Genomic DNA, 72,089 nt, shown 5'->3' with positions numbered 1-72,089 from the left:
GGTAACGATCTCCTTTGCTGGAGCAGACCATCTTAGATCACAATATTTCCTCTAGTGTGACCGGCAGTGAGCAGTGAGCAGAAATAATCAGCTTGCTAACTTGGGGGGGGGGGGGGGAGGTCACAGCCAATTTTCACAAGAAGTGAAAATATGAAAGTGGGTCCCATGTTACAGGTTGGGAATCAGAGGTGAGTCTTGGATCTAGACAGGTTGAAGGCTAGTGGTTTAAAGGATGCATATCCTGTGTTCCAAACAAATGTGTTCCAAAGCACCTTACAGTACAGTGACATTGATTAATGTTACCATGTTAAAGAAAGAAATTAAAAATAGAAGATAGCAGTGTGCTGGGAAACTCATCCTGAACCCACTTCATGCTGTTCAGGAATAGCGGTAGCATGGGGAGAGTGGTACCAAAATTGTTCTTCACTAGGATGCCAAGATACCTTGAGACAGCCCAGGGCACCAGGTTGAGAAGGCTGCTTCATTTCATACACTGATGACACAGATGACAAACCTAACTACATTGGAAAAGGTAACATATCTTATATATAAAAGATATAAGAATTGGATATAAGATTTCCAATTCAAAATTGGAAGTTAGTTGGTCATCCCTTTTTGACTGCCTTCCCATTGACCGATTCTCATGAAATACATTTCATTGGAAAGCTCTTGACATGCAGATTCCACACCTAACAACGGTTTTCACTACAATTCAAAAATGGGAGTTTATTTATATCCATAAAGCTTTTTTTAAGCATTAGGCTATCTTCTATAACAATGTACTATAACGTTTTATTTTTAATATAAAAAGTCAAGTATAATTAAACAAACATATTTAATTGCAAATTGGAGCAAAATAAACATGAACACACAAAAATCTCTGTACACCTGTACACCAGGTGGTTTGCCACCAGGCAAGCTGACTCTGAAGAAAGGTACTGTGATCATCCTGCTAAGGAAACTGTCTGTGACCCAGGGTCTTATCAATGGCACAAGGTTCATTGTGCTTGCCATGTACAACAACTGTCTGCATCAGGAAGCCTTATCTGGACAGGCTATGGGCAAGCAGATCTTCCTGCCAAGTATCAGACTTGCACCTTCTGACTCATCTCTCCCCTTCCAGTTCAAGCATTACCACTTCCCTATTCATCCGGCCTTTGCCATTAGCATCAACAGGGACAGACTGTGGATGACATTGGCATCTATCTGCCTACAGCTGTCTTCTGCCATGGACAACTCTACATTGCCATGAGTCGTGTGCACTCATTGGCAAACCTCAAAATTCAAGTCACCGATGGATCGGAATAGGGAAGTTACAGTAACTGCCTTGGAATTTACACCAAGGACATTGTATTTAAGGAAGTTTTGTAAAGATAAAAGATATAACGCTTTGAATGTTTCAATAAACACAGTGAGTAAAGTTAAACCTTTTGTTACATTTGATTTTTCATTATGAGCTGTGTTCGTGGGTGACCAACTGGTCAGACATGGGATAAAGGAGATCCTTGATGTGAATTATGATAACACTATCCAGATTGCTTTTTCAAAGGTGACTTAGGACCAGTATCTACCTTTATTTACTTGAAGTCTTTAGCCAACTGTTCTATATTGTATTGTCATATCCAGATACTGATTGAAAAGTTACATTGTTTTTTGCTATGAATGTGGTTCTTACAATACAGAAAATCCCCCATCCTCTGCCTAGAAGCACATACTGGACTACAGAGGCCTTCCCGAACCTGGTTCTTTCCAGACGTTTTGGACTGCAATTCCCATCAGCCCCTGCCACCATGACCAGTGATCAGGAATTCTGGGAGTTGTAGTCTAAAACATCTGGACAGCAACAGGTTGGAGAAGGTTGGACTACAGAATTGCTGATGGCAAATTTTCATCATCACTCATTACCCATCAGAGACTTTTATATAGAAGGTATATAAAGGTGAACTGTTCTCTGTCCCATTATCAATCTACTAAAGGCTTACATTCCTCAGTGTGTGTGTATAACAATGTCTTTAATCTCTAGCTGCATTACTCCTTCTTTGAACTAAGAATTGGGTGCCAAAGAGTAATTCCTCATTAATTTTGTTGCTTTGTGTGAATTTAATGACCATAATCACAGGATGCATTGAACAGAGCTTCTTCCTTTTAAAAGATGGTGACAACAAAAATATCCCCTACCCTTTTTTGTGTATATAATTTTGGTTATCAAAATCAGGGACCTCTGCAAGTCAGCAATTACTGAGTTGCAAAGTCTCCTAAACAAAGCAACACTTGCCCATAAATACCAGCACTGGAGCAACTTAGATTGGACCTTGGGGCTACAGTCCAGGGCCTCACAGCCCAGGGGTACCCCAAATGACTACTAAGAGAGCAGCAGGTGATGGGGGCAGCAGCAGCAAAGAGATCCAACCACACCAAGGGTAGGTGTACCGTGGCCTGATTCTACTCACCAAGTATCCTTTGTTTCTTATTTTTTATATCACTGCCTTGTTGTGGCGAAGGGGCTTGCGTAACTCAGTGAAGCCATAAGCTATGCCGTGCAGGGCCACCCAAGATGGACAGGTCATGGCAGAGAGTTCTGACAAAATGTGGTCCACTGGAGAAGGAAATGGCAACCCACTCCAGGATTCTTGCCAAGAAAACCCCATGGAAAGTATCACAAGGCTAAAAGAGATGACGCCGGAAGATGAGCCCCTCAGGTCGGAAGGTGTCCAATATGCTACTGTGGAAGAGCAGAGGGTATTTCCAAGTAGCGCCAGAAAGAGTGAAGCGGCTGGGCCAAACCCGAAAGGACACTCAGCTGTGGATGTGTCTGGTGGTGAAAAGAAAATCCGATGCTGTAAAGAACAATATTGTTTAGGAACCTGGAATGTCAGATCAATGAATCAAGGTAAGCTGGAGGTGGTCAAACATGAGATGGCAAGATTGAACATCGACATCTTGGGAATCAGCGAACTAAAATGGACAGGCATGGGCGAATTTAATTCAGGTGACCATCATATCTACTACCGTGGGCAAGAATCCCTTAGAAGAAATGGAGTAGCACTCATAGTCAACAAAAGGGTGGGAAAAGCAGTACTGGGGTACAATCTCAAAAATGATAGAATGATCTCAGTACGAATCCAAGGCAAACCATTCAACATCACAGTAATTCAAGTCTATGCCCCAACCACTGAGGCCGAAGAAGCTGAGGTTGATCGGTTCTATGAAGACCTACAACACCTTCTAGAACTAACACCAAAAAAAGATGTCCTCTTCATCACAGGGGATTGGAATGCTAAAGTAGGAAGTCAAGAAATCACCGGGATAACAGGCAGGCATGGCCTTGGTGTACAAAATGAAGCGGGACAAAAGCTAATAGAGTTTTGCCAAGAGAACACGCTGATCATAGCAAACACTCTTTTCCAACAGCACAAGAGGCGACTCTACACATGGACGTCACCAGATGGTCAATATCGAAATCAGATTGATTATGTCCTTTGCAGCCAAAGATGGAGAAGCTCCATACAGTCAGTAAAAACAAGACCTGGAGCTGACTGTGGCTCAGATCATGAGCTGCTTCTTGCAAAATTTCGGCTTAAATTGAAGAACGTTGGGAAAACCACTAAACCGTTCAGGTATGACCTAAATCATATCCCTGATGAATATACAGTGGAGGTGAGGAATAGATTTCAGGGATTAGACCTGATAGACAGAGTGCCTGAGGAACTATGGACGGAGGTCCGTAACATTGTTCAGGAGCAGCAACTCAAGCCATCCCAAAGAAAAAGAAATGCAAGAAAGCCAAGTGGCTGTCTGATGAGGCTTTACAAGTAGCTCACGAAAGAAGGGAAGCGAAAAGCAAGGGAGAAAGGGGAAGATATAGCCAACTGAATGCAGAGTTCCAGAGAATAGCAAGGAGAGACAAGAAGGCCTTCTTAAATGAACAATGCAAAGAAATCGAGGAAAACAACAGAATGGGAAAGACTAGAGATCTCTTCAAGAAAATTGGAGATCTCAAGGGAACGTTTTGTGCAAAGACGGGCATGATCAAGGACAAAGAAGGCAGGGACCTAACAGAAGCAGATGAGATTCAGAAGAGGTGGCAAGAATACACAGAAGAACTATACAGGAAAGATCTGAATGTCCCTGATAGCCATGATAGTGCGGTCACTGAACTTGAGCCGGACATCCTCGAGAGTGAAGTCAAGTGGGCCTTAGGAAGCATTAGTAACAACAAAGCTAGCGGAGATGACAGTATACCAGCCGAGCTATTTAAAATCCTAAAAGATGATGCTGTTAAAGTGCTGCATTCAATATGCCAACAAATCTGGAACACTCAACAGTGGCCACAAGACTGGAAAAGGTCAGTTTACATTCCAATTCCAAAGAAGGGCAACGCCAAAGAGTGTTCAAACTACCGCACAATTGCGCTCATTTCACATGCCAGCAAGGTGATGCTCAAAATGCTACAAGCTAGGCTTCAGCAGTATGTGAACCGAGAACTACCGGAAGTGCAAGCTGGGTTTAGAAGAGGCAGAGGAACTAGAGATCAAATCGCCAACATTCGCTGCATCATGGAGAAAGCAAGAGAATTCCAGAAAAACGTCTATTTCTGCTTCATTGACTACGCTAAAGCCTTTGATTGTGTGGATCACAACAAACTGTGGCAAATTCTGAAAGTGATGGGAGTACCAGACCACCTTACCTGTCTCCTGAGAAACCTGTATGAGGGCCAAGAAGCAACAGTCAGAACCGGACATGGAACAACCGATTGGTTCAAAATTGGGAAAGGAGTACGACAAGGCTGCATATTGTCACCCTGCTTATTTAACTTATATGCAGAGTACATCATGAGAAATGCCGGGTTGGATGAATCAGAGGTTGGAATTAAGATTGCTGGGAGAATTATCAACAACCTCCGATATGCAGACGATACCACCCTAATGGCAGAAAGCGAAGAGGATCTAAAGAGCCTCTTGTTGAGGGTGAAACAGGAGAGTGCAAAAGCTGGTTTGAAACTCAACATTAAAAAAACGAAGATCATGGCATCTGGCCCCATCACTTCCTGGCATATAGAAGGGGAAGAAATGGAAGCAGTGACAGATTTTACTTTCTTGGGCTCCAAGATCACCGCAGACGGTGACTGTAGCCATGAAATTAAAAGACGCTTGCTCCTTGGGAGGAAAGCTATGGCCAACCTAGACAGCATAGTAAGAAGCAGAGACATCACCTTGCCGACAAAGGTCCGTCTAATCAAAGCTATGGTTTTCCCAGTAGTAATGTATGGCTGTGAGAGCTGGACTATAAGGAAGGCTGAGCGCCGAAGAATTGATGCTTTCGAACTGTGGTGCTGGAGAAGACTCTTACGAGTCCCCTGGACTGCAAGGAGGTCAAATCAGTCCATCCTAAAGGAAATCAACCCTGAGTGCTCATTGGAAGGACAGATAATGAAGCTGAAGCTCCAATATTTTGGCCACCTAATGCGAAGAGAAAACTCCCTGGAAAAGACCCTGATGCTGGGAAAGACTGAAGGCAAAAGGAGAAGGGGACGGCAGAGGATGAGATGGCTAGATAGCATCACGGATGCAATGAATATGAACTTGAGCACGCTCCGGGAGAGAGCGCAGGACAGGAAGGCCTGGCGTGCTATGGTCCATGGGGTCACGAAAAGTCGGACACGACTGAACGACTGAACAACAACAACAAATTAATATTATTGTATGTATTATTACATTTCTATACCTCCCCATCACCAAAGCTCTCTGGGAGGTTCACAAAGCTTAAAAACCATTAAAAATACATTATATAAAGTGTAAACCCATTTACATAAAAACATATAAACAATCAGCACACACACAGATGACATATATCTAAAAATAATTTTAAACAATCAACCAAAGGCAATCCAGGATCTGATTAAAACCCATTACACGCTGCCGAATGCCTGAGAAGGCAGTTTTAACCTGGTGCTAAAAAGATAACAATGTTGGCACCAGACAGGCCTCGTCAGGGAGATCATTTCATAACTGGGGGCCACCACAGAGAAGGCTAATAGTGAGCATCCAGCTGGGCATGTACATACCTCCAGATGCCCATTGTATTACTTTTTCATTTTAAATATATATTATCTTTTTCTCCAACAAAATGGTGGTATTCTCAAGTAAATGTGTTTACCACCAGGGCAGCCAGAGCAAACTCTCATTTTATTCCCACAGGTAAGATGGTGCTATGATTTAAGTGAGTTTAAAAATAAAAAATATTGCTTTTATTAGGGTTGACAAAAAGTTGTCTTGTTTTGTTTTTCTCTAACATATCAAGTATGTACAAGCCTTTGTGAAATATGGCATGGCATGGCATGGCATGGCATTGGGGTAAGAGCTATGGTAGTTTTGTGCTTCACAACTGAAGTAACATACATGGCCATCTAAGGCCTATTCGCCCCAACCCATGAAGAATACCTTTACCTAGCTGCACCACTGAATACCAGAGCCCCTGTGGTATATGTCATAAGCCATAGACAAATAAAGGCTCAAAAAGAAACAGATGTCTATCTCAATATCCTATCTAAGATCCTCTGAAGATTTAACTGAAATGGAAATAGATTTCTTACACAGTGTAATATTTAGGCTAGGCATGGGGACGCTTGACCCTATGGGCCAGATACCACCATCCGGCTCGCAAGGCCTCTTTTCCTTGGCCGACCCCCTTAGCTTTTGTGCTTGCTGCAGGGGAAAATGCTTCTCTTCCTCCCCAGCCAGCACAGAAAAGCAGAAAACTGTAAGTACTGGAGCTGGATCCAGATCAGGACCCTGGGGTGCTGGAAGCTCTAACCCTTTGCCCTCTGCCGTAGTCCCAAACTGGATTGGGTTTCCTGTGCTAGCAATGTGCATTAACATGGGGGGACCATTTATTCCAATGGGATTCCCCCCACAATAGAAATTGTAGGTGCAAAACTGGAGTAATCCAGATGGCAGTGAGGCACAAAGGGTTAAAGCCCCCTCCCCATTTCAGGGTCCCAGTGTGGATCAGGCCCACAGCATCTGCAATTTGTACTGGGGGGAAAACATCCCACTGGACCAAATGGGAGACTTTTTCCCAATGCAAATTGCAGTATGTGTGTGTGCGGGGGGGGGTGTCTTTATTTATTAAAGCATTTTTATCCTGTTCTTCAGCTGGAAAGGTTCTAAAAGACACACCACAAAAGGAAAAAAGCTATTGGGAGGTAAGAGGAAAAAACAATTTCAGGAATTTAAGAATTAACTAATTCTTAAAGTTAAATAGCAGTTCTTTTAATGACCAGCTGCAAAGCGGAAAGAGAAAGAATGAATGGGATGTTCGTGTGCATGCGTGTGTGTGTGACTGAGAGAAAATGAATGAATGGGGGTGGTTTGTGTGCAAGCGAAATACATGTGGGTGACCACCAGAATCCAAGCATGGGGGGAGAGGAGGGAGAGGCTATACACTTGATAGGATGTGGTTAACCAGCCTCCCCAACACCAGCCCTGGCTGCAACCCCATTGCCATGAAGAATAAAGATGTACATGTTGTTCCAATCTTGTGAGATTTGCTGGAGCCAGCCAGCAATGTTAGAGCAAAACAAGCAACATTCTGCTATCCCAGGCCCTTCTCTAGAACAGGGACTTACCTCATAGGATCAGCCTGTTAGTGGTTAAAATTAATGCAAATGACACATAGCATCAAGAACTCATCCAAAGGATACAAACACAGAAGATACACATTAGGCAAAAATATGGTAATAAAGATGGTGGCAAAATTTATGCAATTTATACAATGCCAATGGATAAAACAGTAAAAACTACAAAACTGGGTGCAGTACTCTCATAAGGAAACAGCAGTATTTGGGGAAATTCACAGTACAAAGCAAACAGATCCAGAAAAAACACAGCGGAATATTTTTTAAAGTGCAGATGTAGAGAGAAGAATTTGTGACACATATCAGATAGTTAATTCCTTTTGTAATTAATTATTTTATATGGTAAATGCTTTGAGAACTCATTTACATAACTTGAAGGTTTGCAAAACTATATATATAAGTCTATAATTAAGTCAGTGCTCATTGTCTGTTTTTATCCATAGTATTATGAGAGTTTTTCCCAGTAGTAATGTATGGCTGTGAGAGCTGGACTATAAGGAAGGCTGAGCGCCGAAGAATTGATGCTTTCGAACTGTGGTGCTGGAGAAGACTCTTACGAGTCCCCTGGACTGCAAGGAGGTCAAATCAGTCCATCCTAAAGGAAATCAACCCTGAGTGCTCATTGGAAGGACAGATAATGAAGCTGAAGCTCCAATATTTTGGCCACCTAATGCGAAGAGAAAACTCCCTGGAAAAGACCCTGATGCTGGGAAAGACGGAAGGCAAAAGGAGAAGGGGACGGCAGAGGATGAGATGGCTAGATAGCATCACGGATGCAATGAATATGAACTTGAGCACGCTCCGGGAGAGAGCGCAGGACAGGAAGGCCTGGCGTGCTATGGTCCATGGGGTCACGAATTTATTTATTTATTTTATTTATTAAATTTATTAATCGCCCATCTGACTGGTCACCCAGCCACTCTGGGCGATGTACAACCCACCATAAACAATTTAAAACAATAAAATTTTACCATAATTTTTTTTTTTAAAAAATACCCTAACCCACCCCAAATGCCTGCCTGAACAACCACGTTTTTAATGCACAACGGAAGCTCATTAAAGAGGGGGCATGACGGAGTTCCCTAGGGAGGGAGTTCCACAGAGTGGGGGCCACCACAGAGAAGGCCCTCTCCCTCGTCCCCACCAGTCTAGCTGTCCTGGCTGATGGGACAGAGAGAAGGCCATCCGAGGCTGATCTCGTTAAGCGGCCTGTCTGGTGTTGCTGGAGGCGCTCCTTAAGATAGGTTGGGCCGGAACCATATAGGGTTTTAAAGGTCAAAACCAACACCTTGAATTTGGCCCGGAGAACAACTGGTAACCAGTGCAACTCCTTCAGCACTGGAGTGATGTGATCTCGCCGGCGGCTGCCTTTAATCAGGCGAGCCGCCGCGTTCTGTACCAGCTGCAGTTTCCGAACCGTCTTCAAGGGTAACCCCACGTAGAGCGCATTACAGTAGTCTAAACGAGAGGAGACCAGGGCAAGTACTACCGATGGGAGCAGATGGTCGGGAAGGAAGGGGCGCAGCCGCCGTATCAGATGGAGTTGATACAGCGCTGTCCGGCTCACAGCTGACACCTGAGCCTCCATGGACAGCTGGGAGTCCAAAATGACCCCCAGGCTGCGGACCTGGTCTTTCAAGGGTAGCTGTACCCCATTCAACACCAGGTCAACATCCCCCAGCCTCCTCTTGTCTCCCACCAAAAGTACCTCGGTCTTGTCAGGGTTGAGCTTCAGCTTATTCCTCCCCATCCAGCCACTCACCGTCTCCAGACATTTGGACAGGGATTCTACGGCCAACCTTGGTGAAGATTTGAATGAGAGGTAGAGCTGAGTGTCATCCGCATATTGATGACACTGCACCCCAAACCTCCTGATGATAGCCCCCAGTGGCTTCACATAGATGTTAAATAGCATCGGGGAGAGGATGGAACCCTGTGGCACCCCACAAGTAAGTGGCCACGGGTCCGAAACCTCCTCTCCCAGTGCTACCCTCTGGTACCTGCCAGAGAGGAAGGACTGGAACCACCGCAATACAGTGTTTCCAATGCCCAACCCCTCCAGGCGGTCCAGGAGGATACCGTGGTCAACGGTATCAAAAGCCGCTGAGAGGTCGAGGAGAACAAGGAAGGAGCATTCACCCCTATCCAGAGCCCTCCTCATATCATCCACCAAGGCGACCAAGGCCGTTTCTGTCCCATGCCCAGGCCTGAAGCCCGACTGAAATGGGTCTAGATAATCAGTTTCTTCCAAGTGTGCCTTCAACTGCACCGCCACCACCCGCTCAATCACCTTGCCCAAAAATGGCAGATTTGAGACCGGGCGAAAGTTGTTCAGAACTTGAGGATCCAAGGAGGGCTTCTTTAAGAGCGGTCTTATCACTGCCTCCTTGAGGACTGATGGCATCACTCCCTCCTCAAGGGAGGCATTCACCACCGCCTTGATCCCCTCACCCAGTCTCTCTCTGCAGCTCATAATGAGCCAAGATGGGCAAGGATCAAGTAAGCAGGTGGTTGGCCTTACAGATGAAAGCACCTTGTCCACTTCATCAGGAGGAAGAAGCTGGAACCGATCCCACAAAACCGGTTTGCCACAGGCCGCCTCTTGCTCACTAACTGTATCCACAGTGTGCAGAGTAACACACCTAATCTGATCAATTTTATCTGCAAAGTGCCTTGCCAAAGCCTCACAGGAGGCCTTAGAATGCTCCAGTGGTTCCGGAGGCACAGGACCGACCAGGCTCCGGACCACTTGGAACAGCCTCCTGGGGCAGCACTCTGCAGACGCGATGGAGGCAGCATAATAAGAAGAAGAGTCGGACACGACTGAACGACTGAACAACAACAACATTATGTGAGTTACACCCTACATTAAACATAGAACAAAGATGCTGAAAATCTTTTTATGAAGCAACTGTTATATTTCATCTACCAAAACATCAAAGAAGGAAAGGTATGATTCAGCAAATCAAAATTAGGCTCTTTTAAAAACCATTGATTTCAATGGGAAAAATCGAAGCATGTGTGTGTAAACTCTCAGAAGACAATGGGTCTTAAACAGTGCTTAACTTTTGTTGGATCATGAAAAAAATGGGAGTGATGAGGATTTAAACAAAAGCGGACAAAATATGGTGTTGAAATGCAGAAAAAATAATTAAATTTACAAGCAGTGTTTACTGGACTACCAGTATTTCTACAAGAGCATGCATTCACTCATACACTTAAAGATAATTATAGTGTTGGGAATGCTTTTATCGCACTAAGTGGCTGCATCCTTTAAAAGTAAGATGGTTATCCCGGGTGTATTAAAGCAAAACAAATTTAATTTAGCAGTAGCATGGCTATGAAAATAAATTCAAATCTGAACTTCATTGTCACAGGAATTATCTTCAAAAGCAACTGATGGGTTTGGGCTGATATTAGACAGAGTGTAATCAGCATTATAGATATGAAACATCACTTTGCTTCTAGTATTCAGGCAATGCAGTCCTATTCTGCTCAGGAGTAATAGTAATAGATATTTGCCCTGATCCAGAAATGGCAGTGTGTGCACAAAGGGCTGGCTCCAGGTTAAGAAGGGAAGGAGGGCTGGCAAAGTGTGGTCTGCTGAGCCCTCCTCTGAAATCAGCCCCTCCCCCCCATGGGCTTACCAGTGGTGATGGGTGGAAGCAAGAGCAGTGCAATCTGTGGTAAGTGGCTGCAGGCTGCCCACCATTCTACAATTCCCACAGTGCCTTGAAGTAGTGTTGTTCCAAGGCAGTGGGGAACCTAAAATGGCAGTTGACTCACAGATGCCTGCTGCAAGGTAAAATCAAGCCAGGAGGAATGGGTGGATGGACCCAATCCAGAACAGATATCAGCACTGGTGGGTCCTCCAAAGATCTTCTATGTGCAAATCTCCCTTCTGGATTAAATCCAGTAAAGGGCACTTCTAGCAACCCGATGTCTAAATTTTAATCCCTCTTGAAACTGGATGAATGTTTCATTTTCCACGACTTTTGCATTATTCTGGAAGCACAAGGTAGTTCCATCTGATTTCTGTCTCAGTTTGTGATTTGGGGAGGGCGTGTGTGTGAAAAGTCCACATGAAATGTCATACACATTTGTACGCATTTCTCCTAATATACACATTTTTGTACACATTTCTTCTAATATTTGCATTTTCTAATATTTGCATTTTTGTACAAAAATTTCCAGATGTATGTATTTTTGTATGCAATTTTGATCAGACAACTGCACTGCAATGTTTGGAGAAGTGCAAAAACTGAAGCATAATTGCATATTTGCATATTCTTTTGAGAAGTGCAAATTAGATTGGTTTGTATTAAAATGCAAGTCAAATTAGTATCTCCCCCTCCCTAGCTGTAACATAACTTGCCATTTGTTCCTTATAGTAATGGAATACCATTCCCATAGAATGTAAAAGCGGTTTCTTCACTCAGACTCTACAGATACCATGTGCATCTATTATTACTCTTTGATATGGCAAAGGAAGTGCATTTGTAAGTAACCCAGAGGACATGGCACATTAGTTTGGATGCTTGCCCCACTTGGAGAACGATCTACAGATCATAAAGTGAACTTGTCATTATTGTACCTGTGGTACATTCGCATTCCAGTTCAAGCTGTGAAGGCCCAAGGCATTCATTGAGAAGTTCTATGAGTTGATCCACAGTTCCTGCTCCAAGACCCACACTATGAAAAGGAGAAAACAGCATTTTTATGCCAGCTGTTGTCAAGTCCTTCCCCAAGCAGACAATACAGGATAATTATATCCACCCTTCCCATGGAAGTGATAGACTAAAAGGCACATTAAAAGATCAAAGGATGAGCAAGGCATCCAAAACTGCCTGCTACTGCCAACACATTAAAATGAAAAGTTTTTTATTGCATAATTGCTATTTGGGGATGGGAGAAGACTTTACGCTTTTCTTCTGATAGGGAAAAAGTAGAACACAGAAATTTAAATAAAAATAGCTTTGTGAAAATGTGAACATTTGGTAAAGCTACAAGTATTGTCTTTTGTTCAGTCGTTAAGTCGTGTCCGACTCTTCGTGACCCCATGGACCATAGCACGCCAGGCCTTCCTGTCCTGCGCTCTCTCCCCGAGTGTGCTCAAGTTCATATTCATTGCATCGGTGATGCTATCTAGCCATCTCATCCTCTGCCGTCCCCTTCTCCTTTTGCCTTCCATCTTTCCCAGCATCAGGGTCTTTTCCAGTGACTTTTCTCTTCGCATTAGGTGGCCAAAATATTTGAGCTTCAGCTTCAGGATCTGTCCTTCCAATGAGCAGTCAGGGTTGATTTCCTTTAGAATGGACTGATTTGACCTCCTTGCAGTCCAGGGGACTCGTAAGAGTCTTCTCCAGCACCACAGTTCGAAAGCATCAATTCTTCAGCCCTCAGCCTTCCTTCTAGTCCAGCTCTCACAGCCATACGTTACTACTCGGAAAACCATAGCTTTGATTAGACGGACCTTTGTTGGCAAGGTGATGTCTCTGCTTCTTACTATGCTGTCTAGGTTTGCCATAGCTTTCCTCCTAAGGAGCAAGCATCTTTTAATTTCATGGCTACAGTCACCATCTGCGGTGATCTTGGAGCCCAAGAAAATAAAATCTGTCACTGCTTCCATTTCTTCCCCTTCTATATGCCAGGAAGTGATGGGGTCAGATGCCATGATCTTAGTTTTGTTAATGTTGAGTTTCAAACCAGCTTTTGCACTCTCCTCTTTCACCCTCAACAAGAGTCTCTTTAGATCCTCTTCGCTTTCTGCCATTAGGGTGGTATCGTCTACGTATCTGAAGTTGTTGATAATTCTCCCGGCAATCTTAATTCCGACCTGTGATTCATCCAGCCCAACGTTTCTCATGATGTACTCTGCATATAAGTTAAATAAGCAGGGTGACAATATGCAGCCCTGTCATACTCCTTTCCCAATTTTGAACCAACCGGTTGTTCTATGTCTGGTTCTTACTGTTGCCTCTTGACCCTCGTACTGGTTTCTCAGGAGACAGGTAAGGTGGTCTGGTACTCCCATCTCTTTCAGAATTTGCCACAGTTTGTTGTGATCCACACAATCAAAGGCTTTAGCGTAGTCAGTGAAGCAGAAATAGACGTTTTTCTGGAATTCTCTTGCTTTCTCCATGATGCAGCGAATGTTGGCGATTTGATCTCTAGTTCCTCTGCCTCTTTGGAACCCAGCTTGTACTTCTTATAGTTCTCGGTTCACATACTGCTGAAGCCTAGCTTGTAGCATTTTGAGCATCACCTTGCTGGCATGTGAAATGAGCACAATTGTACGGTAGTTTGAACACTCTTTGGCATTGCCCTTCTTTGGAATTGGAATGTAAACTGACCTTTTCCAGTCTTGTGGCCACTGTTGAGTGTTCCAAATTTGTTGGCATATTGAGTGCAGCACTTTAACAGCAGCATCTTTTAGGAATTTAAATAGCTCCGCTGGAATACTGTCATCTCCACTAGCTTTGTTGTTAGTAATGCTTCCTAAGGCCCACTTGACTTCACTCTCGAGGATGTCCGGCTCAAGTTCAGTGACCGCACTATCATGGCTATCAGGGACATTACGATCTTTCCTGTATAGTTCTTCTGTGTATTCTTGCCACCTCTTCTTAATCTCATCTGCTTCTGTTAGGTCCCTGCCTTCTTTGTCCTTTATCATGCCCGTCTTTGCACAAAATGTTCCCTTGAGATCTCCGATTTTCTTGAAAAGATCTCTAGTCTTTTCCATTCTATTGTCTTCCTCGATTTCTTTGCATTGTTCATTTAAGAAGGCCTTCTTGTCTCTCCTTGCTATTCTCTGGAACTCTGCATTCAGTTGGATATATTTTCCCCTTTCTCCCTTGCTTTTCGCTTCTCTTCTTTCCTCAACTACTTGTAGAGCCTCATCAGACAGCCACTTTGCTTTCTTGCATTTTTTTTTCTTTGGGATGGATTGAGTTGCTGCCTCCTGAACAATGTTATGGACCTCCTTCCATAGTTCCTCAGGCACTCTGTCTATCAGGTCTAAACCCTGAAATCTATTCCTCACCTCCACTGTATATTCATAAGGGATATGATTGAGGTCATACCTGAATGGTTTAGTGGTTTTCCCTACGTTCTTCCATTTAAGCCGAAATTTTGCAACAAGAAGCTCATGATCTGAGCCAGTCAGCTCCAGGTCTTGTTTTTACTGACTGTATAGAGCTTCTCCATCTTTGGCTGCAAAGGACATAATCAATCTGATTTCGATATTGACCATCTGGTGACGTCCATGTGTAGAGTCACCTCTTGTGCTGTTGGAAAAGAGTGTTTGCTATGATCAGCGTGTTCTCCTGGCAAAACTCTATTTGCCTTTGTCCTGCTTCATTTTGTACACCAAGGCCATGCTTGCCTGTTATCCCGGTGATTTCTTGACTTCCTACTTTAGCATTCCAATCCCCTATGATGAAAAGGACATCTTTTTTTGGTGTTAGTTCTAGAAGGTGTTGTAGGTCTTCATAGAACCGATCAACCTCAGCTTCTTCGGCCTCAGTGGTTGAGGCATAGACTTGAATTACTGTGATATTGAATGGCTTGCCTTGGATTCATACTGAGATCATTCTATCGTTTCTGAGATTGTACCCCAGTACAGCTTTTCCCACCCTTTTATTGACTATGAGTGCTACTCCATTTTTTCTAAGGGATTCTTGCCCACAGTAGTAGATATCATGGTCACCTGAATTAAATTTGCCCATGCTTGTCCAGTTTAGTTTGCTGATTCCCAAGATGTCAATGTTCAATCTTGCCATCTCGTGTTTGACCACCTCCAGCTTACCTTGATTCATTGATCTTACATTCCAGGTTCTTAAACAATATAGTTCTTTCTTTACAGCATCGGATTTTCTTTTCACCACCAGACACATCCACAGCTGAGTGTCCTTTCGGCTTTGGCCCAGCCACTTCACTCTTTCTGGTGCTACTTGGAAATACCCTCTGCTCTTCCACAGTAGTATATTGGACACCTTCCGACCTGAGGGGCTCATCTTCCGGCATCATATCTTTTAGCCTTGTGATAAGTTCCATGGGGTTTTCTTGGCAAGAATACTGGAGTGGGTTGCCATTTCCTTCTCCAGTGGACCACATTTTGTCAGAACTCTCTGCCATGACCTGTCCGTCTTGGGTGGCCCTGCATGGCATAGCTTATGGCTTCACTGAGTTACGCAAGCCCCTTCGCCACAACAAGGCAGTGATCCATGAAGGGGACAAGTATTGTCTACTGAAGACTAATTCTATGTTCAGCTTAGATTCATGGCACATCTTCCCCCCACCCCCAAGACAGTAATAATGTCCTGTGTAGACTGAAAGCTGGCTGCAACAAAATAAAAAATATCAACCAAAAAACTGCCATTTCTGCACTAGCCATGCTGTGGACTTCTTATCTCCTGCCCCATAACCAGCATAGCTATTAAGTATGATGTTAACAAGGCTCCATTCTGTATATGCTGGAGGCAGTTTGTGCTGTACAGTGTGAACTGTACACTGTACAACTGTCTTTAGATGAAATATGCTGCACTAGCAAATAAATATTTTACAGAAAGTATAACATGTGCCTTCCCCCTCCCATTTCATATTTTAAAGTTTTAAAAATGACATGAAGAATTAAAGTGTGTCTCCTCTCTCTCTCTCTCTCTCTCTCTCTCTCTCTCTCTCTGTTCATGGAACTGTGCCAGAATTTTTAATACCAAAAACTGGATCAAAGTTAAGCTCTTTTCATCTGGGCTGTTGAGACTGTGAGCAAACCCCTACTTTCAGCATTGCAGAAATGTAACTCCAAGGCAAGGGATCAGCCTACTTGATGCACACAGGAAAAGTAGAACAAAGTCTCCAGGATAATTAGGACAGTTAGTAGGAGGAGAACTCAGCCTACTTTTTAAAAAAATGCCCCTATGGTGAAGTCTTCTGCCACTCAGATCTGGTCTAGGGTATCTGGCATACTGAATACAGGCATGCACACACACACAGACACAGAGTTCTTTTTAAATTTTGCACCCCACCTTTAATCACAAGGCCCCCAAAGCAGCTTATCAGGGCCAGATCTATACCTTGTATCATATCATTAAGATCCCATCATGGTAATGCTATATCCCTCTTGCGCATTTATATCTCGTAGGACACACAATGACATTTGTTGTGGTATATTGGATAATGTGGAATAAAAAGCAGGAAATAACACTACAAAAGTGGAATATTGAATATGTAATGTGCCCCAACAGTTATCAGTACACTTCAAAACCGCTATAAAGCAGTAGTGTAGATCTAGCCAGGCCAAACAAACAAACAATGGAAACAACAACTACTAAAAGCAACAAAATATTTAAGCAACACGTATTAAAAGCACTTCAGATTTCAAAGTCTCTAGTCTTTTATGCTAAAAAATCTACATAGCCTCTATTCAAAGCCAAGGTAGATTTATAGCTACTAACCCAAGTCACACACACAAAATAACCTTGAAGACTGTACAGGACACACCCCCAAAATATGAAAAAAAAATCCAGAGTCCTTTATAACCTCTAGGAGAGGTGCGGGAAGCTCTTGACCTCTAGATGTTTTGGCCTACAACTCCCATCAGCCCTAGCCAGCATTGGCAACGGTGAGGAATGATGCGAGTTGTAGGCCAAAATGTCTGGAAGGTCACAAATTGCCCACCCCCTTTCTAGGAGGTACCCTATACGCTGACAGGATATGGAGGCTTCCAAATGAGTTCACAGCTCAAGATTTGACTTGGGGATTCTAAGCTACTATAAAACCAGGTCTCTAATATGATTACCTGGTTTGCTCTGTCCCTGTATACAAGGAATGGTGTGTGTGTGGGGAGGGCAGTAACAGGAGCTTTGGATGCTTAAAAAGGCCAGAAGAGTTTCACATCTTATGACACTGTGTATGTGCAGCCAAGTTACACTCCAGTTCTTCCCAGAGAGTTTCCCATGCCTGCCACCCCACTTCCTGCATTTGATGAAGTTAAAGGGTATCAGTGGTATTGTGGCATAAGCTTTTATGATCTAGAGTTCAAGCACTACAGGATTCTGTACTGCCTCCTTTTGCTACAAAGGAACATGGCTTCCCTTCTAGAATCTGCCATTTTAGTCCATTCTAAAACCTGGGATACATCAGCCTGAAATTGCTTACAGTACTCTAGTATACTGGCTAGTATCAAGGACGGGATCCATCATAAAAGATACACCATCAGTTTTTGATGAAAGGCTGTTGAACATAATGATGCATAAGAGCAGGCAGGCAGAAGTAAAAGAAATCCTCCAAAGATTTGGCTCTAGTATCCTTCCCCCCCCCCCCCAATACCAGCACCACCAGCTCTTGGCCAAAGAATTAAGAGCTGCAATTTCCAAACAACCAGGCTCAGGGTTTTTGGTCTTGACCCCAATAGAGCTTGGCTACTACTTCTAAAATGACGGATGTGTGTCCTATTAGTTCTGCATTGCTCTTCATTTGGCCCCATTTACTTGATGTATGCACGTCTGTTCCTTTTCAGCTTGCTGATCACTGTTCGTTTTTGGAAGCAGCAAGTTCCTTCCACAGCATCCCACATACCGTTTGGGCTACTGTCTGGAAAACATTGCACTGAATTTTGCTATGATTAGTTAACGGGGAATGCATGGCAGGGAGGGTTCTCAATTAAATGTCAGCTTCCACATGGCCCTTTGGCATATGGAGAATGTGATATCATATTCACACAGAGGAAACCTAAATGAGCTAATTCTATAACTGCCCGATTGCCTACTCTTCCAAGTCCTTACAACTTTCAGCCAAAGATCCCAGCCTGTCCTTTGCATACTTCATCACATGCCAGAAACAAGAAAGCATCAGCAACATCCTTACACTAATTTATTATATATATATATATATATATATATATACACACACACACACACACACACACACACACACACGTACGTATATAAACTCTCAGGATAAAATACAATAAAATAATAAAACATATACATAACACGACAGAAATAAAAAACAGCAGAAGCAGCAATTAAAAGACTTAAAATCTTCTCAGCCCCATGACATTTTATTTTATTTTGAAATAAAGTTTAAAAAATAAAGGCAACAAAAAAGAACATACATAAAAATATAACAAGACTACTGAAGAAATAAAGAAACTCCCTAACTGTAATTCTTAGGGAGCTACCCTATGGCCCCCTAGACAGCGTCGGGGGGGGGGGGCGGGCTTGGATACTGCAGGTTCCGGGATCCAAGGTCGGACACAGCACTCTGACCTTGGATCTGGGAATCCGTGCTCCACCCCCCTCTCCCTCCCCCTTGCAGCCAGCACAGAAAGAACCGCACTGGCTGCCTCTCCGAAATTGGGAACTGAACCTCATAGAGGGGTAAAGGGAGCATTCCAGTGGGTGGAGAGGGGAGGAGACTGGAGAGGCCAGGATATGAACTATCCTGAGGCCTCTCTAGCCTCCTTCCCTCCCCCTTCGAGATGCCCCAGCTGGACAGGCATAAAGCCTGTCTACTGAAAATGCAGAGTGGGAGGAGCTGCAGAGGCAACGACTGCCTCTGCTCCTCCTCCCACTCTGCATTGGATGCTCATAAGCTGCCGAGTTCAGAGGCTTACGAGCATCGAGGGCATAAGTCATAGGATTGTGCCCTTATTCTGTCACTACTATGCTTGTGGAACAGCTAGAGTAAAACAGCCTAAGCAGAAGCTCACTCCCTAATGAAAAAATGAAAATACAAGTTATACAACATATATAAGATGTATGTTATTGTGTGTGTTATTGTTTTTCTCAGAAAAGAGTTAGGCAACTGTACTTGGTTGGAATTTGATCAGTTTAAATAATGGATAAACCATAATCAAGGTGACTTAAATTACAAGCCGACATGCCCGAGCAAATAAAAGTTTTTTGCCTGGTACCAAATTGATGTCGAAGTAAGAGCCAGGTGAGCTTCTCTGGGGATGGCATTTCACAAATGGGGCGCCACAGCTGAAAAGGTCCTCTGCCCCGTCAATAACCACCTAACTTCAGATGGCAGAGGCTTGGGGAATGGTCCAGATGATGACCACAGAGTTCAGGCACTACTCTCATCCAGATACTTGCAGCTGACAAGCTACGGCAGACAAACCTGCCCCTCAACACCACCATGCTTATACAAAGAGATCAGCTTCTCCACGTTACATAGAACATTCATAGGCCAAAGCCAGGATTGTACCTGCTATAGTTTCTTCCACCGATTTTCATGTGAATTTTCAATTGTGAATATCATGGACACACTTTTTTTTTTTTACAGACGCAAACTCATCTTTAAAACCCAACGTACAGCATTTAAAAAATCATGCGGCCAACTCACCTTCAGTTCTTCTGCGAAAAAATGCCCTGTATATAACGGTTATTGTTATGAAATGTTAACTTTGTGTGGCCTCTGTGAGGCAAAAATGTAATCGAATAGGCCTGAAGCCTTGGTTTGTTACTGTCAAAGGCCTGTGTAGTAGTTGCTTAGTTATGTTCTCAAGGGAGAAACACTTGCTTTGAATATTATTAGATGGGAGCCTGGATCAGGTAAATTCAATTCTGACTGGCTGGGGATTCTAGCTAGGTGGAAAAGCATGGTGGCAAATGACGGTTAAGGAATTGGCAGTTGACAGAAAGAGTCAGAGCCAGTGTGTGAGGAGTGAGGGAGAAGGTCTGCTGGTTGTTCTGTGGTGTTTTAGAAGGACTAGGAGAAAGCTGAGGAGAAAGTACATAAGGCCTGGATATTAAGCTATTCCTTCCCTGCAGGATAACCATACAAGGCTGGTGAAGATAGGTGCAGGGAGCTGTGATATGCCAGGGGGCTGCCCTAAGATCTTGCCAGAAGAAGGCTATACAAGGAGACAGCAAAAATGCAGATAAATTGTCCAAGCAGTCAGAAATACAACAGGAGGAGCTTTGGTGCCAGAGGAAAACTGTATCCAAGAGCTGGACCTGGTTGTAAGTGTATTTAGCTGAGATAGGTTTAGGGAATTCAGCCCGAGGTAAAAGAAGTCATTAAGAGGCTTGTAGCAGCAACAGCATCTCTTAAGTCACTGTCACTAAATTGTCACTAAGGAGTCTGTTGAAAACCCCATAGTAAATATTAGTAATATTAGTAACATCTTATGTACAACATATCCCTTTAATAAATTACTTGTTTAATAGTTCACCTTGACTCTAGTGCTTAAACTTATGCCTAAGTCTATTATACCAGCTACTAGGAGGTTTTATAGTATTCTAACATAATTGGTGACAGCAGAAAAGGATCTTGTGGAACTCTGGTTTGTAGTGGCACAGGCTTCCTTAGGCCTTGAAAAATAAGCATTTGCTATAAATAAGAAACCCCATAGGTGAGATTGCCCGGTGAAGGAGCGGTTTCCCCATAGGTGGTGGTAGTGCTGGGAAGAGGAAACTCCCCATACCTTCTGAAATGAGAAAAAGTCTTAACTAAATTTCTGAAACAAAGGCGGCAAAAACGTGGGGAGAGACTTCCAGAAGGGTAGCCATGCAGCAAAACCAACAAAGATTCTTGTAGCTCTATAAAGACTAAGATATATTGTGACAGAAGCTTTTGTGGACTAGAGTCCATTTCATCAAATGCATGAAGTGTTATCCTTGGTTGGTAGTAAGGTTGCCAGCTCTTTAAATCAAAATGTCTGTTACCTGGACTGGAAGGCAGAGATTTCTGGGTCCAGGTTGGAGACAGAGCAAGGAGCCCAGTAGTTTTGGCCAGGGCCTCCTGTACGAAAGATGTCTATAGGGTGTACAGCTTAATAAATATATATTCAGAGTTGAAAAAGATGCCTGGCCTTTATCCCCTTGCTTTTCTGGCAACTTGCCTGAAAGTTTAAAAAGTGGCCAGGCCATTTTTTTTCTGATTGTTGGCAGCTCTAAATGGAATGAACTGTGGTAATGTGGCAACTCAAGCCATTTCAATAAAGCTCCATCAAAGTTTTGAGAGTGCCCACAAAGACACAATAGTACTGAAACATAATGACCTGTGGTGGTATATTACTCACCTTGGTAACCAAACAAGCTTTGAACAAGAATCCTATCCTTCCTATCCACATAGCTCTATCCCAAAGTTTTCCTCTTATACATAGGATCTCTGACTAGCACTGATGTATTTTAGCAAGCTCTTGAATATGAATATCTGCCCGAGACTCCATTTCTCAATAGCTTGTGGTCATTTAAGGTTGACGCTGCTCTTAAATCACAGCTCCTTTGGGAATGATCATGCAAGCCCTGGATCTGAGGCAACAAAACAAATTGCTGGCTGGGGAGCCAAGTCTAACTAGTCTGAAATCCTGCTGTCCTTGGAGACCCAAATTAGATGGGATACAAAGTCACATTTCTCTTTCTTCAGGGGAAAGCAGCCTAGATAGGGATTTTGAGCAGAGATGGTAGGAAAATAAAAGCTTGTGAAAACTCTTCCTTCCTTGCCATTCCTTCACTTAAACTTGTAGTCTCTGGAGGCTGCTTTTGGAGGGAGGGGAGGTGGGTGGGGAGGGGGACACACAAATATTGTGGGAAATATATATGTGAATGTTTGTCATGTTTAGCTTGAATCTAAAGCAGCTTCATGTATTCATCTACAGAGTTTTGAACCCAATGTACAATAGGAAATAAATTCTACTGAACATGGTATTAGTAATACTGAAGTGCTCTGAAATAAACGTGTCAGGGGTGTTGAGCTGCAACCAATCCTCAACAGATGTATTTAGAACAGGGGTGGGCAACCTGCAGCCCTTGTACCACAGGCGACCTTGGAGGCCACCTGTGCAGTCCAACACAGATGCCGCAGCCCCCTAATTATGCCCCCAGCTGCTGCTGCTGACAACCAGTTCTACTGGGATTCCCAACAGAACCAGCAATTAAAGCCTCTCTCCTCCTCAGTGATCCTATATGCATGCGTGAGTGTGACTGCAAGTGAATGTCTCTGTGTGAGTGAATGTTAAAGTGTGTGAATAAATGTGTGGTGTGTGTCTTGGCCCCACACACACGTGCAGCCCCCAAGGTTGCCCACCCCTAATTTAGAAGTATGTTCCATGAAACTTGGTTTCTCCTTTTTTCCAAGGTTGTACCTAGTTCAGACACTGTGATGTTCAGTCACCAAACTATGATATCTGAACTGCGCCAATGTGTTCTGGATTGAATCACCAGTTCAATTAAATTTTAACTACAGCAAGGGCAAGTCAATTTAAAGCCAAGTATGCTGCCTTAACTGGATTGTGAAGGCCACTAAGAGTGCATTTTCAAGGCCACTAATAGTGCATTTTGAGGTGACTGTCAGGAGTCGCACTGTGGGCCAGTTCTTGGCTACTCTGTGGTCTGGTTGGTGCCCCCAAGGCTGTGACCCAGTGTTGGTTAGCTTCAAACCCATTTAAGCTGTGATTGCTCAGACAAGGGCAAGTGGCAAGATGGGAAAAGATGATCTCAGGAGCAGGAAGGTACTCCACAGACTCATGGCAAGAAGCCAGGAACCCCCAGCACCTTCCTCTATGCAGCCTCAGTCATAAGCCAGGAGGTAGTCCTCAACCCTCCCAGTCCTACTGGCTAGAAGGCATGCCTGTTTGACCTGATGTAGCCACCCTCAAAGGGACAGACACATCTGCATATCAACTGCAAACACTAAAGGGGCCAACACTGAGGTGAATCCTCTCCAGTCCTTTGTCACAGTGGGGAAGGAATGGGTGACCCCATGCCCTGCAGGTATAACCTCTCAAGGCTACCATATACCACCTTCCTACCCACCACAACTTACTCATGGTTAATAAGACTTAATAATTACAGGTTAAAAATGTGCAACTATTTTATGGCATGTGTATGAGAATAACCTTGAAATCCAACTTTAATCCACAGGCGCAATTCAATATTATGCAAGCAGAACAGGAGTTTCCCTTCCCCTGTAGCCCTCCAAATCCCCCAACCCTCTACAGCAGATCTGGGGGCTATGGAGGAAGCTGCAGGGGGTATCTGTTCTGCTGTGGAAGAACACCACTGGATACAAACCCATGTATTTTATTACAAATTAGCATGCTCGCAACTACTAATGAACTATAGAGTCTCCACACCATACCTCTAAATAGGCTGCAATCCTATACAAACTTACCTAGGAGTAAGTCCCATTGAACTTACATCTGAGCAGGATCGCACTGTTAGTATGAAAATAAACCACTATAACCATGTCAACATAAGGATGGCTAAAGTGTGTTGACTAAATGATATCAAGTAATCATGTAAACCAGGGTAGGCAACTTTGGGTGGCCTGGGGACCATTGTCACACCGCCTGCCCCCTGCCCCCGCAGGTGCACACACCCCTGCATGGGTGCCAAAAATGGGGGAAATACAAATAAATAAAAACAAAATGGCACCTGGAGCTGCTATGAAGGGTCAAAATTACCTTGTTTGCAAGCTAACTGTAAATGTTGGAATAAAATAAGCCTGAGCATTATTTAGTATCTATAGTGTCACCAATGTATACTCAAAACACATGGGCCTCTGTCCCAAGGGACTTACAATATGAAGTTTGACAAGTCATGGCCGCATTGGTTAGACTGGACCAGGTAGGATTTATTAAAAACAGACAGGGGGTTGATAATCTTAGATTAGTTGTTGACCTAGTTGCTTTAAACTCTGAAAGAACTGACCAAGCGGCCATCATTTCCTTGGATGCAGAAAAGGCCTCTGACAAAATTTGTTGGAAATTTATTTTTACCACACTGACTAATTTTGGTTTTCCTATAGAATTTTTGAAATGGGTTAAAAACTTATAATCAACTCCAGGTGCAAGAGTAATGACTAACAGTTTATTTCCGGCTTTTTTTTTTTACTTGGGCGGGCACCAGACGAGGTTGTCCACTTTCCCCATTGATATTCAACTTATGTTTGGAACCCCTAGCGTGTGCTACTATTAGACAAAACAGTAGTATTCATGAAGTTGTCCATTTTGGTTTAGAATTTAAAATCAGCCCTTACGCTGATGATCTCTTGTTGTTTATCTCAAAACTCCAGTCGTCGGTTCTAGCTTTGATGAAACTGATTAATACCTTTGGTAAATTGTCTGGCTATTCAATTAATTAATCAAATTCAGAAATAATGCTGATTGGAGATAGGATATACACTAGTGTATTAGCCAACAGGCAATTTCAATGGTGCCCAGAGTCTATTACTTACTTGGGAATAATTATCCCTAGAGGTATATCTCAGATGATTAGTTTAAATGTAAATAAGTTGATTAATGATATTTTGCGAGCTATAGATAAATGGACATCTTTAAATTGAGTTGATGGGGTAAGGTTAATACACTTAAGATGAATACTAGACCTTGAATTATTTATGTTATATGTGGGATCCCTATACTTATACCTGGCAAATATTTTCAAAAACTTAATGCTTTGTTTTGTAAATTCTTTTGGGGTTCCTTTCCACCAACAATATATTTGAAAAGGATGCAACTTCCAATTAACGAAGATGGGTTTGGCTTTCCAGATCTAGCCTCCTACCATCGGGCTCATATGCTGACATGTACCAAATTTTGGTCTTTTCCGTTCAGATTTGGTTTTCCACCTTGGTCAGTGCTGGAATCTTCTGGTCTGGAGCCTCTCTTTAAATGGATGGCATTAGTTTCTTGGTACATTAAGGCAGACAGAACTCCCCCCACAATTATGGCAGTCAGAGATGTGTGGTGTATAATGTCATGCCAATTACACTTTGACCCATTTTCCCATGCCAAATTGACTTTATGGGGAAATCCAGATTTAAGAATTGAAAAGAAAATGTTTTTATGGCAGACCTGGACAGCTAAAAGGATCTTTACCCTCGATCAATTAGTGGGTGTTGATGAGTTTTTTGCTATTTAAAACTTTGCGAGATAAATTTGGTTTGCCTGCTACAGTGGAATGGCAGTATTTGAAACTGAAACATTTGTGAGCATCTAGATTCAGTCTTGCTGCTTTTACTGATTCGGAGTCTCCTTCTTTACTGGAAACACTTATTGAAGCTGACCAGATAGATCAACCTACAATTCATGCTTATAAATACTTATTATCAATGAACAAATTTGATACATGTGGTTTACAACAGGAATGGAATAGGGAATTGGAATGTCCTATTTTGTTTAAACAATAGACTGCCATTTTGGTGTCTGTATCGAATATCTCTATGGACCTTCGGTTAGGCCTTATTCAGCAAAAAACTTTTGCTTTGGGTCTATTGGACTCCACAACATCTCTTTAATAAAGGCTTGTTAAATTTGGCCAATTGTTGGAGGTGTAATGCAGTCAATGCTTCTCTTATTCATATGTTTTGGAAATGCCCAAGAGTTGCCTCTTTGGGGAGGATGTTATACAGATAAATTTTGTATTGGAAAGCTCTTTTATATTTACTGATGTAAATGTTCTCTTAAATTACTTACCTGTTTTTTGGAATGTGCCACATGGTCAGCATAAATGGATCGTTCGCACCTTGTGGTTGCTAAAAGACTGATATTACGATACTGGAAAGATAAAAGATCACTGCCTATAATGCAATGGATTGAAGACTTAACAATGCTAGCAACATTTGAAAGAGTGGTATATAGGTTGCAAATGGACTTATATTTGGATATCTGATCTGCTTTTACTGAAGTTTATGTGTAACCTATTTTGTTCCTCTCTTTTTTTCTTCTTAGAATATTGTAATATTTGAAATTGAGGATTTTAGAGTATGTTGTTATATTTTTAATTTGGGTTTTTAAAAGAATGTTTTTTGTTTATTTTGTTGTTTTGTTTGGTTAAAGTTCACAATAAAAATTGATTTAAAAAACAATATGAAGTTTGACATTGGGGAGGGAAGAGAGAAAGGGGAAACGAGAATTTAGCTGATGATCCATCAGCTCATAACCCCAACTGTGGTGCATAAGGCACTGACCTAGCATAATGCTGTCTAAATTATTCATCTGGGCCTACAGCATAAATTATAAATAACAAAAGTGCTCTTTGTGCTTTTCTATAGAGCAAAGGGGTACAGACGTCACTAGGAGAGACTGAAGTGGAACATCATTTTGTCAAGATATCTTTAGCAATATTTCCCTGATTATACAGTTCCTAGTGCAGACAGAAGGCATGCTTTAGAGGAAGTGCATTGACCCAAACATGCTGCACAAGTGGTTTCCACTCTTCTACAACTGATGAGTTAAATGTAACAGCTTGTCGAAGGTCAAGTCACATTTTTATTATGATGTGGTAAACTGGAAGATTTTTTTAAAAGAATGGAAAATACCTCTGGGTGTTATTTTTCATCTTAATGCTGCTGCTGAAGAAACAGTTTTGAAAGGATGTTTGGAAGCAACCATATTGATGACCAAAGTCAACCTGCTCTTCCACACATCAACCAAACAGAACTGTACTTATTTTAATTTTTACATTCTATCCTGCTTTACTTCAAAAGAATCCAAAACAATTGAGAGTAACAAAATAATCAAGATAAGCAAAGCACCAATTATAAGGGGGGGGGGGCAAATAACACCCACAACAGTTGGCAGATAGAAGGGGACTTATTCCCATCACAGTAGCAGAAGAAATCACAGCTTAAAATAAATTCATCCCAAAGGCTTCATGGAAGAGCCATGTCTTAGAGCACAATCCTATGCATGTTTAGACAGAAGAAAGGCCTAGAACTCCAAGCATGCCCCAGCCATGATGGCTCAGGCATGCTGGGAGTCGTAGGCTTGTCTTCTGTCTAAACCTGCATAGGACTGCACCCTTAGATGGATGGCGGAACACTCAAAAGATGGGGCCAAGTCAGGTGTCAGGAACTGCTGAGGCTCAAACTGAGAACCTCTGGGTCTGTGTGCAGCTGCCGTGTGGTATGCCACTGAACTGCATGTTTCAGCAACTGCTAGTAGCTTAGTATCTTCTGGACCCAGGTTGGTCATTAGATCCTACAGGATAGGGAGGAGTACAATTATGCATGACTTGGAGAAAGTGATAATCTCTCATAATACTAGAACCCAGATTCATCCTATGAAAATGAATGGTGGAAGATTCAGGACAGAAAAAAGTACTTCTTCATACAGCACATAGTTAAACTATGGAATTCATTCCCACAAGGTGTAGTGATGACCACCAACTTGAACAACTTTAAAAAGGAATTAGACAAACCCATGGAGGGTAAAGCTATCATAGCTACTAGTCATGATTGCTACAAATTACCTCCAGTGTAGGAGAAAGTATACCTCTGTATACCAGGTGCTGGGGAACATGACTGTGAGAGTGCTCATGTCCTGTTTGTGGGCTTCCCATGGGCATCTGCTTGGCATGGTGGGCACAGAATTCTAGACTAGATGGTACTTTGATCTGATTGTATTTATTGCATTTCTATACCGCCCAATAGTCAAAGCTCTCTGTGCAGTTGATGATCCAGCATGGCTGTTCTTTTGTTTCTGTTACAGTGAAGCCATTTATGACTTAAAGGGTAAGAACTGGCATCTTGAATTGACTCCAGAAACAAATAGGGAGCCAATGCAGATCAAACAGGTTTTATGCTGTCTGGCAGTAGCATTTTGCATCAATTTGAAATGTCTAGTTGCATTTCAAGGTCAGCCTTACATGCAGTAGGTTACAGTTAGAGATGGTACGGGCACCTGATTCCATCTGGAAATCCAGCAGAACACCCCCCTGCCTGCACCACGGAGCCGCACTCACCGAGCCCCTGCCCACACTCGCCCCCATCCATGCTCGCTGAGCCACCTACACTCACCCAGGCGGCGGCGTTGAGCTCCATGATCACCATTTTTCAGAAAAAAATGGCAATCACAAAAATGCACGTTTGCATGTACACAAAATGCGGCCATGAATAGCCCATATAGGCAAGATTACTGGTGTTTGCTTGCCTGTAATCTTACGTATACGGGCAATTCACAGCCCCATTTTGCATATACAAAAACGTGTACATTTGCAAAAATGTACATATTCGCACATATGCAAATATGTGAAAATACGCAGTCACGTATACGCAAAATGGGGCCATGAATAGCTCATATACACAAGATTACAGGCAAGCAAACGTCTGTAATCTTGCATACATGAGCAATTTACAGCCCCGTTTTATGTATATGCAAATATGCACATTTTTGTGATGACCATTTTATTTTTTATAAAATGGCGATCGTGGAGCTTGACGAGGCCACCCAGGTGAGTTTGGGTGGCTCAGCAAGTAGCAGGGAGCTCGAGAACGGGTCCAGGTGCATGTGAGTGGTGGCTGGGTGGGCACCTGGAGAACCCGGAAAGGGGCTGCCTGCCCATCCCTACTTACAGTAGTCAGGGCAGAGCACAAATGGCCATGTCCATAATGATGGTAAAGGGAGAAGAATCTGTCCCCTCTGTTCTTTTGTGAGGAGGCAGCTTTTCCACACTTCCACAGGTGTACCTGAGTGATACATTGTCCCAAGGATGAATGGTTTCTGCCCCCCCCCCCCCGCCACCAACTCTGATAGTGGCCATTTGTAGGGGGGACCCCCTACTCATTTTAAGCTTTTTGTCAAAGTATCTTATTTCCCCCATCAAATATGTTTGTGTACCAATGAGTGATTAGTTAAAGAAATGTAAAAGCCATATCTGATTTCAATAGGACTTGGATCTGCTCCAAAGGTTTAATCTAAGAAATGGGATGTGCATTCTACCTTGATCCAGAAAAGGGTGCTCAACATGAATTGTTTTATTGGCTCATGCACCATACAGGATCAAATAGCGCTGGCGTGTTAAGAGCCTCTGTTTCTGTCTGTATGAAAACATTCCAGCCTGGTAAGTAGATGCCTCTGGGTGAAGGACAAGGCTTAAAGAGGAGAAACCATCACACCTTGGGGAATGCAGCCAATACTTTTTAAATTTATTGTTGAAATGCAATAGGGTTGTCAGACCTAACAGGTTCTGACATTCCTCCTCAGACACCATACCCACACCCACCCCATCTTTCTCTGCAACAGTGGAGTTGCAAATTTGCAGGTGCTTCTCACAGGAATGCTGGTGAGTCTGGCTGAAGACAGGCAGATGTTTTCCCAAGGATAAAAGCTTGTAAGAAAAAACAAGAGACTTGTCACAGATGGGCGTGGGGCCCTTGTTTCAACCTGTGTTGGAGTCTTAAAATAAGCAGGATTATTTTATCAATATGTCAATCAAAATATGGAAATTGTTACTTTTAAGTAATTAACCATAAATGACCATCTTGTCAGGAGAAGCACTGACATTTCTCACCATTCACATAGCAATTCAGCATTATGAACTTTCAGTAGTGAAGAACAAAACCAGCATAAGCAACCATAATGGTTTGCACATCCAAGGGCAAAGACACGCGTACAGGGCTATCATGCACATTGTTCCCTGCTCATTCATCTCCACCTCCCTTTCCCTGTACCTTTGCCAACAAAGCTGATGCTGCTTCCACACTTGCTCGTATGCTGGTCTGGAGTCTTTGTACATACTTGGACTAATGTGGGAGCAGTTGCTGGAGAGAGAGTGGCAGCCACTCCAGTAAAGATACACACAAAGAGCATCCAACGCTTTCCCCCACAACCTCCCTTACTGATGTCACACACAACACAGAGAAGCAAGGACATTCACTGCTGCTGGTTCCACCAACAGGAGCACATATTTTATTCTAGAAAAAACACAAATCCAAAGTAATTATTATGCTCACAGTGATGGTTTTGAAATGCCACAGTGTACCAGATCTTTAGAAAACGTTACCTCTCTGTACTGTTGCAGGTGGTGGTTCCATCTGGGTAGGGTTCTTGCCCAAGCAGGGGGGCTGGGGTGTGCTAGACATAAGTTTGCATTCCAGCAAGGGGAACAAAGCAAAGTCAAGTGAGTCCATTTTCAGGTTCCAGCAAGGCAGAGTCCAAGCAAAGCAGGTAGCACCAAGTAAAGTGCATGCTGGAGAGTCATAGGAGCAAGCTCAAGCGTTGCTTCAGTGACAAGCAAACCCAGACTGAGCCTTAAACAGAGCTGCAGCTCTGTCTGAGGGGCTAGCTCCATATCTGGCAGGTGAAGCCTCTCCAGTTAAAGATGTGTTGCTTCAGTAGTCATCGGCACTATTGGCAAAGGAGAGATTTTGATTCTGGTGCTTCTGGGCCAGCATCTGAGGATGGTAATGTGACCTTCTCAGACCGCAGAAGTGCAGGCAAAATGGACTCCACTTGCACTGGAGCTTCCAGAGCAATGGGACATCTGAGGCTGGTTCTGAGGATGAATCCCTCCCTCATTCCAACACTTCCTCTAAATCCATGGCTTCATTCCCTGAACATGGATAATTGGACCTTGGGTTTGTGACACTCTCTGAACTGGTAACCATTTTGTTCTCTCTTAATGCCCCTGGTGAATTAATAAGCACTCCTTCAGATTGAACTAAAACCTGCTCGTCAAGAGCTTTCATTCTCTGAGAACACTGCAAATCATACATTACTACAAGTTTCATATCAATATCTTTTACAGTCCTAAAATATCTAAAGATTCCATACAACTAGAGCATATCGAACTGTATTAGCGCCAGCACACAGGGCCCAGGGGCAAGTGCCAGGGCCCAGAGGCCCTGCTGCAATTGCTGCTGCTGCAGCAGCTACAACCATTTGGCTACCTGCCCGTGGTAGTGACAAAGTGGCAGCCTGGCAGTGGCACTAGCTATGTGCCTCGTTAAGGGGTGGTGCCAATGGGATTGGGAATGGGGCTTGCAGCTTTGCATAGCACCACCACAACTGCTACCATGGGTGGGCATGCAGGGAGCCTGCCCACAGACAAGAGAGGGGGCTGGACCTACCAAGTGCCGGGAAGTACCAAGGACAGCTTGCCAGGGCCCAACATAAACGTTGCACATGACAGATACTACAGAACAGTGAAGGGTCTTTTTAGTGACATGATTCCAAGAAATAGTTTATTAGCCCCTGTGATGGCCTGTCGCATGTGACAGCATAAAGTAAACATTTGTTATAGCACAGCAAAAGAGCTGAGGAGACATTTACAACCCTAATTTAACCTGTGGTTTGTAAAGATCCATTTCAGGCAACTGTTAATGAAAGGGCTGTGTGTTCAGGCATTAACAGCAATTTCTCTAAACACAGCCCTTGAAGACTATTTGTTCTTCTCCTGTATTTCTATGTGGTGATCCATCCTACATCAAGGCGACAAGGGATTTGCCATCTACCAAAACAGACATCACTATATAGTTGCAGGCATGCCTTGTCAAATAACATGAAATTACAGGACAATGTAGGCAGTCCTACTATCAGCCTATCATTTTGTGCCCTTACTAAGAAACTTCCCAGCTTTCCTTTCATTTACAAGCTTCCTATCTTATCTTGTTTGCTACTCATAAGTAGCAAAGATTTTAGCTGTTCCCAACATGGGACCCTCCAGCTGTGTTGAAATACAACTCCCATAATCCCCAGCAAGCATTGGAAGGGCTAGTTTAGGAAATTAAGAAGCTGTCCTGTATGTGTGTGAGACCACTGCTCCATCTAGTTCAGTATTGTTGACACTGACGGACAGCAGCTCTCTGGAGTTTCAGGGAGGGGTGTTTCCCAGCCGGATCTGGAGAAGCCATTAATTGAACCTCGGGCCTTTTACATACGAAGAGAAACTCTACATTTCTTTTATAGTTGCCTATATTTAATTCCTCTTTCTCTATGACCTCTACACAGTAGAGTGGTTTCTTCTGAAGATAGGGAAAGAAATGACTGTAAACCAAAGCTTGGCAGGATGCAGGGAGCACCAAAAATTCAGACAGCTTTACTGTTTGAGTTAGCATGGTCTGAATTGTATTCCTCTAGGTATTTTTGAGAACTCCTCAGAAAAATAAAATTACTGATGTAGCTATTCTACAAGAAACTTGCTGGGATCAATTGAACTTACCTCATAATATTTGTTCTGAGAAAACATTTAACGTTAACTTGAACACTAAGGTTGCAAACCCTATGTGCATGTACGTAGGAGTAACTCCCACTGGAATTCAATGGGACTTAGTTCCAAGTAAACATACATAACTTTAAACTAAATGAATCGGGAAGTTTTTAACAACTGTAAACTATTCTGCTCACAATTATACATATGCACGATTGATTTATTAAATATACTTGTATTTGTCTCTGATCTCAGTAACCTGAGCACAGCTTACTAGGAAGTCCCAGGATGAGACTGGCTTTGTTTCAACAAGGTAAGAATATCATGTGCCCATAGACCATTGTGGGTGGGGAGGAATAACCACTGTACAGCATAACATAGCAACGATGTCTATTATTTCTTTTGGTAGACAAAATCAATATGGAAAAAGCTTTATATAACTCTTGAGCAAGAAGTTTTCTTTGTCAGGGACCCAGGTGGATTTGGAGATAACATGTCCAGGTATCAAGAGTGTACTACAGTGTTCTATTTAAGCTGCTACATCTGCTATACTAGAAACAAAGTTCACAAAGCTTTATCTTTTGCACCTCAAGAACAGAGCAATTCCCCCAACAGCATCTGCCCACATACCCCTCCCAATTAAAGACATATTGTGTATCACTGCAGTACCATTCCAGTATTTTGCTTTCTCCTCACCTTCATCTCAAGTTGTTTGAAGTGGGGAATCCTGGAGCAGGTTAGGGAAAACAAGCTGAATTTGAAACTTTAGGCACTAAGCAGTCCTCCATCCCATGAGGCTGTGTGGCTTCATGTTATTCTTTGGGACAATGCTGCCATCTACAGGATACTCTTATCTAAAAAAATAAATAGGCCAACATGTGGCAAGTTCAGAATCTAAGGCCTGATTCACATATACCTTTTCCCTAAAAGGAAATAATCTTCACACAAGGAAAACTATCTGACTTCCACATGCAAAGTGTAGTACAAGTGTTTTATTTGGTTGTGACTATATGTGCAAGGAAGCCAATATGTGTAACAGAAGTCATCACCTGAATCACTGGAATAGCATCTGAGAGATTAATCTTTGGTGGTACTGTAGTAGAAACTGATTTGGTAAATTTTTGACAAAATGTCCTTCCATGCACATTTCCCCAAAACATAAGATTGGACCCAGACTGGCATTCAGCGGAGTTCAGCTTGCACTAGAAGGGAACAGGGTGATGATTTTCACTGATTGCTCCTTCCTCTTGTAGCCGCCTCTGCCCCCTAAGAAGCTGTACCTTCCTGTCCACTTTTTCCAGTGCTGGAGCCAAGTTCCCTCTGTAACAGAAGGCTCCAACCCAGTTGCTTGAAAGGACATATAAGAAGCCATGAGGAGCTATAAGAATTTGAATGACAATATTCAAATTATGGGGAGAGGAAGCATCAAAAAGATTTTTCAAACATGTCAATGGGGAGAAAATTCTATTCTAACTAGTGCACCCTTTGTTCCCTCCTTTTCAAGCAATGCTTAACTGAGAGGTTCCAGGACACAATCCTGCCTGGAAATGATAGTCTGGAGAATCCTTCCTTCAATGACTGGCTGATACTTGAATACTCAGTGATGAAGGACAAGCACACTGCATATCCTCACAACCATACTTACTGAAAAGAAGTAGGTTCTAAAGGAGTAAGAGGAGGCAGCTACCAGGTCTTAAGCAGCAGCACCACATGCAAGAGAATAAAAGCAGGTGAGCTTAGTGAGTTAAATAATCTCTCTGTACAAAAACATAGTCACTGACACCGACTTTCTGCTTGCTGTGCTTCAAATTCCAACAAAATAACATTAATCAAATCTGATGTCTGCCATGTTTGTTTATATTCCCCATTGCACTTTCTTAGCAACCTATCGAACCTGTCAAGAGATACTGGTTTGGCTGTGCTAAGCAATATATTTCTCATGACACTGAAGGGCAGCTGCTTGGACATTGTCATATTGGCCGCCATCTTGAATTTGGAGTAGAAGCCCATTGTTCATCAATTACATATAACAAAATTCAGATTCAGCATCTCAGAATATATAAAATCCAACCTCTAAAACTAATTCTACTTAAATGGCCTAGAAACAAGTAAAATATATATGTCCACAAAGAGCAGTTTCCCAGTTTGTCCTGCTGGTGTCCCTAGGCTTCTTCCCACAAAGTCAGTCCATTGGTCCATCTAGCCTAGTACTGTCAACACTGACTGTCAGTAGCTGTCCAGGATATCAGGCAGGCTTCTTTCCTAGCTCTACCCAGAGATGCTGGGGATTGAACCTGGGACCTTCTGCATGCAAAACATACACTCTACTACTGAGCTACAGCCCCTCCTTTTTGTTTCACAAAGCTCTTAAGCTGAAGAAATTCTTCAGGAAATGATTTATCAAGATCTTTTGGATAATATTCTTGTATATTTGCAGCAGCAGTGAAGATGTTTTCACTTGACATCTCAGTGAAATTGTTAAAGAATCCAAACTTGTCCAGTGCAGTTTTGTAGGCACCAAGACATGAACTTATGCAAGCAGATAACTTCCTACAACTGGAGAAAATGATTCTACTCTGAACTCAAAAGGACCTTCGAAGACAACGCCATTCTCTCACCTTTCATCATCAGGCATGAGTTTGTGAAAGTGTTTAGTTGTTTGGCTTCTGAAGTCTCTTTCTACAACATCAGTGAGGCCGAGTGCTCATTGCTTTCAAAGCTTTGAAAGCAATCACACAAAACAAAAATGTAGGCAGCAAAGGATTCCAAAAGCATAGCTCTTGCACAAATACAAGAGTTTCTTCTTGTAGCTTGACACTCACCACATTTAAGGCACAATCCTATGCATGTTTACACCGAAGAAGTCAGACAATTCCCAGCATGGGGAGTTGTCGGACTTTTTCGGTCTAAATGTGAATAGGATTGTGCCCTTAATCTGTTAAGTATGGTGTCCCACAGTACAGTCATAATATGTATGACTCCCTCTTTTTCACTAGCAGCCTTGCATCATTTTGTGTTGTCTGTTTTTCTGTTCTGGCATCCATAATGCCTGTGGTACATTAATAGATTTCTCTGTCATCATGTTGCATAACTTTGGGTGCAGTCCACTCAGGCTCTTCAGCATAACAGTCCTCACTCTCACTAGCTATTAGGCTTTTATAGACTCCCCACCCCACCCACATCTTTTAGTACATGATGCACAGAAACTGTACAATGACTGCACAAGACTGAAGAAATCAACTGCAGTCTAGCAACTTTCAGCTGCATTCACACCAAGTTGTGGTGGCCTTACAATTCCAAGCCATTTTGGATGAACCTGATTATCTAGATCCATCCAATCATGTTTCAGGCCTGGTTACGGGACGGCAACAGCCTTGGTCACCCAAATTGATGACTTACACTGGGCAATGGATGGGGGAGTACAACCCTGTTGGTTCTTCTGGACCGCTCAGCAGCTTTCAATACCATCAACCATGGTATCCTTCTGGATCTTTTATCTGGATTGGGCTTGGGAGGCACAGTTTTAAAGTGGTTCCGGTCCTTTCTGCAGGAGCGGTCTCAGAAGGTGGTGCTGGGGGACTAACCGCTGTTAGCCTGTGAGGTTCCACAAGGTTCTATCTTGCTTCCCATACTTTTTAACATCTACATGAAACCGCTGGGGGAAGTCATCAGAGGTTTGGGCTGAAATATCACTATGCAGATGATACTCAGCTTTGCCTCTCATTTCCACTTGAACATCCCAGGGAGGCTGTGGAACTCTTGAACCAGTGTTGGGAAGTTGTTTTGGGATGGATGAAGATGAACAAGCTGAAACTTAATCCAGACAAGACGGAGGTACTGTGGGTTCAGAAACCAGCTACTTTGGATGAAGGTTTACATTTTAGATGGGGTTGTGCTCCCTGCAACAGACCAAATGAGCATGTCTGGGAGCCCTCCTGGACTCTGCGCTAACTGGGGAAGCCCAGGTGGCTGCAGAAGTGCATTTTACCAGCTTAGGCTGGTACACCAGCTGCAGCCCTATCTGGAGGACAGACCTTGCCTCAGTTATATACGTACTAGGTAACTGCGCACTAGTGATGTCCAGGCTAGAATACTGTAATGCGCTGTACGTGGGGCTGCCTTTGAAGACAGTTCAGAAACTTCAGTTGGTGCAGAATCTGGCCACCTGAGTACTGGTGGGGGCAAGGCAATCACATAATGCCTATACTGCATCAGCTGCACTGGTTACCAGTGTGTTTCCGAGCCCAATTTAAAGTGCTGGTTTTGACCTTTAAAGCCTGAAACGGTTTGGGACCAAGTTACCTGAAGGACCACCTTCACCCATATCAGTCTGCCCGCAGTTTAAGATGAGAAAGAAAGGCCCTTTTCATTTGCCCACCTGTGAGAGCAGTTAGGTGGTTGACCACATCTGAGAGGGCCTTCTCGGCAGTGGCCCCACACCTTTGGAACAAATTGCCATTGGAGGTCTCTACACCTGCAAAACTCGGAAGCTACTACCGCCCGTGATTCTCTGCAGGCACAGAGTAGCGTCGCTCTGGACCTTGGCATTTCTGTAGCGAAAGCTCTCTATTCGATGTCATGGAAGAGAAGAAAGCCGACTGGAGCTTAGACCAACTGTGACGCGTGTGACTCTACATTTTCTGATCTCTGCGCGTCTCCTTTCGAGGACCACCGGGTTAGGTGTCTTTCAAAGTGCCCGTCACGTCGCCCGCAGCTTTCTCCCTTCGGCGGTGGCCGAACCGACGGCGCTGCCGAAACACACAACAGGGTAGGAAGGTCTACTCTTCACTCCGCATTCAGGTCGGAAGTACCGCCCTCCCACGCGCCTCCCACGGGTCGGCCGACAAGCGAACCGAGAGGGCGGGACAGGCCTCTCCTGACGAGACGACGCTGGCAGGCGGAACCGGAAGTGGAGGGGGAGGGGCGGGGCCGAGCTGAAGGGTTGCTGCGCATCGAGGCGCTTCCGCACCTGGGGCAGCCGCTGGACCTGAGAGAGCCGGGCCGAGCGCCCCGGGGTGTCGCCATTCGTGTCCCTGCCGCCGCCATTACCATGCCGCTGTTTGCCTCCAACCCCTTCGACCAGGATGTCGGTGAGTCGGGCGGGAGTGCGCCCGGCGGGTGGGAATGGTCTCGGGAAGGGGCGAATGGGCGGCGGAGCGGCTCGGGAGGAAAGGTGACCCGCCCTGAAGCCCAGGCTGAGGAAGGGGAGGTGGCCGGTTCAAGTGGTGTGTCCGGGGCGCCCTTCAGAGGCAACTGAGGAGGGCGGGGGAGGGGAACCAGCCCCCCCTCCTGCCCCCCGGGAAACCCTCTCCTGAGGCATTGCCCCGTTGACGTAACCAGGCGGCTGCGCCAAAAGCGCCGGGCTACGCTGTCATTGAGGCTGGGGTGAGGAGAGCTTCCTGGTGGATGAGGCCCCACGCCAGTCGGTGAAGGAAGGGCTTCTCCCCGTCAGCCACCAAAAGAATTTGGGCCGACCTAAAAGGAAGTCACTCATACTCTTGGGGGGGGGAGCGGGGGGGCGTTTTAAGTCATTTTATGGTGGGGTGTTACTTCTGAAGCAACTTGCATAGGAATCAGGCTGTACTCTTGAGTAGCTGAGGACCTCGGGGAGCAAATGGTATCCTAACGAAGAGGTGTTGTTGTTGAAATGCCACAATGGCATACAATGCTCCTTGTTACATCTGCCTGCTTAAGGGTGTTTGGTCCGTTGCTCAGATACATAGAAGAAGCAAGGTTGCGTATCTCTAGAGCTTTTGCTGCTTTTATTAAATATCCCAGTGGCTGTGAGCTACCTACATACATATCCCTTCCCCCATGCAGAACACAAGCTGAGAACTAATTTGCCTAAGAGCAAATTCAAGGATGAGTCAGGGCTTTAACCTGTATCCGAGCTGAGTTGTTTGTCTGCTGGGTTGTATCTGTCACATGTACTCAAGCAATTACAGTGCTGGAGATAGAACTGTGGGGCAGCTTATGTTGGCCTTCCACCACCATACTATATTTATGTATAAAAGCATTTTCATTCCACTTTTCAGACCTAAGAAGAGCCTACAAAGAAGTTTTTATAAAATAAAACATCAAAAAAACAAAAGTTAAAACTTAAGCCTTAAAATCAAAAGGATCAGAATTTAATTTAACCTTTAATTTAAAAACTATTAAAACCCAACTGGAATAAGAATGATTTCACTGCGTGAATGCCATCTGGGATGGAGCTAGTCTCCTCTCCTATGAAAGGGAATTCCATAACCTGGATAATGCCACAGAAAAGACTGTGTCTTTTCTTCTCACCAGCCATACCTCTTTTGGGGATGGGATATATAACAGGAAAAGAATCTTGGCCTGTAGCCAGGTTCATAGGGCAGGAGGCAGTCTTTCAGGTATATCTTGGCTCTAAGCTATTTAGGGCTTTATAGGTAAGCACCAGAAACCTTGAACTGGGCCCTGAAACTAATCACATCAATATAACTTATAAGACAGCCTTGTCTTACACCCTTATAATTCAACCCAGTTGAATTGATTAAAAAATGGACTTATAGATTTAATTTTAACCTTGTGCTTTTTTGTACCTTTACTCTGCTTTCTCTCTCTCAGTTGTATTAATGAGTATTAGTTCTTAAATTAATATAATTAGTAGCGTTGGCAATGGTTCAGATGCCATAACTAAAAGATGAACATTTTTAAAAGGGACTGCACCAGGAATTATTCTTCAGATCGTATCAGGGGACATGACAAGACACTTTTCTTCCTCATTTGCAGTGAGATTAGTTGTAGGCAGATACTTGCTATTGTCATTCTTGGTTGATGGATATTTTGAAATCTGAGAACAGGAACTTTTAACAAGCTGTTCTAAGAATTGTGAAAGTAGGCTGCAATCCTATGCACAATTACCTGGGAGTAAGTCCCATTGAACTTAGTGGGGCTTACTTCTAAGTAGATTTGCATAGGATTACAGTGTTAGTAGCACTAACCTTTGTATGTCTACAGATTTGGAGCTGAAGAGTAATGTGTCATGAGTTACTCTTTTAAAAAATCCATGTTGGTATAATACCTTTATTAGGCCAACTCAGATGTCACAAAAAATGTGCAGGATTTTTAGATTTCCAGATTTCTTCATCAGGTAAGGTGTTACAAAGAGTGGGGGTGAGAAGAGTTGAAGTCATGATGTCTGCATGGTCAGAGTCTTAAGAGGAAGTGGGGGGGTGTTTCCAGACATTCAAATTGAGCTCTTCAGGTGATGTGACAGTTTCAGGATTCACCTGGAACTGCCTCTAGGGGCACTGGGAACAAGAACGAAGCAAACAATGGTTGTTCCCCCATTTTTGACCATATAGAATCCATCTGTTACTCAGAACTGAGCCCTGAGCAAAACTCACAGGTTCCATGATAGGTAGAAAACAGAAGTAGAGAGAAACTAAGCAGTCTTTATATTAATGAAGCTGAAGATAATTTTAGGTGCTATACTAGGTTAAAAAGGGTCAATACAAGCCAAATTGGGTAGTTTTACCTAGTAGATGGAGGGGATGAACCTGCAGAGGATAAAGTCCCCAGCTTCAGGTGGCATAAAATCCTTTTCCTCCAATGCAGGGTCCCACTGTTGAAAGGCTAAATTCAGTATTTTCTAAGTCGCACAAAGAGCCGGCCGTAGGAAAAATTCCAAAATCCATATTAGTGTAGTATCTTTATTAGGCCAACTTAAAGCTCACAAAAATGTGCAAGCTTTCAAGATCTTTTGGGCAAGATGTTAAAAAAGTGAGCTTTGAGTGGGCCTGATAAATTCCAAACTTCATATTAGTGTAATTTTTCTTATGGCCAGCATGGTTACTTTTGCTTTTTGTGTGACTTTAACAAAAGCAAATTAAATATACCTCAATTTCTACACAGGGTCTAAAGCTGTGTTTAATAAAATGGTTAAAACTACAAAACATACAGCAAAAAAAATTAAAGAAAAAATAAGTCAGTCATTAGAACCCAACAAACATATTGCACAGCACTGTAGAATTACAAAATACAACAATGAAGTACTTTTGTGGAGGGAAGAACTAACTTCTGTAGACTTGACAAGAAAGTCATAATGAATGAAATGCATGCAGCAGTGCAGTTTGCCAAGCTTCCAGAGAGGAAGAGTTCCACAGTTTTGGTGCCCTGGCTGACAAACCAAAATTGTGAGTGCTTGCCAAGCGAACCTTCTGTGGGTGAATCTCCTTCAAGGTCTCCTGCAATAACTTAAGAATGTGCGGAGACTCATATGACGGGAGGTGCTCCCTAAGGTATGTAGGGTCTAGGGTGGGACTTGAAAAGTGATAACCACCTTAAGCGGAGCAATTGGAAACAAATTGCAGTTCAACTAAAAAATATACAATATGGACTTTATACCACACACCCCACAATAGGCAGCGACTGCATTTTGTGGTAGCTAAATCTTCCAAAAATGTGTGGAAAAACTCAAGTGAAATGTATACTTACAAGTATATGTAATATTGCTCACTTCTTTAACTTTGAAAATATATTTAGTGCCAAGGACAAATAGGATATTGTTTTCTTGAAAACACAAGTTCTGAAAACTGTAGCATATCCTGACTTGCAGAGAAAAGCTGCAGTCCTGTTCATGGCTGCTCACATCCCATTCACTTCAATAGTTTAGGCACAGTCTTAATTTCTGGTCTAGAAGCAGGAACTTTTTTTTTCAGATTGTACTAATTATAGAATAACCAAGGGCACTCAACTTTTGAGGGAGTCTAATTTTTTTTAATGTCACCATTATAGTTGATAGATTCAAATCTTCTGTTTTTTAAAGGAAAGTTAAATCTGATAATTCCCTGTCAAAAACTCAAAGTTTAGCACGCACGCGCGCACACACACACACACACACACACACGTTTAATATATTTATTTAAAATATTTATTTGCTGTCTTTCAGGGCAGAAGCTCTCCCAAGGCGGCTTACAGCAATAAAATACATAAAAACAGTTAAAATGTTAAACAATAAAACATAAATACAACAAAATATCAATAAAACAACAATAAAAGCTTATTTTAACATGTACCTGTAGAAGAGCCATAGAAAGGACCCCATAAATACTCTCCAGCGTTGTACGTTTTGGTTGAAATAGATGTTTTAGAAGCAGACATTTCAATATTCCATTGCAGTTGGAATTTAGATACTTCTAGAGAATGTGGGAAGCCATTCTATAGATGACACTGCACTCTTCTGCTAGGTACTAAGGCTACAATCTTATGCCCACTTACCTGGGAGCAGGGGCATTGCTAGGGTCTTAAAAGATCCGGGGCACAGGCCCATAACACAGTTTAATTAATTATTTCATTTCTGTACCGCGCAATAGCCAAAGCTCTCTTTCAAAACACAAATTTGCATACACACACACACACACACGTCTAAGCGCATGTCTAATATATATATATATGTGTGTGTGTGTGTGGTGCATGCATGGAGTGTGCTTGCGTGTGTGTATAGATTACATACGTACATACATTCATAAGAAGTGTGCACTGACCCCCCACTCCACGTCAACTCAAACCCTGATTCAGCATTTTGGAAAACATCCCACTTCTGCTCTGGCCAGTTTGTAGTCGGACCACTTCAGCTCAGCACCAAACCTGAGTCAAGGTTTGGAAAAATGAGTCTTTATGCTCTTGGATCCAGAACTGTCACTTGAGGCACAGGTGAACTCAGTGGCACGGAGCACTTTTTATCAGCTTAGGCTGGTATACCAACTACGCCCTTATCTGGAAAGAGATAGCCTAGCTACAGTTATCCATGCTCTGATAACTTCTCGTCTGGATTACTGCAATGCGTTATATGTGGGGCTGCCTTTGAAAACGGTCCGGAAACTTCAGCTGGCCCAAAATAGGGCAGCAAGATTGTTAACAGGGACTGGCCTGCGAGCTTATATTACGCCAGTACTTTTCCAGCTGCACTGACTGCCAGTCCATTTCCGGGCCCGATTCAAAGTGCTGGTGTTAACATTCAAAGCCCTTAACGGCTTGGGGCCAGGTTACCTGAAGGATCGCCTCCTCCCATATGTGCCTGCCCGGACCTTAAGATCATCAGCAGCAGCCCTTCTCCGTGAGCCCCTGCCAAAGGAAGTGAGGCGGGTGGCTACTAGGAGGAGGACTTTTTCTGCTGTGGCACCCCGGCTCTGGAATGAGCTCCCTAGTGAGGTTCGCCTGGCGCCTACATTGTACTCCTTTCGGCGCCAGGTGAAGACCTTTTTATTTTCCCAGGCATTTTAGCTTTCTAAATTTTTATCTTTGCTGTTTTAAATCTGTATTTTAAACTCTTGTACTGCTGCTAGGTTTTATTGTGGTTGTATTGTTATATTGTGGTTTTAATGTTCTATATATTTTAAATTGTTTTATTGTGTGTTGTTTGGTTTTAGTTTTTGTGAACCGCCCGGAGAGCTTCGGCTATTGGGCGGTATAGAAATGAAATAAATAAAATAAATTATGCTTCCTGTTGACTACCATGGGAAATTAGAAAAAAACCTATAACTTTTTTCTCTTGGTCAGAACTGGATAATTTCAGGCATAGTAGCCTCCTAGAAGGGGATTACACCTGCCTAATGTCAGAAAAATACGTGCAGGATTTATATTTTGATTTTCTTTTAAAGGGAACTGCCAATAAGGTTTCAATTCCTTGGAAGAATTGGATAAAAATTTCAGATTTCATTGCCCCATCAGAAGAGATCATGTCTCCAAATTTCAGACTGCTAGCCACAAGGATTATTGTGCAAGGGTGGCCTTGACATTTTGAGGTCTCCAAAAGAGGACATACCTATCTCCCTATGTTCCTTGTGGACCATTGTTTTGAAAGTTACAGACAGCTTACAGTTGTCCCTAAGTAAGAAACCAGCAAAGTTTCAGAAGGATAGGTGCAGCAGTTCATGTGGAAGGGGAGTTCTCCCGTTTTGGGGAGGGAGTGATTTGCTTTCCCTTCCATTCACCCCTTCCCCAATAGCTTTTGGCTAAATTCATATGAAAACGCACAGGTCATTAGAGGTGTCCCTCAGGCAAGAAACCTGCAAAATTTCTGAAGGATATACATGCATGCTAATTTAGAATTACTAGCATTTATTTACATTTCACCAATGTTAGCAGCAGGGGAACATGGATGGGAAGGTGCTATTGCACTCATGTCCTGCCTGTGGGTTTCCACTGGGCATCTGGTTGGCCACTGTGTGAACAGAATGCTGGACTAGATGGACCTTGGTCTGATGCAGCACGGCTCTTCTTATGTTTTTAAATAGTGAGTGCGTCTGAGCATATGCAGAATGCTTTTCTTTCACTACTGAGCGCTTACATTCTCCCCCTACCAATTCTTTTCGCCTCCATGCAACCATCCCTTCTCATCCTACCATCCTCCAGCAACTCTTCATCAAAACAGATGTCTTGTTTTGTGCAAGTCCTCTCTATGCATGAGCTCTTATTGTATCTTCCTCCCCATAACTTCATTTGTGCCAAGACTTCACCAGGATTATGCCAATGAGTCTGTTTTCAAAACTAGGGCTACGTTATAGAGAAACTCTGAGCATGCACTAAGTGCCTTTCCCTCACCACTGAAGCTAGAGTTCATGCAAAAAAACCCAAACCCACAAATGACAAAACATGCATAGGACTGAGGTGAAAGGTACCATGCTCACAACTCAGGACTTATTTCTGAGTAAACATGCAGAACATCAAAGTGCAAACCTCCCTGCAAAAGTAACTCGTGCTGGAATCCTATGCACGCTTTCCTGAGGGCAAGCCTCATTAAACAATGGGACATCTCAGTAGGCATACATAGGATTGCATAAATTAGCAGTATTTATCTCCCCTCCACTTAAAAAACAAACCCAAAACTCCTATTTTTATTAAAGTTTTCTGTTCAGAGGAACATAGGAAGTTGCCTTATACTGAGTCAGGCCCTGGGTCCATCTAGGGCAGTATTGTTGACACTGTCTGGCAGCAGTGGCTCTCAAGGGTTTCAGGCAGGATTCTTTCCTAGCCCTACCTGGAGATGCTGGGGATTGAACCTGGGACCGTCTGCATGCCAAGCATGTGCTCTACCACTGAGCTACAGCCCTTTCTATTGCTGGATAATGGCAACTGACAAATAAAACAGCCCCAGATTTGTTTCTCTGCAACCAGGTGAACCCACTCTTCTCAAAGGCATGAGTGAGAAAGAGAAAAACAAACCCTCTTGCCTGTTTGTATAAAGTCATATACAGTTCAGAACTTCTCTTGCCCACTGAAGAGAATTCTCTTTACGAATTCCCCAAGGTATGCTCTGGGTGGAATAAAGAAGACAAAGGAAGAAATAACAGGATAGGGGAGGGAAGAAGAAAAGAAGAATGGTGATTGGAAATGTGCATGGGGGTGGGGGGTAGAGAGAATTCCCTAAGCCAAATGGCTCCTTTCAGAGAGGTAGTACTTCAGAGGAATTTAGGAGGCTGTGGAGGGTTTGTACGGATTGCACATACTTAAATGAACTTTATGAGGTGAGGTGGCTGAGGGCTTTTTCTAGCCTTTTTAGAAGTGTAGAACCTATTTAAAAGCCCCAGCAGTTTCTCAATCATGATGCCACATAGTCCTAACCCTCTCTTTGGGATTATTTGAGTCCTACAGCTATTTAGGAGAAATTAAAGTGGAGGGGGAGAAAGAAGTTTGTGGAGGCTGACTGGATCCTTTGCTGTACTGAACTTCTGCAGAAGCCAAAGGTTCCAGTTTGGGGCAGTAAAATCAGGTGCTGTGTGAAATACCAGTATTTCACATGAAGCTCTTTCTTCCCTTCCTTCTCCCTCTTCAAAATTTTATTGCAGGCAAGCTCCCAACAGTGGGCATGTAAAAGCAGAAAAGAAAAGTAGGGGGAGAGAGGTTTTTTGCACCTCAAAAAAACCTGCACCAGAGATTAGGGATAGTGACCTCTGAAGCACTCTTCAAGTACTTGAAAGTTTGTCACAGAGAGGAAGGCCAGGATCTCTTCTCAATCATCCCAGACTGCAGGACACGGAATAATGGGCTCAAGTTACAGGAAGCCAGATTCCGGCTGAACATCAGGAAAAACTTCCTACCTGTCAGAGCAATACAACAGTGGAACCAATTACCTAGGGAGGTGGTGGGCTCTCCCACACTGGAGACGTTCAAGACAAGGCTGGACAGCCATCTGTCAGGGATGCTCTGACTTGGATTCCTGCATTGAGCAGGGGGTTGGACTCGATGGCCTTGTAGGCCCCTTCCAACCCTACTATTCTATGATTCTATGATTCTAATGGTCACCTTAAACACCTTCTGATTAGGATCTCTAATCCCCTGGGTGACTTGACGGTTTTTACTTTTTGTTTTAGACTTTGAGAAAAGGAAAATTTATGCATAGCTAGCACGAAAGCCATTGGACCTAACTGTCTGAAATTTGGTAGGTTCAGTCAGCTCCATAGAGCCTGCTAGGTCCTCAAATTCTATGAATTTATGTGGCAGCACAAAAAAATTATAGCTCTTTGCTTTGACAGATTTTCTTGGAAATAGCAAACTTTACCTGTGACTAGCACAAAAGTCACTGGACCTAACTGCTTGAAATTTGGCAGGTTCCATCAGCTCCATGGGGACCAAGCCTCCAAATTTCATGAATTTATTATACAAACTAAAAAAGTTAAAGCCATTTTTGTTTTCCAATGCAAGTCAATGGGAAAATGTTTAAAAAATGGCAATTAGGACAGCTCAAAAGATCCGGGGCACAGCTCAAAAAAGATCTGGGGCCCGTGCCCAGGTGGGCCCGCTCCTAACTACGCCCCTGCCTGGGAGTAAGCCCCATTCAACTCAGTGGAACTTATATTTCTGAGTAGCTATGCATAGGATTGCACTGTAAGTGATTTAGCTTTCTTGGATAAGAAGGAATATAGAAATATATTCAGTGCAGATGGACTTTGATTTCTGGCACTAGTTCTGTTGTCTTCAGTCAACATTATAAAAAGCTCATTCCAGATACTTCATTTTGTTTTCTTTAATGTAAATGAACTGGTTGCTCGTGATCTATAAAATGAAATGAAAATAGTGTTATACGAGACTGCTTTGCATTCTGACAGATTATACATCTAGGACACTATCTTGTCATGTTATTTTGGATGTTTCAGCTTGTGCAATCTGAGAATGTAGGTGAGCTGTTTGGAGGATTGAGTCCTACCACCAGTTATTTAGATCAGCCTTCCCCAACCTAGTGCCCTCCAAATGTTTTAGATTACAATTCCTATCATCTTTCACCATTGGCCCTGTTGGCTGGGGCTGATAGGTGTTGAAGTCCAAAACATCTGGAGGGAACCATGTTTGGGAAGGCTGCTCTTGAGCCTTGCCCCTCCGGTGTATTAAGAGCTGCCAGAACCAGGCTTACTGTGTGAACCTAAGAGGTGGTTAACACTTATTTGAAGGAAAGGTAGTTTCTCTGCCCTTAAGGCAGTAGTGAGACCTCTGTTGAAAAAAAAATCAAATCTGGATCCTGGATAATTATTTCCCAGTGTCCATTCTTGAGCAAGATACTGGAGGGGATTGTGGTGGCTCAACATCACACAGCCTTGGATGATACTGATTATTTTGGATCCATTCCATCCTGGTTTCCAGCTTGGCATGGGACAGGAACAGGGGTCATAGTTCTGTGGTAGAGCACATGCTTTGATGAACAAGGTCCCAGGTTTGGTACATGGCATTTCCAGATAGGGCAGGAAAAATTCCTGCCCGAAACCCTGGAGAGCACTTCCAGTCACAGTTGACAATGTTGGGCTAGATGAACCAATGGTCTAGCTCAGTATATGACAGCTTCCTATGTTTCTGTGTTCCCAACAGCCTTGGTCACCCTGGTGGATAACATATACCAGGGAATGGATGAGGGATTGTGACTCTTTTGGTTCTCATTGAACATGGTATCCTTCTGGATCATCTGGCCGGACTGGGTCCAGGAAGCATGAGGTTGCGGTGGCTCTGGTTCTTTCTGGCAGGACAAACTCAGTTGGTGGTGCTTGAGGACTTCAGTTCTACCTCATTGCCTCTGGCTTTTGGGGTGCCACATGGTTCCCATCTTGCCCTCTATGCTTTTCAACATCTATATGAAACCACTAGGGGTAGTCACCTGGAGGTTTGGACTCAAGTGTCATCAGTATGCAGATGAGACAGAGCTCTATCTTTTCCATCTACTAATCTCAGGGAGGCTGCAGAAGCCATGAACAGGTTCTGGAGGCAGCTTTGGGTTGAAGGGTGAAAAAGCTGAAACTTACTCCAGATAAGACAGAGAGAGGTACTGTGGGTGTGGAAGTTGATTTTCTGAACTGTTCAGCCAGTTCTGAATGGGATCGCACTCTCTCTGAAAGATCAGCTTCACAGCTTGGGGGTCCTTCTGGACCCAGCACAGGTGGTGAGGCTGGCATGCCAGATGCATCCCTATCTGGGAGTGGCCTCAGTTACATATGCCCTGGTTGCATCCAGACTTGCTCTATGTGGGGCTGCATTTAAAGACTATTCAGAAGCTTCAGTTAGTGCAAAATGCAGCTGCCTGGGTACTTGCTGGTGCTAAGCATTCAGATCATATTACACCAAATCTATATTTCTTAACACTGATTGCCTATCTGCTTCCAAGCAGGTATTGAGCTTTAAGGCCCTAAACTATTTGCAGCCAGGTTACTTGAAGGGCTACCTAAATCAATGTGAACCTTCCCGCGCTTTAAAATTAACCACAGAGGCCCTGCTTGCAGGCCTGCTAGTAGGCTCAATCAGATTGTCAAGTACATGAGGCAGGATCTTTTCAGTAGTGGCCTCATATCTCTGGCACGTCCAGCCTCAAGAAGTACACTTGGCTCCCTACCTTTCTTTTAGGCAGCCCTATCAAGGTTTTGATGTTAATCTGCCTTTCTATATTTTTTGTCAAGATACACACTGAATTTATATGTGCATATATATGGGATACCTAAATTAAGGTCAGACAATAGCAGTATTGCTAAATAGCTTGGTAGAAATCTGAGTGCTTGAAACAGGCTGAGAACACACGTTGTTGACAATGGGTTGTATCCAGGTTTCTCAGTTTCCCGTGGTAGCATTCCCTGACTAGAGTTCCTACTCAGGCCAGTGGGTAGGGGCAGAGGCAGTCTTTCCTAATTCCCATTCCCTCTGCTGCCCCCAGTGCCACCTCCCATGTTGTTTTGGACCCCAGCCCTCAGAAGTACATTTTTGGAGTAGGTAGTTGGAAGGGTGAGTTAGGAGAGGTTGTCTGCTCCCACATTCAGCCAGCAGAAAAGCTCTGCTGGTTCAAAAGCCTTCTGTGGATGGAAGGAGGCACCTGAACCCAAGTCCGTATCTGATGCTTTCAGTGTTCTATTAATAAACCCATTTCCCTGTTTTACTATTTGTTGCAACCTAATCAGGAGTGTGTGCTTTAATAAATGGTTCACAATGTTTTAATTTCGATTTGTCCTATAATAGCAGGCATCATTTATGTGTTTGGCAGCTTGGGGCTATATAAGATGACCAAGTTTCTGAAACCTCGTCGTAGTCCTTTGTTCTTTGCCCTGTCCCACTTACTGATTCTCATAAGTATGTAATGCCTTTGTATCCCATTAAACTAAACAGATTTGAGATAGTTCTCTGTCTGGTGGTAACGTTTCAGAAAGGCACTTGCTTCAGTCCAGTTAGGGACCACGTGTGAAAAGAAACAGACTTCCATGTGTGTATCCCTAGCTCATTGAGGAACCACACATGGATAGTATGCTACATGTATGGTTCCTTCTCTCTCTCTCTCTCTCTCTCTCTCTCTCTCTCTCTCTCTCTCCCTCCTTTCCCCCCTGAATAGTTGATCAATGCAACTATGGTTTTATGTGCACAGCCCTGGCAGCTGGGTCGGGGAAAGGAAGCATGTACATAGCTGTCAGGAGCACCCTAGCTGCCTCTTGCAGTCCCCTCCGCTAGCCAACTCAGGACAGAGACGACAAGGATTCTTTCCAAGGCTTTGTTCCTTTATTACTTTATGACTCTTTCAGATACTGATCACTAGCGACCAAGCAAGGAACAGCACTGGGGAAAGATAGCAGAGTAGCCTAAGCTCCAGGTAAGGCAGTTGGTCCCTGTTTGAAGGGGAACCACGGGAAGGCTCTGAACTTATGAGCTATGAAGAGATCCTCCCTCTTTCCCTTGGGTCCTCGGGACGCGACTGTTGTTTGAGCGCCAAATGAGCAGAATGCCTCCTTTCGGTGCCCTCCATCTGTCATCGCTCCCTGCGTCTGCACTGAGCGTCCAGCAAGCCCCCCTCCAGCGCTCTCTCACTGCTAGGGTCACTGTCTATCCCAGGAATGCTGGCAGGAGGAATCTCGGCCAGCTGCTGTGCTTGTGAGAGATGAGCGAGCTCCTCTCCCATGGATTGCTGTTCTTCCTCAGAATCAGAACTGCTCTGGGGCTCTATGGGCTCAGTTTCCACCCTGACAACAGCCCTTTAATTGCACAGTTCCTTATGCAGCTAGAAGACATTCATGCAGGAAAGCCTTGGAAATGGGAATATATGGTGTGCAGCGTTTTACTCAAATTAGAACTTTTCACAGGCATACCATTTTAAGGTATAATTGTTCCTGGTACAGTAGAATTTTGATGAGCAATCAGAGATGGAAACTCTCATTTTCCCCACTGGAAAGTTGACATGTCAATGATTATCTTGCGCATCTACTTTAGCTGAAACATGAGCCCACTGAATTTAGTGACAGTTCTCATTTAATTGATTTGACTATATGCGGTACTTAGTCAATATAGCTATCCCTTAGATCAGTGTTCCATAAACCTTTAGATAGCTGTGACAGTTATTTTTTCTGAATTAAAACTGGAGGTGTGCTTTATTCACACACACACACACACACACACACACACTGTTCTTTTAGAATGCATAAGAATTACCCATCCTCTTAGAAGACTACCCCTCATATTTCTGCGTGAATCACTGTTCTGCATGTGCCTCCTGACTGTAGTAGTGGCTTGGGTGGAACAGCAACATGAAGCTCTCTGTGATGCATTTCTGAATCGGGAATGACTGAATACAGAGACAGGACAGCGTTAATTTGCCCAAGAAGAGACAGGAACAGACGGTTAAACAGTCCGGAATGCAGCAGGGAGCCTGTCTATGGGTGGGTGCTTCTGGCTCACAGGAACCTTTAATTGCTCATGGCATGCAGTTTAAGACTTACTCCCTTAGCATAGAATTTGAAACTGGGCTGATGAAAATAAAGGCAAAACTTAAATACACTGGCATATCATCCGAACACTTGTATATCAAGTTTTCATTCTTAAACTCTTATAACATTTGCTTCTGATTTTACTTTAACAGAGATAAACATTTATTAATTGAAATGTTTATTTGAATAACTGAAATAAACACTGAAACAGAGATAGCATCTTCAGTCTTGTTTTGGGGGTTGGGGACTACAGATATGGAATGGCTCTTCCAAAATCCTTTCACACTATTGACAGTGATTGGTAGTGCTACTTTCGAAGAACTTAATTCAAATAAGTCTGTTACCAAACAGGGAGGTCAGGTCTTGAAAGCCTGTCATACAAGATTCAGACTGGTAGCAGAAGAGTATGAATAAGTTGTCCTTCCAAGAGGCACTGCATTTTTCACAAGGGAAACACCTTGTTCATTTGGCTATAATTTCCTAGCTCTGAATAAAGTTTTGTAGTAGTGTTGGTAGTTGTTCAAGCTGTGCTTTGTTTTACTGTTCTTGCCTAATGAGTCCAGTTGTTTATAAAACTATTGAAGAAAAGCAGTAAGACATTTAGAAAACAAACGTCAAGGATACCATCTGACGTAGCTGTGTTCAGATGGGTGCTAGCAGATAAAGCAGATAATTAACTTTATGGAGCCTCCCTATGTCACTTCTTCATTATATTCGGAGAACTTAAAACTAAATGTCCTGTGAACTGTTTTTTGACCATCATTCACCCTATGGTTTAGATGAAAAATATTATGAATAAGAGATGTATTAGACATGCACGCACTTTTGTACGAAGTACTAATATACAAAATTTTGAAATGCGTACATTTACATAGTTATGAAGGACTTGCCTTTTTAAGACTCTAGTTCGTTACAGCAAAGCAGATTATATGAGTTGGTGCTTTTGTGATCAAAGCTGAATCTCGTCCTACACTGCAATAAGTGTGTGTGTGTCATTTTAGACATTTACTACAGTGAGAATGCAGAAACTGTGTTTTGAAGTTCATAGTTTTAGGAGTATGTTCAGAATAAAAAGTACTTATTTAGTTTGTGGTAATTCAAACAAAGAGTACTTGTGTTTTGAAAAGATACTAAAAGCACTATTTGTCTGTATAGAAAAGGCTACAAATGAGTACAACACTGCTGAAGATTGGGGAGTCATTATGGATATATGTGACAAAGTTGGAAGCACTCCTAATGGGTAAGATCCATCTCTGAATATCATTTTATATGTCTGCTGATTGATTGGTGCCCAGCCCTGATATTCATTTCAGTCACTTTAGGCAGGTATTTACAGTAAAGTGGGTTTTATGTCTTATACAGTAAAGTGGGTTTTATGTCTTGTATAAAAATTCAGATCCATTTAAGATCTGCACAGAGAAAATATGATTAGGTCACTTCAAAAACTGTCCAGGCTAGTAAGTGAACCCTTTTGTGTTGTGAAAAAGTCAACATTCTTAAGACGATCTAGTAAGTGTCAGTGTAATCGGGACAGGTATATATTGTCCATAAATAACAAGTATGAACTAATTACATGTCTCCTGAAACTCTTGGGAGCTTTCTGGTTATGATTCTCTTGTGCAGTTAATTTATAATTTTACTAAAAGAATGCATGCAACTAGGGATCAATCCTTTGGCCACTAGCCAGCAGCTAGACTGCCATAGGACATGTGGTTTTCCGGGAACCAACCTTGGAGCCCACGCTTCGAGGTTGGTTCCCGGAGAACCAACGTTCCTCTCCTTCCTCTAATGAGTCAGGAAGGAGGGGAACGTTGGTAGAACCCTTCAGCATTTCTCTAATCCCTCCCCCACGCGCAGACGCACACCCCCTCAGAATCTGCTCAAAGAAGTCCACTCTGTTGCATGAGTGGACTTCTGCTCATGTGACATCTGATTCTGCCTTATTAAAATAAAGTGATTAAGGCTGCAGTCCTATGCATGACTAGACAGAAAAATGTCCTGCAGCTCCCAGCATTCCCTAGCTAGGATGGCTGGCTAGGAAATTCTGAAAATTGTAGGACTTTTTTCTGTCTAAACGTGCATAGGATTGCGCCTGAAGTGATTAAAATAAAAGTCTTACACTGACATTATTTTATCTAGAGCAAAAGACTGCCTTAAAGCCATTTTGAAGAGAGTAAATCACAAGGTACCCCATGTTGCTCTGCAGGCCCTAACTGTAAGTATAATTATATATTTTGGAAAAAAGTTTAAACAGTTCGTTACATGACAACAGTTAGGCCAGATTTTATATTTGCTTTGTGTTTATATAGATGTGTGAATTTATATACTATGTCTTTTTTTGACAAATGTCTTTGTCACTACTTAAATGGAGAACATGTATTCTGTGTGGTTATTTTCATTGATTCACTTTTGTCCTCAATTTCACTTGTTAGCTATTAGGAGCCTGTGTTTCAAACTGTGGAAAAATTTTCCACTTGGAAATCTGCTCACGTGACTTTGCCAGCGAAGTACGTGTTATAGTTAACAAGGTAAGGTTCTAATATGCACCGTATTTACTGAAATACAATGGAAAAACGCCTTGATGCAGAAGTGTCTTTACAGCTGCATTGTAAAGTTGTAATGCATTGGTAGAGTAGTGTCTTTACAATTATATCTGTACAATATACTTCTGATATTAGCTTAGGCTGCAGAAATGGACAAACTAAATTGATAGGATACAGAGAAGAATGGAAGAGATAGGGTAAGACTATACAAAACTACAAAATGAACTCTTATAATGACCTCTAGATTTTGGAACTAGACTATTTAAACTATGTGCAAACATAGGCCAGGGTCCAAAGAGCTACTTTAGCCAGGTCTAGTGTCATTTTTATATTTTCCTTAAACAGCAGATCCTTATGTCATATCACAATTTTCCTTTTGAAGCTTCCCTTCAGTTTCAAAAGAGGTGTGGCTTGGAAAGTTGCTGCAAACACAAATCCAAAGCCCTCTTAGGCATACAGAACTAGTTTTGAGGTTCTTTGGATTTCAACCATAACTTAAAAAAACAAACATAGATTGCTTTGTAAACTGTGTTATAAAGTCATAATTCTTGCTTGTTTATGCAAATTAATGTCCCTTATGTTCCTTTTTTTAGGCTCATCCTAAAGTATGTGAAAAATTAAAAGCTTTAATGGTAGAATGGTCAGAAGAATTTCAGAAAGACCCACAGTTTAGTCTAATATCAGCAACTATTAAATCTCTTAAGGAAGAAGGGGTTACATTTCCTACAAGTGGATCACCGGTAAGAGACTAGATTTGATTCTGTTTAGGCATGCTTGCTTCTTGGTAAATGTTTGTTTTTGACATTGTGACAAGAGTTTGGGGTATTCTCTGAATCGCAGTGACAACTATAGTAAAACGTATATCCTTGCCTTCAAAAAAAGGATTTTTCCCAGGACAGCTTACAAATATCAAAATATAATCCATAAAAATACAACATTAAAATGACACTATTATGTGCTATTATCCTTATTGCCAAGTTAGGTCACTGTAGGATAGCTAAACTTAAGGCCCAGATGTATGCAGGTGAGTATAATGGCAACTTTACATGGCATCCCCTTCTCACATCCCTTCCCTATCCCTCAGGTCCCTGGTGGCTTGGATACTGCCCCCTCTGACCTGATTGTGGTGTTGGTGAATGCCATGCTGATCCGTAATAAGACCTCAATTATCCATTACTGGTGTTCATTACTGAGACCTGGGTGGTGTAGATTTCACTCAGCTTTGTCCACCTGGGTACTCTGTGCAGCCCCAACCTGGAGTGACCATGAGTCACCATGATCCATAAAAGATCCATCTCATTCACCAGGAAACCCCTCCAGCCCGGGAAATGGCTATGAAGGCCTCTACCTTGTGTTGGGCCGAAGAGACTAATTGGGAATGCTAATGAAGTGGCTGGGAGTGGTCTCGGGTATGGTTTTGGAGAATCCTAGGATCTGAGTCCTGGAGGACACCAACATCCATGCTGAGGCTATCTTCAACGGGACCAACTCAGGTCTTCATGGCCTCCATGACAACCATGAGTCTGTCTTAGTTTGTCACGTGTCCAACACATAGGGCAGAGCATACCCTTGATTTAGTTATTGCCTCAGGGTGTGAGGGAGATGTTTTGGATATTGCAGTGGTGGAAATTGCCCCATTGTCATGGTCAGACCACTTCCTAGTGAGGTTTGGTTTCACAGTGACAGTCTGCTCTTGCAAAGGTGGGGAAGCCATTAAGATGGTCTACCCTCAGAGACGTATGCAATCTTAACAGATTCCTGAATGCTCTGTTAATCCAGTAGCCAGAGTCAGTGACTCTGTTGAGGCCCTCGTTGAGCCCTGGAATGGCAAGGCATCACTCATCAGTCACTCCTGAGCATCCTCTTCAGCACTGTGGAGTTTGGATGACTCTCTGGTTTACTGGGGAGCTTCAGAAAATGAAACAGGCTGGAAGATGGTTGACATTCCTTGAGGGTGACTGAACATGTATGAGAGCACATTATCTCACCTACTGCGTGGCAGTGAAGGTAGAAAAGAAAGCTTATTTTGCCACCTTCATTGCATCCTTGAGTAGCCATCCAGCTGAGCTTTTCCAAGTGCTCCAGAGGTTGCTCTCATCTACCCCCGTGAATCCAGTATTAGAACCCTCAAAGACTCCCTGTTATGAGTTTGCCAAACATTTGGAGGACAAAATCACTCACCTTCATGCCAACTGGAGTGCCACTATTGATACAGTGTCTGTTGAGGTGTCCAGTGCATTGTCTTGTCCTGTTTTGTGGAAGTTTCATTTTTGAAGCTTGAGGAGGTGGACAAGATGCTTACAACTGTGCAACTACTCCAGAAAAAGCCCTCCTTGGACCCAGGGATTCAAAATAACTGTCATTCAGTTACAAATACCCACTTCTGGGGTAAGGTACTCAAGAAAATGGTGGCAAGAGCTGTAGGTGCTCTTGGATGAAACTGATTATCTGGATCCATTCCAGTCTGAGTTCAGGCCTGAATCAGCCTTGGTTGCCTTGATGGATGACCTTCTTTGGGAGAGGGACAAGGGGAGTGCAACCCTTTTACTACTTGTCAGTCTCTCAGTGGTTTTTGATACGGTTTACTATGGTATCTTCCTGAACTGTCTCCATGAGGTGGGAGCACCATTTTACAGTGTTTTGACTCTTACTTGTGGGGTCGGTTCCAGAGAGTAACATTGGTAACTGTGCCTTGCCCCCCTCACTGTTGAACTGTGGGGTGCCACAGGGCATTATTTTGGCCACTGTGGTCCTTGCACTGGTAACCTCATGATTAGACTACTGTAATGCAGTCTGTGGGGTTGCCCTTGAACCTGCTGTGGAAGCTGCACCTATTTCTTTATTTGATTTGTATCCCTGTCTCTCTACCAAAAAATAGCACTCAAGGCAACTTGCAGGCACAGTTAAACTTGATTAAATAATATTTTAAAATACAATAAAAACATAACGATCACAGAATTAAAAAATGAAATAAAATGGAGCAGAATGCAGCAGCTACAAATGCTCATTGGAGGACTGAACTATATTACCTCTTTGTTAAGAATTGCACTGGCTACCTATTAGTTACCAAGCCATGTTCAAAGTTTTGTTGTTGGTATACAAAGCACTAAACCACTCAGGCCCAGGATACCTAGTTGATCGCCTTCCTCTATATACAGCCAGTTGACCCCTGAAATCTTCCAAGGAGGCCTTATTAGTCATTCCATGATCAATAAAGTGTCATCAAGTAACAGCATGTAAGCGGGCCTTTTTGGTAGTGGCACCAACCTTCTGGAACACCCTCCCATATGTTCAAGAGGCAGAAAGTGTTTAAAAGCTTCTTGAAGACATATTTGTTTACCAAGGCTTTTCCTGACTACATTTTATGATTGTCTTGTAATGGTTTTATGTATTCGTTTTTCTTGTTCTTTCATGGTTTGTTTATTGGTTTAATACGGTATTTTATATATATGTATATTGTTAACTGCTTAGAGATCTCAGAATATTAAGCGGTATAAGAGTAGTATAAATAAACATTAAAAACACATACATGTAGACTGATCCTCATGCTAACCTGTTTGAGAGCAGAGGGACCTCAGGTGGTAAGAAATAATTTATTACAAAGAAATGCTTTAATCCAACAACTTTGGAGTAGAAACCCTTCTCCATCATCAGTTCAGCATATTCCATCTGTCTTGGATTAATGTTACTTAATGGCTCAAGTATACATGAGCAAGTCTCAGGCTTGTGTGCTCCTTTCTCCTGTCCCATAGTCCCGGACTTCCTCTTTCTTGGCAAACCATATGTTGTGATTTCATTGATACTGTACAAAGCGTGTTTTGCCTGAAAATAGGAAACGGGAGCAAACCAGAATATGCAGGGAGAGGCAGGAGCATGCAAAGGTAAGTCCATTCACATAATCCTAGGTTATAGTTTTGCATTGCTTTTGTAGCAGCTTATGTTGTCTCTTGAGGGCCAACCACATCTTTTCTAAGAGACAGAATGTGACATTACCTTGTGATGGTATTGAATAAGTTGATATGCTTCTAAAGCATATCTACCCAAAATGTATTCCTAGCACCTCCTGAAATTCCTGTCAGTTATTGTTTTAAACAGTTTAGCTGCCTTGTGGCAAGCATTTTTAAATTAATATTACTGCTGCTTTTAAAGTGCAAGCAAATATAGAACTTTTTCCACTTGATGTAGCATATTTAAACTGCAAGTACATTTACAGAGTCCCTCAACTGCTGCCAAGAATGGTGCATCATCAAGCAAAAACAAAGAGGATGAAGATATAGCTAAAGGTAAAGTATTAGTCACCGTACATCTTGAGTGATATAACATTTAAAGTGTTTCTAAGCTTGTGCTCAGAAGCATGGTTTGATGCTTAAGATGCATAACATTTTCCATTTAAAGAAAACTGAACCCATGAAGTGGAAAGTGCTAGGAAAGTGAAGGCTAAGGGAGAAGTGAACAGATTTTTTAAGGTTGTGGAGGGACTAGGGAAAACTACAGGCAGTACTTAATTGCATCTTAGAAAATATATGTTCTTTACTATTGTTCTGTTTCACTGAGCTCTTGGGATGCTTTTCATCTCTTATTACAGTTTTCAAAAAGCATTAACATTTGCAACATCAAGGTCTGACATTGGTTTTTAAACTTGTAAGCAATTTCAGTTTTGATTCCTTAGGTGCTCTTAGCCATGGCTAACAGCTTAGGTCCCATAGCCATGGCTAACAGCTTATGAAGCTCTTCATGAGTTGGATTTAATTTCATATATTTAATACAACTTGCATATTCTTTTCAACAAAGTAGTCCTCTAAGACATCTTGGGTTATGCCTGAAATGTAATGAACTAGTTGCCTCCTTTTATATGTAATAATTTAACTTCAATACAGTTGCCATCAGCTTCTTAGTCAGGAGCTTCTTAGAAACTCCTGTCAGAAAAACTTCAATTCTGTGGGCCAATGTTGTGACACATTAGTGCTTTAAGGACTGCATGTGACTTGCAAGGTATGCTGTTAGTCCCTGCTGGATAGTGTTATTAGTCCTGATCAGGTATTGCCCTGTGAGAGAACCTGCATACAGATTCCTTTCTGATGGTTCTTTAAGGCTATTGCAAACAGTGGGTTCAGTCATTCTCTGAATGTTCAATTTGCAGACCAGGGTTTGGTTATACCTTGGTTTGAATAGCTTAAAACATATGTAGTCCAAACTACTTGTATTAGAGTAATACTTAAGATTGTGAATTTGTACTTAATTACAGCTACTTATATAATAGGCTGCAACTGATTTTGTCCATTTTTTTTCTTATGTATGCTGCAATGTCAGATTACTTACTGCATCAAAGACCTTGACAGCATTGGTTCTCAAATTGTGGGGTAGGGTCTACTAGGGATCCTGAAGCAGATGGTGCCTTCTCTCCTGGATGGATGGAATGTCCCCTGCCAGAGAACCTTCACTGATCCACAATCTGTGGGGTGGGGAAGATTGCATTTTGAGTACATCATCTTATTGTAAATTGAGGAAGCTTAGAAGGAACTTGTGTCATCTTGAGCATAGCTTTAAGAGGGGATCGGAGACATTCTATTCCTATAACCCCAGTAATGGAATTTAGTACCACAAGCTTCTCATCTGCAGAAGTAGGCTGAATGCACACAATTGTGAATGAGGATCTCTGTATATCTTTGGCTTTAGAAGCTAGTTGAAAAAGAGTCCCAAGTTGAAAAGCTTTACGAAACACTACATTACGTTATAAAATCTGAAATTAACACATGCATCTTTATTTGGATCAGAATAAAAGACTTGTTTTTGTTTTCCAAATCATAGCTATTGAATTATCTTTGCAAGAACAAAAACAGCAGCAAACAGAAACAAAATCTTTATACCCATCTGTAGAAGTTCAGCAGAACAATCAGAAAATCTCAAGAAAGGTGCGAGCCTTATATGACTTTGAAGCTGTTGAGGACAATGAACTCACCTTTAAGAGCGGAGATATTATTATTGTTTTGGATGACAGGTATGTTGCACTTTGGGGCCTCTATTTGGGGTTGATGAGCTAAGCATATGTGCGCTTTATGTGTCTTAGTACTGCCTGCTGCTTACACTTTGAATCACCACCCTACTGAACCAATGTAAAACACACTTCTGCAAATCATTTAGCTTAGATACTTACAAGCCTGTGTAGTGGATCTCTTCTCAAAATACAGGATGGGTTATGTACTGTTTGTTCAGATAAACCATAATGAACATTTTGAGACAGGATTTATTTAAATTCCGCATTTTAACTTTGGCTTCCACAGCACTGTACATTTAATCAGCTCCACCCCATTTCCTAGCCCTATAGGGCTGTTTCTCAGTTGTAGGAACACAAATTTAAGCAGACCCAAAGTACTAAGGCGCCAGACTGTAATGCTTGTTTAGATTTAAATTCCATTGAAATTAATAGAGCTTCCAAATAGAAACATTCAGGATTGTGATATGACCAGATAACTGCTGTTCTCCTAACTTCTGAGGCTCGGAGCCCCAAATTTATTGCCAACCCCAGAAGTGTTCTTTATGACTGCATTTTAAAAGTGTGGTGCATCCAGTAGCTTACAGATTTGGAAGCACTCTGGAAGTAATTAAGTGTTACGCTGGTTCTGTGCTGAAATTAAATTACCTGGTTCAAATGTAACACTGAGCTAGGTAGGGCTTAGCCATTGGATCTGTGTGCTCCCCTTTCCCCTCTTTTCTGGTGTGGCCATGTGGAGGAGATTGGAAGCTTTTGCTTCTGTTTTCAACAAACCATAGTTTATTATGTTCTTACCCCAAGGCAGGATTGTAAACCACAGTTTGAAGTTGGCTTGTTTCTCTAAACTGGATTCAGACATAATGAAGAACTGCAGTTAGTTGAAAACAGAAATGAAAGTGTCCATGTCAGTGGACGGAACTGGAGGGAGGCGCTTATGAACACAAGGCTCACTCATCCAAATATAGCCAATGAAATTTCCACAGTTCTTGAAATGGCTTCTTTTCTTGAGGAGTGGAGTGGGATGGGGGAGGGGGTGTCACAAAAGCCAATGAGGGCTCATGTGTTGCCCAGCATTGGTTTAAAGCAATGTAGAAAGTTACATCATAGCGATTCCTAATGTAAAAGTATAGTTCCTTCTGAGGTAGATGGAACTTTTCCAGTTTTTAACCATCAGCACTGCTGAAGAGTTTCTAATCAGATTATCATTAGCTAGACATAATACAGATCTTCAATCTCTGAGGTGTTGGAGGTCATATGTGGAGTTTAAATGTTTCTGTCTCCTAGTTGAAAAGTTACACAGAAGAATGAGAAAATAGTATTAAATATATGCAGTCAAAAATATTTAAACTTTTCCTCATGTAGTTCTTCAGGAAAATTCTCTCTCTCTCTCTCTCTCTCTCTCTCTCTCTCTCTGCTCCCCCCCACCACCGGGGTTCTCTTGTGTCAGTTTTGTACCTTGTAGAAGATCCTGGACAGTTTGGAAAGGTGTCCCTATAATGCTTTGATTGTGTTTGCATAGCAAGTGGTTGGGGTTTGTGTCTCTGGCTTTTCCTTAATAGAACTGTGAATAAAAGAAGGCAAGTTATAAGTATTATTTGCTTGTAAATTAAGGGAAAATCTAGGTATTTTCTTAAGGGGGAATGGGAAAGGAATATAATAGTTTGAGGGGGAGAGCTCAAAAGAAGGCAATAATACTGCAGTTCAATTTTGTGTGTGTCAAAATGTAAATCTTTATTGCTCAGTGATGCCAACTGGTGGAAAGGAGAAAATCACAGAGGAATAGGATTGTTCCCATCTAATTTTGTGACCTCTAACTTAAATGATGAGCCTGAGTCAGGTAAGCTGAATAAAAACTTGGTCTTGAAAGCACTTTAAAAGTCATACATAAAGTACTATTCCACTTTCATGCAGAAAAGCACCATGAAATTGAATGACTTGTCCAATGTCACTAAGTACCCTGGGAATGGGATCTAATCCTCTGACTCACAATGCCTAATTGTGTTCTAATTGCTAAACCACTTTCCCTCTGTGAAATATGACAGAAGATCTTGCATTTTTGAGAAGTAACTTCCCATGTCTGCCAGTGGTATATTATTTCAAGGCAAAGCTGTTTTATTTTCTCTAAAGCTGCACATGGAGATGGAATGAAATTCTATTTGTGAAGAGAACTGGTTCATAAACGTGGTGTTCCAGTCTGATCAAAAGAGTTGGTGTTGCCAGACAAAAACATTCAAATATCATGAGTCGGACATGGCTACAAATCATGAGAAATTACTTTTAATTTGCCATCTGGGTCCTGAGCTCAGAGCACACAATGGCTTTCTGTTTTAAAAGATGCTATCTTAAATCACAAGAGCAGAATTTAAAACTTGTTTTCTATTGGACGTACCTGAAGAGTTTTTTACCTGAAGAAAGTTTAGCAGGCTGCATGTTATGAATTGTGTTTGCAGATTAAATTAAGAGAAAAATATTTTGGACTGAGAAACCAGACTGAAGAGAAACACATACTATTATGTTCTCTTAGCAGCAACTGTGGATAAGAACTCTTCTTCTGAAGACATTACCGAGGAAGTTACAAAAGCTGAGCCTGAGCCAGTTTACATAGATGAGGTATGTGGTGGCTTTCAAATGGCACAAAATGTTTTAGATATAACTTTCTTGTGTCATCTTGTCATAAGAGAGAAACTGAACGTTGTGAACTTAAAGTCCTGAAAGAGCTGTCATACCTTTCTGGTGATGCTTTTCTCCATCTTTCAGAATAAAATGGATAAGGCATTGCAGTTACTTCAGAGCATAGATCCAACAGATCCGAAACCTGATTCTTCTGAGCTTCTGGATTTAGAAGGTAACTTTGGTAGCTGCTACATGTCCTAACGTTCCATAGCTACTGTCAAGTTCATTTTCTTTTGTTCATTAAGCTAAGTCTGAAAGGGAGGGGGGCGGGGGGCACTAATCCATCACTATTTGAAATACATATTGCATACCAGACACTTTTTATATTGCTTGCAGTCTCTTCAGTAAGTCTGATCTGTGAACACTTAATGAACAAATATTAACATTTTTGTATTCCTAGATATCTGCCAACAGATGGGTCCCATGATAGATGAAAAACTAGAAGAAATTGATAGGTAAGACAGTGCCATACTTGAAAGTAAAACTAAGATGTATTACTAAGATGTAATATATGCTTTAACAAGTACATAAAAGACGTAAGATAAGTACGAGACTGCAATTTTCCCAGATTTCTTTTGACTTGTCAAGGCTTATTTGTTTAGAAGTTGGTATCAAGAGTGAAGCCTTATTATACTAGGTTGTGTACAAAGAGGCAACAATTCAGACTGCAAATAGGTTGGAATGTAAGACTATTCATGGGTTTGCTAGAATCCATCTCTAGTGTGAGTCTAGTCTTTTTCATTTTGGGCTGAATTTCAAGCATAGTACAGTTTCTTTGGATTTGGTCAACTGTTAGGTATAAGCATAATAGTGCTTTGAGTTTGAGAGAGGGAGGGATACTACCTTTATCTGTAGTTCCACCAGTACAGCTAACCAGGTGGCACTTGGAAATAGAAACATGCCCTAATCATTTGCCTCCCCTGCCCCCTAGCATGTTACCTGGCTAACTTGAGTTGAAGTGTTGATCCAAAAATCTGCACACTTCTCAGTAAAGCCTTCTCTCACAGCCTTCTCTGAATGATATGGCTACTACATTGCCCCATGCTGGTGAGAGAGGGGAGCTATTAGAAGGATGTATAGCTGGAGGAAGGTGTATCGTAGGTCAGTTCTTTAAGGGCTATGGGAAACTGTATGTGTAGAACTACCAATATCTTCAGCAAGTTCAGGTATCCTGTAAAGTACTCAGATTATGAGAATTGAGCAAAGAAGTGGATGTGTTTCAAGAAAGTGTGATGTAGAGAATCTTTCTCAGACTAAGTACTTAGACGCTAATAACTTATTTCCAAGGCACCTCTTAACTCTGAGGTTGTCTTTTACCATGCTGCATATTAAACTTCAGCACATGGTCAAATACATTATAACTGAAAGCACTTGACTGACTCCTTTTGAATTAGGAAACATTCAGAATTATCTGAACTAAATGTTAAAGTGATGGAAGCTTTGGAACTCTACAACAAATTAATGAATGAAGCTCCTGTGTATTCTACATACTCAAAGATGCATCCATCACCACACTACCCACCTACTTCAGCTGGTGTTCCAGTGCAGGTCAGTGCCTTTCTTTTTCTTTTTTTAAGTTCTGAGGCTTCCTAGCAAGGGCTGACATCTTAATAGCTATTGGAGTATGAACAAGAGCAGGCTTTACCACTGATCTATTAACAATTTGAAATTTTCATATGGATCTTTAAATCCTGCTGCATGGCATGTCAACATATGCTTGAACTAAACAGCATTGATTTACTCATTCTTTCCCATTAAATGCAGCTGTTGACCTCTACCATGAAGACACTTGAATAGGGAAGCCCCACCTCCACCCCAAAATCAGGTGGAGGTGCCTTCCGTGCATAGGAGCTCTGCCTGCCAGTAGAGTGACACCACTGGTGTCAAAGACACCAAAGACTCATATGAGTCTGGAGTGGTGTTCCCTGATTTTTGCTAGTTCACCCTTCTGGATGTGCATGTGCACACATGCACGCTCTGCTGAAGTCATTCTGGATGTTTCCGTGACAGTCAGAAGCAGCTTTTGGGCATGCAGGGGACTGCCGTGGGAAGGAAGTGATGCAAAAGCCTTGCTTTGTGAGTGGAATTCTGAGAGTCTTGATTAGGATCCAAACCAGTAAATTTACGAGTTAAGCATCTTTCCACTGTAGCTTCACATACGTCTAGGTAGGATAATATATTTCCTTTTTGAGCTTTACACAGATGATAGCTTGCTGGGGTAGCATGTAAAGACTTGAAAACTAGGTATACTGACACAATCAGCATTGCTGTATCTTATTTTTATGTTGCCACTAAAGAACAATATCAGTACATACATTGTGGGTCATGGTGTTGATAATCAGCCAGTGTGGTGTAGTGGCAAGAGTGTTGGACTAGGAGCTGGGAGATCCGGGTTCTAGTCCCCACTCGGCCATGGAAGCTCACTGGGTGACTTTGGGCCAGTCACAGACTCTCAGCCCAGCCCACCTCACAGGGTTGTTGTTGTGAGGATAAAATGGAGAGGAGGAGGATCATGTAAGCCGCCTTGAGTTCCTTGCAAGAGGAAAAAAGGCAGGGTATAAATGCAATAAATAATCAGGAAATTCTTGAAAATGAAGATATGATGATGAAAAATACTTTGAAGAACAAAAACAGTGCTGTCCAATAAAGCCTTGCTTTTTTCTCTCTCTTGTTCCTTTAAGCAACAAGTTCTCTGTTCACTGAATTAAATGACTTCAAAATCTGGCAAGTGAAATCACTCTAAATCTAAACACCCATGTTAGTTTACTTAAGCAAAAACAAAGGGAGGGGGGAGGAGAATTTGCAGGCAATAATTAAGTGCAAAAAAAAAGGAAAATGTGGCTGCATATATTAGGTGGGCTTTACATAATCAGCATGAAAAGAATAGTTACTATGGTAACTGCCACATCAAAGATGATGCATTTAGCCATTATGCCTTTCCATGAACTCCTGGAAATGTTGAAAGATTGATTATATTTGGGGGTGTAAAAGAAATTGTGAGAATTAGACATCCCAAGTTCTAATATTCCTCTCACTTCAAGATAATGCTGCTTCCTGTTGACGATTAAAACCCAGTAGGTGATAACTACAGTAGAAGGAGCAAACAGTTGTACAGTACTGATTAGCTTCTGCTTTATATAGTTGAACCTTGAAGAAAAACCCACTTTCTACAAGAATTGCTTAACTTACATATGTCTTAAAATATAAGCATTGATACGTCTTTATTTTCCTTTATCTAGTTGCAAAAATGTCAGCACCACATTTAAAGTGCTTGCTGAATAATGACTCCATATAACTCAAACAAGCCTACTTAATTTTTTTTTAAAAATACTCTCATGGTAGTATTAAGGATCTTTCAGATTCTGAAATACTTTGGCAAGGAAACAGTGGGACACAATGGCCCAGTGCAAATATTGTTACCTAGAGTGTAAGATAGTGTGTGAAATCCGTTTCTCCCACTCCTTATCATCAACAAAGTTCAGGGAAGGCTTGCTGTCAGAAAGCCAGTTTAATAAGAAATTTAAGCCACACAGTTAATTTAGGAACCTAAAGGACTTCTAAGTTGCACTGGTTCCAAAGCTGAGCCCTGACATTTAGAATAGCTTTTATGCTTAAAACCTTGATGCAAATTAAGCCTTTGGTTGGCTTAATTTATATCGCTCTGCGCACTATAGCAGTGTGATACAAGTGTGTGGCACAGTATGGCCTTGCTGCTGCTGTGTCATAAACTTCAATATGTCTTTCCCTTTGATCTTCTACTTGGAAACCTATATCTCCTCCATAACTGTTCGTTAGTTCCTCAGAGAAGGGAGGCATTGAAGTGTTCGCCTCACTGCTAAACATGCTACTCTTGAGTGTCCTAAAAAAAAAAAAGAACTCCAAACCTTTCTGTGAATCCACCCATCTAATCTGCACCATGTGGACCTATCTTCATTTTAGGGTGGACAAATGAACATATGTGCTTCCTTCACATTTATAAAGACAATAGGCTGGGTGTCCTCTTTTTAAGACCATAGGAACTAGCAGTACCTTCTTCTTGATAGAACATAACTTCATGCATCATCTGAATATTTATTTCTTACATTTTTTCCTGCCCTTACTCCAGTGAGCTTGGTTTTCTTGGTTTATATGGTTTCCTTCCTACCAATTTTATCCTTACAGTAAAGTCAGTTAGTCTGAAAGTAAGCAACTGGCCTAATGTCACCTGGCAAACTTGGTGACTGGGTGGGGATTTGAACCTGTGTCTCCCTCGTCCTAGCCTGAAACTAGCCACTGCACAATAGAAACTTGGAGGAAGCTGAATGAGCTATGATCTGATAGGCACGACATGGCCTAGATGCTGCTGTGCCATGAATCATAGAATAGTAGGGTTGGAAGGGGCCTACAAGGCCATCGAGTCCAACCCCCTGCTCAATGCTGGAATCCAAGTCAGAGCATCCCTGACAGATGGCTGTCCAACCTCTCTTGAATGCCTCCAGTGTGGGAGAGCCCACCACCTCCCTAGGGAATTGGTTCCATTGTTGTATTGCTCTAACAGTCAGGACGTTTTTCATGATGTTCAGCCGGAATCTGGCTTCCTGTCACTTGAGCCCATTATTCCGTGTCCAGCACTCGGGATGATCGAGAAGAGATCCTGGCCTTCCTCTCTGTGACAGCCTTTCAAGTACTTGAAGAGCGCTATCCTATCTCCCCTCAGTCTTCTCTTCTCAAGGCTAAACATGCCCAGTTCTTTCAGTCCCTCTTCATAGGGCTTTGTTTCCAGTCCCCTGATCATCTTCGTTGCCTTCCTCTGAACCCACTGCAGCTTGTCTGCATCCTTCTTAAAAGTGTGGTGCCCAGAACTGGACACAGTACTCCAGATGAGGCCTAACCAGTGCTGAGTAGAGAGGAACTAGTACTTCCCTGGATTTGGAAGTTATGCTTCTATTAATGCAGCCCAAAATAGCATTGGCCTTTTTTGCAGCCGCATCACATTGTTGGCTCATATTCAGCTTGTGATCGACAACCATTCCAAGATCCTTTTCGCTTGTGTTGTTGAGCCACGTATCCCCCATCTTGTAACTGTGCATTTGGTTTCTTTTTCCTAGGTGCAGAACTTGGCATTTATCCCTATTAAATGTCATTCTGTTGTTTTCTGCCTAGTGCTCCAGTCTATCCAGATCACTTTGAATTTTGTTTCTGTCTTCCAAAGTATTAGCTATCCCGCCCAATTTTGTGTCATCTGCAAATTTGATCAGCATTCCCTGAACCTCCTCCTCCAAGTCATTAATAAAAATGTTGAAGTGCACTGGGCCCAGGACCGAGCCCTGCGGTACCCCCACTCGTTACCTCTCCCCAGTTTGAGAAGGTCCCATTGATAAGCACTCTTTGAGTCCGATTCTGTAGCCAACTGTGGATCCACCGGATCGTTGTCTCATCTAGCCCACTTTGAGCTAGTTTGCTCATCAGGATATCATGGGGCACTTTGTCGAAAGCTTTGCTGAAGTCGAGGTATATTATGTCTACAGCATTCCCACGGTCCACAAGGGAGGTTACTTGATCAAAAAATGAAATTTCTGCCCTTCCTTCCTTCCTTCCTTCCTTCCAGAATATCACCACAAGCTTTAAAGATAATACTTTTGGTGCAGAGATGGGCAACTTCGGGCTGTCCTGGGGCCATCCCCCCCCAACCCTGCCTGGGCTGCACATATAAAAATTCAGTGGGTAACAGCTAAGGAGGCTTACTAAGGACAAATGTAGCTTGCTTTTAAGTGAAATTTGTCCTTAGTAGCCCTCTTTATGGTGGGAAGCCACTGATTTTTTTTTTTCTTTGCTGATTCTTTGGGGGAAAACGGGCTGCGTGTCACCAACCCCTGCTTTAGTGCAGTGCTTTTGTGACATACACAGCTGGCAATACTGGAACATATTTTGTCTGATTTACATCCTCCTTTTGATTAGTAGGCATGCAATTCATGCTGGTAAGTTTGTTCTCTTTCCATTACAGCCATATCCCATACATCCTCACAGTGGAAGCTATGTGGTTCATGGTGTTTCTCAAGGCTACAATCCAGGAGGTGATCAGATTGGTTCACTGAGGTCCTTGGCTCCTACTATAAATTCTTCAGCAACATCTCAGCCTGCTCAGACAACTTACTTAAGGTATTTCATCAGCAAGTCTATGTTAACTTCTTGGCAAATTAGTTATTGTAAGCACAGAAATGCATAATCCTTTCAGGGTTGGCATTATTTTGCATGTTGTTTAATGTCTTTGTTTGTGTTTCAGCACTGGTTTAGATTCTGTGTCCAATCCTGCTTATGTGAACCAGAATTCTTGCCTTCCACCAGCTGGAACAGTTCCATATGCTCAACAAATGGGCATGCCTATGGATATGCTAGCCTACCAGAACACTGCATCTAGTTTGCCTCAAGGAGCATGCTATCCAGCAGTTCCACCTCATTCACTTCCACAACAGCAAACAAATTACCATCAGCAGCCTCTCCTGTGAAAATACAGAGTCTGTTCCTGAAAACAGTCCTGGATGTTGCTGACCCTTGTCATTTAATTGTTCCTCCATTGATTTGAGAGGATACTTCTGCACAAGGGAAAAGACAAGCAATTTCAAAGCAAAAGTTAATTCAAGTTTAACTGTTTTTCTGCATAGTTGTTTAAATAAGGGGAACTGCTAGCGTGTATGTGTGTGTGTGTTTAAAGCCTTCAGATCCTGGCATATGTAGTGTTCTCTCTCCTCCCAATGAGGCCTTTCTAAAGCAACTTTTTCTTGTAACAAGTTGCATAAGAAGCTTTGAAAGCAAGTTTATATATGCATCTTTTCCTGTTCTTTCCAGACTGTATTAATGCCACTGTTTTTATGGAACCTTTGAATTTGAAGTGCTATCCTGAAACCCAATTTATTTAGCTAATTTGCTTTTCGGTTTGCACACCTGCTAGATCATCTTAACAGATTGCATTTAATGATCATACAATAAAGCAGTTGTGAACTGAGGAGAAGAAAACTTTGAATGACAGAATAAGTTAATGGCCTTTATGATTTCTGCCAGACTGGATTTCTTATTTGTGTTTCTCAGAAAGTAGTGCCGTTATTGCTGTGCAGTAGTTCGTATTCCCTGTCTGAGAAGAGAGAGTCTGAGTGCATTTTTAGTATGTAAATTCATTTCCAAGCACAAGTTGCCCTGGTGGAACTTGTCTTTGCTGTCATCTTCTCTATCTGCTTTCATTCCTTGCTGTTATTGAATACTTATTCATATGAAAGAGAAGCCTTTCAACATTGAGAAGTCATTTTTATGCCATGGTTTATTCATAGCAGAGGTCCATGAACAGATTTCTTCTGGCCTTAACTAGTAAATATGTATTGTTAACAGTAAAAATAAATACCCTGGAAATGTGTGGTTGTAGTGTTGTTCAGGGGTCAGGAAGACTTCCTATTCAGATTTCAAGAAACAGTAGAAAGCAAGGTTCTCTATTCTTCTGGTTACTCATTCATTTCTTGTTGCCCATTTATTTATGGAGCTATTTAACATAATATCTGAACAGATACGTTTATAGCTTACATATGGCTAACCTGTATACTGCTGATGAGAGCGGGTTGAGGAGGGGAATGAACAAATTATTTAGATAAGCAAAAGATGATACATGGAAATCTGAAGGTGTTTATATGTTGGTCTCAAGGTTTTCTCCAGTGTATGTTGCACAAATACATGCTTCTTCGAAGTAAGGTCTGTATTTGTCCCAATCGAACCTGAGTGTTGTCAAGTGGCCCCTTTCTCTTCCTATATTGGTTCTAAATAGGCTGTTCAGAAGCGTGGTGGTGGTGGTCAGATGCAATTTCATTTCGGACCAATATGTTGGGGGGGGGGTTTTCCAGAAAAACTGTCTTGCTGTCCATCCTCCATGCCGATCTATATATGCTTACATTCTTCTTGGTGATTTTTAATTTTTTTTTATCCAGTAAGATCTAGAATAGCAAAATGGGACATATATAAACAATTTATTTTCAAAATGTAACTAATTTCACAGGGTGCTCTTTAGAATCCTTATTTAGAGCAAGGTCAGGTTTTTTTTTCACTCAGCTCAAAATTTTATAAAAGAAATTAAGGTTTTGAAGAGTGTAGCTCCATATTTGTCATTACATTAGATAATCAGAGTTTTCATTGATTCACAATCTTTGATACTACATTAAGTGGTGCCCAATATCTGACTGTGATGATGAGTTGAAGCAACCTTTTTCATTGTACTTTGTTCTTTATATATAATATATATAAATAGTATGTATGTATATATCCACTTCCCTGAGATTTTATACACAACTACATATATACACATTGTCTAAAAAGAAATCATAGAAATTTTATATATTTGCATTTGGCATTATTGCTAACTGCTGTAATCTTATAACACATTTATGCAGGTTGTAAATATGTACAAATTCTGATGTTAAAATTGTATTTAGTGTTTTGGTGTCAATGGGGATCATCTTTCTTTCTTCCCTTTTCTAGACTAAAATATTATTTATTGCTAAGGTGCGATCATAATTATGCTGCCAAAGGAACTGACAACAGATTTCCATAGTTAGGGCCCAAACTCCATTGACATCAGTGACTGCTTAGCCATTGATTTAAATAGAGTTGAGAATGTGCTGCAGGAGTATACCTATTTTTACATTAAAAGTAAACAGTAAATGCTTTGCTTTTCATATAAGTTAACTGAGTAAACAGAAATTTCTGACCATTAGTGATGAGGGTTATATTATGATCCCCCCCCCCCCCCGTGGGTGTTATGATAAGATACAGTCTATGTTTGAAGGTCATTTTGTTACTTTGTATTAAAAATTTATTCTCCCCCTCCCTTAAATGTTACCCATCATCATTTGTCAAATTTGTATCACCGCCTGATCCAACATTTTAAAGAGGTTCATTCTGAAAATAACCTTCAGTTTCTCTGTGTTAGAAATTCCAGTATTTTTCCCTGCCCCCAAATATTAAAATGGCTAGACTTTTAAATAAGCCTTTTTGTGTGTTGGATTGGTTTTCACTTGCAAACTTTTCCATGGTCTGTAAGCTTCTAGAAGAACCTGATGAAAGACTGCCAATTAAGGGGTAGCTGTGTCAAGTTATTACTGTGTTATTTTTACCTGAATATCTTTCCTTTATCTATGCATCAGCTTGTATCCAATACCTGCTGTCTGCTGGCAGAACAGAAGCTGCTTGAACACCTCATTCCCCCTTTCCCCTGCATTACACCCCAGATTTGCTCCAGAGGATTGGGTGAACCTCAAGCAGATCGGGACGGGGGGATGCAAGTGAGAAGATAGGAAGGGGAAGTCCTGTTGTGTGAGCAGACTTCTGCACACTTATTTTTGGATGTAGGCTATTTTTCAAGAAATGTGTCACAATGTTATGCATAACCTGGTTTTGTTGCAATAACCTTAGTGTATAAAAGGCTTGACTGTGTTTCTCCTGGAATATTCTTAATTCTTATTTGGAAAACATTTGTATGACACTGGATTAAATTACATTGATCTTGAGCTAATTGGTGAAAGGAAAAGGAGTATCGCAGAGTAATGGAACCAGCCTTCTAAAGGTTTACCCTGTGCAAGATTTTCCCATTGTGGATGCTTACCCAAGTTCAGACTAATTTTTTCCCCTACAACAAAATTCAGTTTGAGTGTTTTTACACAATACCGTCTTCAAGCAACCTCCAGTATTAACAGTTTTGAATCTGATCATATGAAATATCCATCCAGCCTCTTGTCTACAACATGTTTGTGCTGATGTGCAAATAAAACTTGTTTAACAAAAATTTTTAGTCTTTATTTTTAATGTATGATTCAAGTGTTGATACCTGAAACTTGAGCCTCATGAGTTGAGTTAGAGCCCCAGCCCTTCTTCAGGTTTGGGGGGCCTTGGGCAAACTGAATTTTTGTGGGCTCCATTCATCTGTAGGCCCCAGTGGGCTTACCTGTGGCAGTAGGCAGCAGTAGTAGTGGTGCTCTGACTGTTGCCAACTGGTTGGGTCCAGTTCCTATTTTAATTTCCCACAGTGCCCTCGAGTTATGTTACATTGGAAGCATTTTATGGAAAATTAAAATGGTAGCAAGACCCAACTTGGAGCTACCAAGCTGGGTTGTTTTAAGGGGTGTTCAGAATAGGAATAAGAAGTTGGCCCTGCCAGCGCACCTGGCC

At 42.3% G+C, this 72,089-nt stretch overlaps 1 protein-coding gene across 3 annotated transcripts; it reads left to right on the top strand.

Moving 5' to 3' along the window:
• Positions 1-37,434: 37,434 nt before the first annotated feature.
• Positions 37,435-71,695, top strand: STAM2 (signal transducing adaptor molecule 2). 3 transcript variants are annotated; one of them, XM_084810945.1, is made up of 14 exons: positions 37,435-37,610; positions 51,858-51,942; positions 52,842-52,917; positions 53,135-53,230; positions 53,839-53,985; positions 57,459-57,528; positions 59,123-59,243; positions 60,980-61,074; positions 61,762-61,847; positions 61,995-62,082; positions 62,311-62,365; positions 63,305-63,458; positions 67,894-68,048; positions 68,173-71,695. In XM_084810945.1, the coding sequence occupies exons 1-14, from the start codon at positions 37,571-37,573 to the stop codon at positions 68,393-68,395; spliced, it is 1,491 nt and encodes a 496-aa protein (XP_084667071.1). In that variant the 5' UTR covers positions 37,435-37,570; the 3' UTR covers positions 68,396-71,695. The 3 variants fall into 3 exon arrangements, with proteins under 3 accessions (XP_084667071.1, XP_084667063.1, XP_084667053.1); XM_084810937.1 differs by having other exon boundaries at positions 59,054-59,243; positions 61,765-61,847; XM_084810927.1 differs by having other exon boundaries at positions 59,054-59,243.
• Positions 71,696-72,089: the final 394 nt, after the last annotated feature.

The sequence above is a fragment of the Heloderma suspectum genome, chromosome 1 (assembly GCF_057233095.1).
Source record: "Heloderma suspectum isolate Gila_16-S chromosome 1, 16-S_ref, whole genome shotgun sequence".
Taxonomy (NCBI): Eukaryota; Metazoa; Chordata; class Lepidosauria; order Squamata; family Helodermatidae; genus Heloderma; species Heloderma suspectum.
Note: the sequence above shows the minus strand (reverse complement) of the source record. Positions and strands in the feature narration are given on the sequence as shown.

Coding starts and splice junctions, on each gene's coding strand:
- STAM2 (XM_084810927.1), top strand. CDS start 37,571: ATGCCGCTGTTTGCCTCCAACCCCTTCGACCAGGATGTCG. Junction 57,529..59,053: donor GGATGAAGATATAGCTAAAG/GTAAAGTATTAG, acceptor TCCAAATCATAG/CTATTGAATTATCTTTGCAA. Junction 63,459..67,893: donor CAGCTGGTGTTCCAGTGCAG/GTCAGTGCCTTT, acceptor TTTCCATTACAG/CCATATCCCATACATCCTCA.